Below are 72089 nucleotides of genomic sequence, written 5' to 3' on the forward strand. Positions count from 1 at the left end.
TGGAGATGTGCACCTTCTGCACGCTCAGATGTCCCACCTAAAATATGCAGAATACATGGAAATACTGCTGAAATGCAGCTGTTCATTTGCATCGCATTTCATGGAATGTTTCCACTAGTTGTAAAAATGTTGTAGATGTAGTAGAGCCAATTGCGCACTGATTTCTGAATCCTAATGTCTGAAGGCACTGCTGTGTAGTGTAGATTGAATGTGTTAGAGGAGCTGTATAGCATCAATCCAGCAATACAATGGGTGACAACTGCTAATCTGCATAGCCCTGTCTATTCCACACTTGTCACTGAACCTCCTCCAGTTGCTTCCTGGTTCATGTAGATGATATGAAGCTATTGTCAATCGGTGATATCTGCCCCTTAGAGCAGCAGGCTGAAGTTTGCACAGTGCCTGTGAGATGCTGCACGCTGCTGCACATGGCACATCCTCCAGCCTCTCCTGTGCCTTTCCTATGTGGTTCTCCAGCATCTTGCTCTCAATTTGGAGTGACCAATATACCTATTCTTTCTGATAGATGTGATCTGACCAGACCTGTCTTTGTGATACCTGGGCAAGGCATCGTGGAACATGTATTTACCAGTGCTACTGCTGCAGACATTTCTATCGTGAAAATGGCCGAAAGAAGCCAAAATCAAGAGTCACATGGCAAGGGTTAATGATTTCTTCTTCTCATTAATCATTTCAATAATTCGGAATAACTTATGCAATGGTCTCCGACCTGTGGCTTTTCAGATATTGTAAAAGTACAACTTCTGGGCTGCTGGGAGTTGAAGTTTCACCATAGCTGAAGAGCCACGTTTTGGAGACCAAAATGGCTGCTGTACGTGTCAGGACACGGAGCAAGGAACTCTGGGAATGAGGGATTACCGACAATACCATGCATGCAGCCAATCAGCAGCCAGTCAGCCCTGTGATGTCACAGCCCTATAAATAGCCTCAGCCATCTTGGATTCAGCCATTTTCCAGTGTACTTAGTGCAGGGAGAGACGTCAGCAGGCGCTGGGGACAGTGCTAGGAAAGACTTTAAAACTTTTATTTTGCTGTATAGAAGTTCAGGGAAAGGATAGGGAGGAATCATTCCACAGCATTTATGTAGAACAGGGTTCAGTCGGGGAGGTTACAGCCTGGGGAATAGGAACAATCCTATTACACCTTGCTGCACTGACTGGGGATCCATATTGCCATTATACAGCTCTGTAATTCCAGCAAACCGTTCTTGTTATTGGGATGCAAGTGCTGTGTGATACCGCAATTAACAGGGGTTATTATAAGGAAATGTTTCTACGTCTTATTTGCCCTTGTGCGGTGCAGTTATATGTTCTAAAGCCCTTTTTTGTGTGTATTAGTGGGAAAAAAAGGCCTTATTAGCCATTGTGGGGTGAAGTGAGAAAATTACAGACTTTTTTGGGGTGTTTTAATTTCCTTTTTATTTATTTATTAGATCTAACAGGATGTCAGACAGAGAAGTGCCCGGCCCTGCACAGAGGAGTGGCAGAGACCTAAATGTTTCTGGCGCAGACAGATGTCGCAGCAGAGTAAGGGGCCGTGGCAGCAGGAGTCGCAGCGAGAGGCCTGAGCTCCCGGTGTCATCTAGCGGTCTTGTCTTGATCAGCAACCCATCGGTTCTTGAATGGTTGACTTGGTCATCCACTTCGTCCCAAGTGACATCAGACACCCCCAGCCAAGAGTCGTGGGTTCGTCAGACACAGCCGTTAGTTGGCATGGCCCGGGAGCAGGCCCTGTGCCCTCACCTGTCCTCAACCTGCCTCTGTCCTTTTCTGTTCCCTCAGCCAGAGAAGTATTATATGCTGTAGGCTCCACTATACAGCGAGGACGAGCTACAGCAGGACAGTCAGCAGCTACTGCCCAGCCAAGATGTGGAGTAGACATCTGCCGCTTCCTCCACTAGGCTGGCAAGTAGTGATGAGGAGAGTGGCGTGGGAGCTGGTGTTGCGAGCGGTCAGACTCCTGACCCAGAGATCGTCGAGGAGGACATCAGTGACGTGCAGACAGTACTCGATGATGATGATGTAGCTGATTGCACTTTGTGGCAGGATGAATTAGGGGCTTCATCATCATCGGGAGAAGAGGGAGGCAGCTTGCCCATGAGCCAGCAGGTTGCTAGCGTGGCCAGGAGTCAGCAGGGTGCAGTGGTGTAGCTTGGGGGGGGGCTTTGACCCAGGCACAAAATTTTAAGGGGCACCAGCAGGGTCACACCGCCAATTAGGCAAAGAGAGGCGATCGCCCCATGGGGCGCAGCCCTGTTCATTTTTCCTCTTCTTGGTAAATTTTGCAGATGGCTGACCCAGATTCCCAGTAGTAAAGTGTTGAATTTTATTAACTTTTGCTAGTGAGGGAGAAAGGAGGAGGTCAAGTTTAGGAGAAAAGTTACTCTATAATGTTTTTAATAACATGTATGTATGCATTTAAAAATTTTAAGGAGATGTAAAGGCTTAGAGAAACATGGCTGCTGTCTACCAGAAACAGTGCCGCATCTGTCCATGGTTTACTTGGTATATTTCACATTGGCCCTATTGAAGTGAAGATGACTCAACTGCAATACCACACGCAACCTGGTGTGGCACTGTTTTTGGAAGAATACAAACATGTTTTTGTCATCTTGGACAACCCCTTTAATTTATTTTTAAAGGTAGTCTAAATATTATAGCTACAGATGATCAAATCGAAGTTGAAGAAGTGGAATTTGATCCGAATCTCTGGAAAAATTTGATTCTCACCGAATCCAAATTTACTCACGTTTCCAACGGCGCAAAAGCTGAATGTGCTCCTGGCCGAGGTGGAGAGTCCCAAGCCGTCATTTCTTTGCCAAAAAGACAGTACCAGCCCTGCACACACATGTACGTAAAACAGAAGGTGGACCAGTCCTTGAGCATGTCGGTGTCTGCCAAAGTGCATGGCAGCGCTGATGTGTGGAGCTGTAACTACGGTCAGGGACAGTACATGTCCTTTATGGCCCTCTGGGTGAATGTGGTTCCTGCACAGCCACACCAGCATCTTGGCCAGGTGACGCCGCTTCCGCCTCCACGTTCTCACGACGTAGGTCCTGTGACAATGACCGCCTCTGCCTCCTCATCCTCCACTGTGTCCTCAGCCTACACTGCAGGGACAATTTACAGTGCCCCTCCAGCATACCACATGTGCAGCCCTCCATGCATCTGCTCACGCAACTAGCCTGATGAAGGGCATATTTTTTGCCGAAACGTTGCCTCAGTCCCAAAAAGGACCTCTATGTCCGGCAAATAAAAAAGCATTAATCTAAATACTGGAGTGCTATCTAAAATTACTCTAATACCACATGTGCAGGGCATGGCCGTGTCACGCTGTTCTGCACCTCGTTTGCCTGGGCAAACAGAGTAACACAGGGGAGGAACTGGTCCTTCATCTAGAAATCAAATCGTGGCTTTCTCCGCGACAACTCAAAATTGGAACCATGGTGTCTGACAACGGGAAGAACATGGTGTTGGCGCTGCGTCAAGGAGGGCTCAGCGATGCGCCCTGCATGGCACACGTGTTCAATCTGGTTGTCAAGCGGTTCCTGAAGTCTTCCACCCATCTGCTAGACATCCTAAAAATGGCCAGGAAACTTTGCATGCACTTACGCCACTCATACACCACAAAGCACCCCCTCCTTGAGCTGCAGTGGCAGAACTGCATCCCCCAACATAAGCTGATATGCAACGTTTCCACCCATTGGAATGCCACCCTCCATATCTTGGACCAACTATACGAACAGAGAAAGGCCATAAACGATTTCTTGATGATCCAAGCAGACAGGAGTACTCCCCTGTGTAACTTGGATGTCAGCCAGTGGCAGCTCATGCGTGACACCTGCCGTTTGCTCAGGCCCTTTGAGGAGGCCATGTTATTTGTCAGTCGCCAGGACTACGGGATAAATAACATCATTCCACTGCTTCATGTCCTGGAACAGATGCTGGTAAATCTGGCTGGTCAGTGGACTGGAGACTTGGCGCCTAGATCTCACGGCCACATGAGCCCTGTGGGGGCTGAACTGGAGGAGAAGGACATTGGAGCACAAGCAATGTGTAGCGAAATGGGTGGTTTTTATACACAGGTGACAGGAGAGGAGGAGCAGCCAGAGAAGCAAAAGTCGATGAGGAAGACGAGGCAGAGGACCCAGACACAACGTGGCAGTATGCAGTGGAGATGGAGGCAAGGAGTCCCTCCGAGTCACTTGCACAAACGTCCCGATGCACACTTACTTGCTTGCGTAGTGACAGCCGAATTGTCATCATTCGGCAGAGGGATGACTTTTGGCTCTCTACCTTGTTGGACCCTCGCTACCGGTCCAAAATTTGGGCCTTTTTTACACCCGCTGAGAGGGAGGACAAACTGAACTTCTACAGAGACATCCTATGTAGTTAGTTGGCCACTGCCTATCTGCACCATCGTCCATCCTCTCGCAGGTCTGACCGGGGGGGGGGGCCCTCTGCGCTCATGTTCCTCTGCCATGAATGCTGTGGGAGGGTGGGGGAGGGGTAGGAGCAGTTCCAGCTCCATCAGCAGCAACTTGAGTCTAGTCGCTGATGAGCAGCTTTCTTTACCTGCCTTGTTAATAAACTGCTCACCATCAGCAGCAGCTGCTAGACCTGGAGCAGGACCTGAACCAGCAGGTGGTGGCATACTTGTACAGCACCCTGCCGACCCACATTGAAGATCTGCTGGACTACTGGGCAGCCAAACTAGATTTGCGGCCGCAACTGGCAGAGTTTGCCCTGGAAAAGCTGTCCTGCTTGGGAGGTAGTGTGGTATCAGAGCAGGTGTTTAGTGCGGCGGGGGCCATAGTTAACCCAAGAAAAATTTGTCTGTCCACCCAAAATGTAGAGAGACTGACCTTTGTCAAGATAAATTTGGCATGGATCAGCCAGGATTTCCACCCACCAATGCCTGATGCATCAGACTATATCATCCATGGTGCCACACCAACACTTTGACAAAAAAGACCGGTTTCTTCTGGCTACCTGCCTCAGCTACTATTCTGATGCTGCCACCCATCTGATGCCACACATCTGACGCAAAGTGTTCCTTCTTTCACCAACTATCTTCAGCTGATACTTGTATTGCCACCCACCTCCCCACTCTGTCACCGGGTCACTCTGTGGTCTCCTGATGCTGCTGCCACCTCCACACTATGTCACTTTGCCACTCTGTGGTCTCCTGATGCTGCTGCTGCCACCTGCACACTGTCATTGTGCCACTCTGTGTCCTCCTGATGCTGCTGCTACCTCCACACTGTCATTGTGCCACCCTGTGGCCTCCTCCTGATGCTGCTGCTGCCGCCACCTCCACATTCTGTCATTGTGCCACTCTGTGGCCTCCTGATGCTGCTGCTACCTCCACGCTGTCATTGTGCCACTCTGTTGCCTCCTCCTGATGCTGCTGCCACCTCCAGACTCTGTCATTGGGCCACTCTGTGGTCTCCTCATGCTGCTTCCACATCACCACTATGTCATAGTGCCACTCTGTGGACTTCTCATGCTGTTTCCAACCTCCCCACTTCATGACTGGGCCACTATTTTGACTTTAGGTCTGGCTGACATCATCATTTATTTGACCCTTCTTTTGATCTGTCAGAAGGAGGAAAAAATGAGACGCACAGCGGATCCTGTCTGTGTAACAGCTCTAAGGCCGGCATGATATGGTCCCTATTTTGCATCAGAATTGGCTTATGGTTTGGTAGCCAAAAGCAGGAGTGGGTATAAAACACAGAAGACATGCAAATATTCAATTTACGTGTCATCTCTATTTTAGATTCAGTCCTGTTTTTTTTGGCTTTAGCAATACTGATGGATTACTGACTAAATGCTGACCGAGTGAAGGTGGATGCTCCGGAGACAGGATCCGTTTTTTGTGGGTTATTGTTTTGACGGATCAGAGGAAGGGCAAAATAATCAGTGACATCAACACAAACTTACTGCTGACACCCTCTCCACTTTGTCGGGGGGGGGGGCTCTACTTGTATAAGCGTTTAATAGAACAGGTTCTGTTGACATCTATGTGGAATCAGCTGACGACGGTGCGCTTCTTCTTGACGCTAACATCTACCAGTAAGGCTCAGTTCACACTTGAGTTAATTGGTCAGTTTTGTCCCCATAACTGCCCAAATAAGTGAAGTGTGCAGCAGTGGCATACACACAATCCATGGGGCCCCGGTGCGAAACTGATCCATGGGGCCCCCTCCCCGTCGCCCCCCCCAACCTGCATCCACCCCCCCACTACCTCCCCTACCAGTGGCGTAACTATAGTGTTATGAGCCACAGTGCAAACTTTCGATTGGGCCCCCCTTATTTTTATAAAGAAACTGCAGATTTTCTTACTAAGGGCTCTTTCCGTGCGGCTAATCCGCTGCGTGAATGAGTGAACTTTATCTCACTGTGATTTTGTAGTAAGAAAATCACAGAGAGGCACGGAGCATTATCAGTCATGTTAATGCTCCGTGTCTCTGCTGTCCGGAACGGGGCTTGGCTCTCTTTCACGCATCGGATTACCAGCACGGGATCCGCTCGTGTTAAAGAGCTCTAAGCCCAATGCATGGCTACACTCACCCAGTCCTAATAAAATCTAGTCCAACCTCATCCAGGGTGTCACTGGCGTCGGTGTGATGTCTGATGGGTCCAGAACAACGTCCCTGTGGTGAGAAAAAAAGAATAATCAGGAAGGGATGGTGAGTGCCCCTGTGAAATCACCAGCAGGGGGGCTGTGCTGGCCTGTAAGACTGAGCCATGCCAATGTATAGCAGGGTAATCTAGAACATTTCCCCTAAGTGCAACCACACAGTACTAATGCCCACCTTGTGGCCCCTCACAGTAGTTATGCCCACCTTTGTTCCTGTCACAGTAGTTATGTCCAGATATGTGCCCCCTTACAGTAGTTATGCCCAGATATGTGCCTCCCTCACAGTAGTAATGCCAGATTATTTGTCCCCTCACAGTAGTAATGCCCAGATTATGTGTCCCCTCACAGTAGTAATGCCAGATTATGTGTCCCCTCACAGTGGTTAGCCAGATTATGTGCCCCCTCAAAGTAGTTATGCCTTCATATGTGCCCTCTCATAATTATGTCTTCATATGTGCCCCCCTCACAGTAGTTATGGCAGATTTAGTGCCCCTTCAAAGTAGTTATGGCAGATTAGGTGCCCCTCAGTAGAGATGCCCACTTTTGTGCCCCCTCACTCTAGTTGTGCCCATCAACCCCCCCCCCCCCCCCCATTGTCCCCAGTGTGCAGCTTTAGAAAAAAACAAAAAACACATACTTACTTTCTTCCCTGATGACAGGCTCTCAAACTCATCAGCTCTCCTCCCACAGCCAGCAGCGCGATGTGGGGCCAGCAGGGGGAGCTCCTGAGCTCTGAAGATCAGTCAAGCAGGGAGCAGAGAGGTTTCCCTGCTTCACTATGGAAACGAACTGCCTGGCCGGGTGTGTGTGAGTGAATGCGCGCTCCCCCCTCTTCCCCCCCCCCCCCCATATTATACATGTAATGGAAGCATGGAGCTCTCTGATGGGGCCTGAAATTGCCACTGTACTTTATGCCGGGCCCTATCAGACCGCTCCATTACATGTGAGTACAGTGGGGCCCCTGCCAGCGCCTGGGGGGGTCCACGCGGCCGAGCCCCCTGAAATGTCGAGCCTGGTCGCAACTGCGACCCCTGCGACCCCTGTATGTACGCCAGTGGTGTGCAGTGATTCTAAGAGCGACGCCTGTCATCTTCATGTCATACTGACTCACAGTATTATTTCACTACCACAGCAGACTCCCTATGCGTGTTACTGCAGGGCACAGTGTTCTACACCACTATAAAGGCTCTCAGCAGACAGGAAATAGCCGTTTTTAACACGATTCACCTCAAATAAATTTGGATCGAGCCAAATTTTTTAAAAAAATTTGGCGTACTGGCCGAATCAAATTTTTTTTAAATTCGCTCATCTCTAGCTATAGTCTTACCATATTGAGTATGGCAGTTTTCTATACTTAGAAATCGAATACATATTACTGGTGTCTTTATAACCATATACTGTGTCTGTGACTAAACCAGCAATATGTATACAAACCGGATTCCAAAAAAGTTGGGACACTATACAAATCGTGAATAAAAACTGAATGCAATGATGTGGAGGTGCCAACTTCTAATATTTTATTCAGAATAGAACATAAATCACGGAACAAAAGTTTAAACTGAGAAAATTTACCATTTTAAGGGAAAAATATGTTGAATCAGAATTTCATGGTGTCAACAAATCCCCAAAAAGTTGGGACAAGGCCATTTTCACCACTGTGTGGCATCTCCCCTTCTTCTTACAACACTCAACAGACGTCTGGGGACCGAGGAGACCAGTTTCTCAAGTTTAGAAATAGGAATGCTCTCCCATTCTTGTCTAATACAGGCCTCTAACTGTTCAATCGTCTTGGGCCTTCTTTGTTGCACCTTCCTCTTTATGATGCGCCAAATGTTCTCTATAGGTGAAAGGTCTGGACTGCAGACTGGCCATTTCAGTACCCGGATCCTTCTCCTACGCAGCCATGATGTTGTGATTGATGCAGAATGTGGTCTGGCATTATCTTGTTGAAAAATGCAGGGTCTTCCCTGAAAGAGATGACGTCTGGATGGGAGCAGATGTTGTTCTAGAACCTGAATATATTTTTCTGCATTGATGGTGCCTTTCCAGACATGCAAGCTGCCCATGCCACACGCACTCATGCAACCCCATACCATCAGAGATGCAGGCTTCTGAACTGAGCGTTGATAACAACTTGGGTTGTCCTTGTCCTCTTTGGTCCGGATGACATGGCGTCCCAGATTTCCAAAAAGAACTTCAAATCGTGACTCGTCTGACCACAGAACAGTCTTCCATTTTGCCACGCTCCATTTTAAATGATCCCTGGCCCAGTGAAAACGCCTGAGCTTGTGGATCTTGCTTAGAAATGGCTTCTTCTTTGCACTGTAGAGTTTCAGCTGGCAATGGCGGATGGCCCGGTGGATTGTGTTCACTGACAATGGTTTCTGGAAGTATTCCTGAGCCCATTCTGTGATTTCCTTTACAGTAGCATTCCTGTTTGTGGTGCAGTGTCGTTTAAGGGCCCGGAGATCACGGGCATCCAGTATGGTTTTACGGCCTTGACCCTTACGCACAGAGATTGTTCCAGATTCTCTGAATCTTCGGATGATGTTATGCACAGTTGATGATGATAGATGCAAAGTCTTTGCAATTTTTCGCTGGGTAACACCTTTCTGATATTGCTCCACTATCTTTCTGCGCAACATTGTGGGAATTGGTGATCCTCTACCCATCTTGGCTTCTGAGAGACACTGCCCCTCTGAGAAGCTCTTTTTATACCCAATCATGTTGTCAATTGACCTAATTAGTGTTAATTGGTCTTCCAGCTCTTCGTTATGCTCAAATTTACTTTTTCCAGCCTCTTATTGCTACTTGTCCCAACTTTTTGGGGATTTGTTGACACCGTGAAAATTGGAATCAACGTATTTTTCCTTTAAAATGATACATTTACTCGGATTAAACGTTTGATCTGTCATCTACGTTCTATTACAAATAAAATATTGACATTTGCCATCTCCACATCATTGCATTCAGTTTTTATTCACAATTAGTTTAGTGTCCCAACTTTTTTGGAATCCGGTTTGTATCTATATCTAGATTATAGTGCTATATCTTCGTAATCGCGAATATTCTAGATTTTTTTTCATCAGTACCCATGATCCCTCACTGCTTCTTGCTTGTGGTCCAATGAGAAGGCTGCAATATCTTTGGCTTTAGGAGTAGTGTTGATCGCGAATTTTCGTATCACGAATTTTTATCGTGAATCTTCCTATTGTCTCTTTTCGCAATCAAGAAAATAATGACTGGAGATCACGAATTCTCGAATTCGCATATATATGATGAATATTCGCACAAATATTTGTGAAATATCGCAAAATTTTAATATTGCCCCTGCCGCTCATCACTGTTCATGTCTTAGTCTGTCCGGGAGTTTCTACTATGCTACTTTGTCTCAGTATTTTGTATGTCCGTCTGTAATAACCAAGCACCCAGTTCCACATGGGATCCAGGTATGTTACCATGTCTCGTCTGTGATCGCCATGCACCCAGTTCCGCATGGGGTCTAGACATGTTACTATGTCTTCATGTTTTGTATGTTCTTATGTGACCGCCGTACACCTAGTTCCGCATTGGGTCCAGGTATGTTTCTATGTTTTCTGCACCTACTGGTCTGTCTGTGTTCGTATCCGCATTGGGTTCTGCCTATGTCTGTATTTCTCTGAGTTTGTCCTGTCTGTCAGTGAGCACTATGCCCCTTGTATCCAGTTCCGCAAGGGTTCCTGACGATGTGGATTGGCTGTGTTCCTGTTATTTGACCTGCATCTGAACAGTGTCCTAAGTTGCATGTTTGTTTGGATTCTGGTTCTGCTTGTTTGCCTGTGTTCCTGGTTTTATGTCTTGTTTAGACCACATGTGTTATGCACTAGCATCTGTTCTTTGCAGGTTTTTTGCCAAGTCTAATGGGGCCATCCAAGGAGGTAGCTGTCTGGTTGCTCCCCTGTGGCAAAGACCAGATCCCTGTATAGGGGTTAAAGGATGAAAACTAGGGGAGCACCGGAATAACGTCCCTCAGTCAAACGGGGCACCTGGCCCAGTGGTCCTACAACTGCCACTGTTTCCTACCTGTTTGTGCAGGATTATTCCAGCTGTCTTGGGTCTGGTCATTTGTTTAATAACACATTTATTTTGGCCAGCTGTGATCTGTTTGTCTGTTTTCCGTACGCTTGCGATATGTTCAGGGGTTTTAGTGACCCCTGGAACATGACATCATATTTACCTTCTTGCTTCCTCTGCTACTTTATCCTCTTCATACTGCATCTTGTTCTTGCTCCTTTTGCAGTTATATTTTTCCCTTTTCCTTCTTCTTCTTCTTCTTTCCATGGGCTTTATGCCCACAGCAGAGCCATATGCACCAAGGCCGTAAGGAGGCATGCAGGGTCCCTTTCATGATCACTCTGTGTGATACCATCTGAAGCCTCGACAATGGACTAGCTCCATACTACATTATCCATATATGGCTCCTCTTTATGTCTTAGTAACTCATACAGAGGTACAGTAGGGGCCCATGAATGTCTATGGATGCAGTATTATCTCAGTGGTAATACAGAGCTGTGCATAATGTGCTTAAAGTGGATAAACTAATGTTTCCATTTTTGCTATAGAATAAATTGTTGCATTTTAATTATCATTTTCCTCATAGTTTACACATATAAGATATAAATAATTGATTTTATGTTGCTCTTAAGAGATGGTTCTTGCTCAGTTGGAGCTAATACTGCATGTGTTTGATGAGACCCATTAGAGTCAGCAAAATCAATACTGTTCTCTTTACTTACATAATAATGCTGGGTGATTCATGAACTTCAGGTTAGCCTTAGGACGACTGAAAATGCAGTCATTTAACTCAATGGGAGGTCCGAGCAGCAGTTAAGCTGTCCGCTATTACTGTCCTGCAAGCCCCACGCTCTGCCCGTCTGTCCATTTATTCTTACTTTACACCTAAAATTCTTTGAAGGTTCCATAGATTATTTTTCTCATGAAATAAAGCGATATCTCCCCAGTCTCTGAAGATTGAGCCTGAAAATGACTTTCAGTTTTCAAGCTAAATAAGCAATTAAACCCTAATGAGTCCCTTTGTGTGGTTTTTACACAGGAATTTTAATTTCTAAAATTAATGACTTTTATTATTCAAACTTTCAAGGGACTAATTTCTGATGCAAATCTAATCGTGCGGGTTTATATGTATCTACTTTTCTACACACATCAATACTCCAAGCACTTTCCTGTGAAGCCTGTTTAAATTAGCATAAAATAGAAGTTGCATAACGTAACAAGTACAGAAAGTAGAACTTTTAATTATTGATATATTAAAATGAAAATGTAATATTCATTTTAATGAAGAAAACACAAGAACAATAATGATGGCAATAATAACAAAAGTATATATTTTGCTTAAAGTGTGTACAAGTTAAAAACTAGCATTTAAATGTATTCTTTTTATAATAAATATGTATTATAATATTACTGGTATTCATATTTACATTTTTAATTATATAACCTGGAGTAAATTAACTATTATTACCTATTATATTATGTATTTTATTATGTAACATATGAACTTATATGGAATAATTTTCCATCTATTTAAATTATCTTAATCAATTGCATTAAACTACCTGCCAATGGAAGATTGATAATAGGTGATGGTGGAACACCTGACTAGTAATAGATTTATCTAATTATATTATATTATATTATACTGTTGTTATTATTATATGTTATACCATATATTAATAGTACTCTGCTTGATTTTTAAATACTCAATTTAATTGCACTGAATAAATGATTTATGTGTGGAACAAATTAACTATTTTATTATTTTATATATATAATGCTGTCTTTCATGTTACTGCTACATAGTCACAATTGAATTATTTAATTGTTAGAACAGCTGAGTTTGGTTATTCTGTGCATCATTTAATGGATCTATTACCTATAAAGTATTTAATTAGACCCGGATTCATAATATGCCATGGTGAAAGAGATGGCTAATTTATTTACCATATTGTTTGAACTATAGGATGCAACCAAGAGGACAAAAAAAATAAATATATATATATATATATATACACACACTCACCTAAAGAATTATTAGGAACACCATACTAATACGGTGTTGGACCCCCTTTTGCCTTCAGAACTGCCTTAATTCTACGTGGCATTGATTCCACAAGGTGCTGATAGCATTCTTTAGAAATGTTGGCCCATATTGATAGGATAGCATCTTGCAGTTGATGGAGATTTGAGGGATGCACATCCAGGGCACGAAGCTCCCGTTCCACCACATCCCAAAGATGCTCTATTGGGTTGAGATCTGGTGACTGTGGGGCCATTTTAGTACAGTGAACTCATTGTCATGTTCAAGAAACCAATGTGAGATGATTGGAGCTTTGTGACATGGTGCATTATCCTGCTGGAAGTAGCCATCAGAGGATGGATACATGTTCTCATTCTGTTTACCCCAAATTCGGACTCTACCATTTGAATGTCTCAACAGAAATCGAGACTCATCAGACCAGGCAACATTTTTCCAGTCTTCAACAGTCCAATTTTGGTGAGCTCGTGCAAATTGTAGCCTCTTTTTCCTATTTGTAGTGGAGATGAGTGGTACCCGGTGGGGTCTTCTGCTGTTGTAGCCCATCCGCCTCAAGGTTGTGCGTGTTGTGGCTTCACAAATGCTTTACTGCAGACCTCGGTTGTAACGAGTGGTTATTTCAGTCAACGTTGCTCTTCTATCAGCTTGAATCAGTCGGCCCATTCTCCTCGGACCTCCAGCATCCACAAGGCATTTTCGCCCACAGGACGGCCCCATACTGGATGTTTTTCCCTTTTCACACCATTCTTTGTAAACCCTAGAAATGGTTGTGCGTGAAAATCCCAGTAACTGAGCAGATTGTGAAATACTCAGACCGGCCCGTCTGGCACCAACAACCATGCCACGCTCAAAATGGCTTAAATCACCTTTCTTTCCCATTATGACATTCAGTTTGGAGTTCAGGAGATTGTCTTGACCAGGACCACCCCCCTAAATGCATCGAAGCAACTGCCATGTGATTGGTTGACTAGATAATTGCATTAATGAGAAATAGAACAGGTGTTCCTAATAATTCTTTAGGTGAGTGTATATATATTTATCCAAAGGATGGCAGGGCAGCACTTGGCTTTTAGAGGCCCCACTGATGTCCTATAGAAGCACACGAAACATCAAAGATAGAGTGGTGAGGACGAGTGTTCCAGAACAAGTAAGCTTACGACAGACTTTTTTCAAAACTAAAAACAATGGCAGTCATCCCTGCCTGAACTGTGTAAACTGTAAATTGATGCAAAAAGGGAAGGAGTTTATACATCCAGCAACAGGAGCAAAGTGCATAATTAGACATTATCTTACCTGTGATTCTTCGTGGGTGGTGTACTTCTTGTGGTGCCCCTGCAAGCTGCTGTATGTGGGGGAGACAACCACAGACATGAAGACACGGTTGAACAATTACAGGTTTAGTATTAGAAATGAGAGGAAAGACCTCCCGGTATCTAAACACTTCAGTGAGTACAAACATAAAGAACAGGAACTTAGGTTTATGATACTTGATCATGTGGCCATGCCAAAGAGGGGGGGAAACAGGGTGTCCCTCCTAAAAAAAAATGCTAATTGAGGTGGATCCATCGCTTGGATACACTCAAACCTAAAGGGTTAAATATAGAATTTAGAGTGACCTCAGGAATGATCAACTGAGGGATGTAGTGGATGGCACACAAATTGCTGCTACCCTTGTGTCTGGCGACACTCGAGTCATTGTAGATGATACTTTATGATATAAGGATTGTGCAACTTATTTATGATCTTTTTTTATATTCCGCAGTTACTTATTGAGAGTTGTGGACACCTGTGGGAGAGATCGCTTACCCAGGTTTTATCCATTTCAGTTACCTTATAATATTAATCTTTACCATTATTACAGAGGGACTTTAATATGTGACGTATGCAAATGTTCATGTGTTGAATATACCGGGTAGTATTCCTGGGAGGTCACATAGATTGTGGTCAATACCATATCTAATATAGTCCTCAGTAAATACAGGTAACGGTTATAATGATTATGGGGTCAATACAAGGTTTTATTGCTGCTTCTAGTCAATACAGCGCTTTGATGTATAGAGAATCTTGGGCGACATGAAGATGTTGCGCGATGTAATACTGATGGTTGACCAGGTTTCCAGACTTGGTAACTTTGGTGCTCCTTCGGTGTTCGCCCTGTTGCAGGCGTGGGGTGCAGGGCATGCGCGTGTTGCAGTGTTGGTCCGCCCTGGCTGCCGGGTTTGTGATGCGATGCGATGGTGGCGCAGGCGTAGTGAACAGGGAGACACGCCGAAGTAGCGCTGTGAGAGCATGCTGCGAGATCGGCCTGCCTCTAACACCGGGTGATGACGCACGGCGGTATGAGGGCAGTGCAGGCGCAGTGTACAGAGGGACATGCCGAGATGGGGGAATGCTCCATCTGTGATATAGTGCCGTGAGAGCATAAGGTAATTTTATGGATTCCTGTGTTGCGGTTTTCTTACAGGTGTGAATTATGTTGGAGCAAGCCATGGATGTTTTAATCACTATCACTATTTGGGAAAACATGAGTATACAGTACATGAAGCACTATGAAATAGAAGACAATCACGGAAATGTGATACACTATACCTGAGGGGATCCGATGGTTGCTGCACCATGAATTGTCACAAGAGAATGAATTGTTTTGTATGGAGTTTTTATATGCACCAGTTTAAGGAGTCAAGGTCACTAATATAGTCTAGTTTAGAGGGGGTTAATAGCTTTTAGTGTTTAGTGAATCGAATTTCTTATCATAGATCACTTTGTTTTAATTCTGTCTCCAGGGGCGTAGCTAAAATCTCATGGGCCCTGGTGCAAGAGTTCAGCTTGGGGCCCCCTTCCCTCAGTGCTTTGTGGCCAGGGGCCAACACATCTCCCCTTCATGCCAAATTCTTGACCTAACCCCTTCCCTCCAGCCAGAGCTGTAACTTTACCAGCTTGCACTTTCTATAATACCAGTGTCACAAGGGTTTTTGGGCCCCCTCAGGCTCCTGGGCCTGGAACTAACTGCTACCTCTGCACCCCCTATAGCTACGCCCCTGGCTCTGTCCGTACAGCATTAACCCCTTAGGGACGCATGACGTATCGGTACAGCATGGTTCCCGAGTCCTTAAGGACCCATGACGTACCGGTAAGTCATGTGTTGTTCCGATCACCGCCGCCCGGCGGGCGGTGATCGGAACAAGGTGCCTGCTCAAATCATTGAGCAGGCACCTCGGCTAAATGCGCGGGGGGGTCCCGTGACTCCCCCGTGTCGGCGATCGCCGCAAACCGCAGGTCAATTCAGACGGTTTGCGGCTTTACCTGGTGCGGCGGCGGTGCCATCGGGTCCCCATGGGGCTGTGGGGGGGACCCAATGGCATGGAAGGCAGCGCGATGCCTTCCTGAGGCATCTGCGCTGACTTCCGGTAGAGAGCCTGTGAAATCCAGCCCCCTGTATCTCACAGGCCAGGAGCTGTATGAGTAATACACACTGTATTACTCATACAGCCAATGCATTCCAATACAGAAGTATTGTAATGCATTGTAAAGGATTAGACCCCCAAAAGTTCAAGTCCCAAAGTTTCAAGTAAAAATAAACAAAAACGTCATTTTCCTCATATAAAGTAAAAAAAAAATTGGTAAAAAATAGGGGGGGGGGGGAAAGTATACATATTAGGTATCGCCGCGTCCGTATCGACTGGCTCTATAAAAATATCACATCACCTAACCCCTCAGATGAACACAGTAAAATTTTTTTAATAAAAACTGTGCTAAATAAACCATTTTTTGTCACCTTACATCACAAAAAGTGTAATAGCAAGCGATCAAAAAGTCACACGCACCCCAAAATAGTGCCAATAAAACCGTCATCTCATCCCACAAAAATCATACCCTACCCAAGGTTATCGCCCAAAAACTGAAAAAATTATGGCTCTCAGACTATGGAAATACTAAAACATGATTTATTTATTTTTTTAAATGAAATCATTGGGTAAAACTTACATTAATAAAAAGTATACATATTAGGTATCGCCACATCCATATCGACTGGCTCTATAAAAATATCACATGACCTAACCCCTCAGGTGAACACCGTAAAAAAAAAAAAAAAAAAAACTGTGCTAAATAAAAAAAAATTGTCACCTTACATCACAAAAAGTGTAATAGCAAGCGATCAGAAAGTCACACCCACCTCAAAATAGTGCCAATAAAACCGTTATCTCATCGCGCAAAAATCATACCCTACCCAAGGTAATCGCCCAAAAACTGAAAAAATTATGGCTCTCAGACTATGGAAACACTAAAACATGATTTTTTTTGTTTAAAAAAAGAAATCATTGTGTAAAACTTACATAAATAAATAAAAAGTATACATATTAGGTATTACCGCGTCCGTATTGACCAGCTCTATAAAAATATCACATAACCTAACCCTTCAGGTGAACACCGTAAAAATTAAAAATAAAAACTGTGCTAAATAAACAATTTTTTGTCACCTTACATCACAAAAAGTGTAATAGCAAGTGATCAAAAAGTCACACGCACCCCAAAATAGTACCAATAAAACCGTCATCTCATCCCGCAAAAATCATACCCTACCCAAGGTAATCGTTAAAAAACTGAAAAAATTATGGCTCTCAGACTATGGAAACACTAAAACATGTTTTTTTTTTTTTTTTTTAAAGAAATCATTGTGTAAAACTTACATAAATAAAAAAAAAAAGGATACATATTAGGTATCGCCGCATCCGTGACAACCTGGTCTATAAAAATATCACATGATCTAACCGGTCAGATGAATGTTGTAAATAACAAAAAATAAAAACGGTGCCAAAACAGCTATTTCTTTTTACCTTGCCTCACAAAAAGTGCAATATAGAGCAACCAAAAATCCTATGTACCCTAAACTAGTAATAACAAAACTGCCACCCTATCCCGTAGTTTCTAAAATGGGGTCACTTTTTTGGAGTTTCTACTCTAGGGGTGCATCAGGGGAGCTTCAAATGGGACATGGTGTCAAAAAAACCAGTCCAGCAAAATCTGCCTTCCAAAAACCGTATGGCATCCTTTCCTTCTGCGCCCTGCCGTGTGCCCGTACAGCTGTTTACGACCACATATGGGGTGTTTCTGTAAACTACAGAATCAGGACCATAAATAATGAGTTTTGTTTGGCTGTTAACCCTTGCTTTGTTACTGGGAAAAATGGATTAAAATGGAAAATGTGCCAAAAAATTGAAATTCAGAAATTTCATCTCCATTTGCAAATAACTCTTGTGGAACACCTAAAGGGTTAACAAAGTTTGTAAAATCAGTTTTGAATACCTTGAGGGGTGTAGTTTCTTAGATGGAGTCACTTTTATGGAGTTTCTACTCTAGGGGTGCATCAGGGGGGCTTCAAATGGGACATAGTGTCAAAAAAACCAGTCCAGCAAAATCTGCCTTCCAAAAACCGTATGGCATTCCTTTCCTTCTGTGCCCTGCCGTGTACCCGTACAGTAGTTTACGGCCACGTATGGGGTGTTTCTGTAAACTACAGAATCAGGGCCATAAATATTGAGTTTGGTTTGGCTGTTAACCCTTGCTTTGTAACTGGAAAAAAATTATTAAAATGGAAAATCTGCCAAAAAAGTGAAATTTTGAAATTGTATCTCTATTTTCCATTAATTCTTGTGGAACACCTAAAGGGTTAACAAAGTTTGTAAAATCAGTTTTGAATACCTTGAGGGGTGTAGATTATAGAATGGGGTCATTTTTCTATTATTTAAGCCTTGCAAAGTGACTTCAGACCTGAACTGGTCCCTAAAAATTGGGTTTTTGAAAATTTGCTTCTAAACTTCTAAGCCTTGTAACATCCCTAAAAAATAAAATATTGTTCCCAAAATGATCCAAACATGAAGTAGACATATGGGGGATGTAAAGTAATAACTATTTTAGGTATTACTATGTATTATAGAAGTAGAGAAATTGAAACTTGGAAATTTGCAATTTTTTTACAAATTTTGGGTAAATTTGGTATTTTTTTTTATAAATAAAAAAGATTTTTTTTACTTCATTTTACCAGTGTCATGAAGTACAATATGTGACGAAAAAACAATCTCAGAATGGCCTGGATAAGTCAAAGTGTTTTAAAGTTATCAGCACTTAAAGTGACAGTGGTCAGATTTGCAAAAAATGGCCATGTCCTTAAGGTGAAATAGGGCTTAAGGGGTTAAAATGTATTGCCTCAGTGGAGACAACCTTTGCTTCACAAGACTTCGGTGAATTAATTCAGTATTCAGTTCTACATCTTTTAAACATTCAAACATTTCAAAATAGCAATCTGAAGTTGGGTTTGGTACCGAGGTACCAGCCAGTACTAAACCCGTCTTCGGATTCCAAATTTGAAATGTTTGTTTTTGGTCCACTCTTGTAAACCTTAGTGTCATCTGCTGATCATTGCAAGAAACAGCAATGTCGCATGTGGTCATCTCATTAACTGGACCTATCCAAGTACAAGTGTCTTGTTCTGCTAGATTATTATATTACACACTATACACACACAGAGCTCTGCCGCATGCACACCTGACCTATATAAGTACACACCACTGCTGCATACAGTCCTGACAAACACAGCTGTGCTACATAGCTGATATGTATATTTACACTGTGTGCACAATTATTAGGCAAGTTCTTTTTTTGAGGATCAATTTTATTATTGAATAACTACAGCAATGGCAGTTAATCCAAAATATGAATAAACCTCAAACCTAAACATTTAAAAAAAGTAAAAGTGAGGTTTTGGCTTTCTGAGGAGAATATCTACAGTATTTCTTTTGGTTAGTTGAAGGAAACCCATGCAAACATGTGATGTCTGAGCTGTTTTATATTATATTGCAAATTTATATTTCTTCGCTCATTTTTCTTTATTTTTTTGGCTATGAATTCATTTTCTAGACATCGTTGTATCCATTCTTATGATAGCTATCTGGCTTTGTAAATGTGACAGTCTGCTTTGTACTTCTTGTCAAGAACGTTCGCGCTCCTTTTGTCTTCGAGCTTTTGCAGAGGTTACAATCCCGATTCTAAGTTTGGGACCTCATTATGTCACATTTGTTGGAAGAAAATAAAATGTTTGATGAGTCAACAGATTGAAGAAGATGAGCTTGATGACACATATTTAGTGTTTTAGAATCTGTATTGATTTCAAAGAGGAAGAAAAAAAAGATCGGGTCAATATTAACATCCTGGTAACACCGAAATCATTACTGGGCAGGCGAGCAGATGAGTAAATCAAACTGATTAATCTCCCAGTCATCGCCACGTTACATTGTAACAAACACTTTGTTTTTCTGATGTCAGCTGTTTTATATGAAAGAAGAGTGGATCTCTACTTCAACGAGACCCAGTGGAGTGATACATTTTGTTTATGTAAGGAAGCAACATTATAAATACCAAATGATACAAGAATTATAAGAAATGTCATACTTTCATGAGGGCAAAAGAAATTTAAATGACTAATAGAACATTATGTACGCGGCTATTACCGGTATATTTTATTTTGCGGCCATAAAAGTGAAAACCTCTTCTTAAATGAAGGTGTGTGCAAAGAGGTAGCTCCCAGGGAAAAAGAACCATCTCGCTAGCGCCACCTTCTAGGAGTGGCATTGAGTCAAAGTCCAACTTATTAACAAGCTTTGTGTCATGACAAGGTCTGTTAAATTGTTTTTGTAGTAAAACTGGTGGTACAGGGGTTGGCCTATCTCACACATTGAAGGCATATCGCTAGGATATGCTACCAATATCAGATAAGTGCAGGTCCCACCTCTAGGACCTACACCTAACTGTAAAACAGGGCCCCCAAAGTGAAGAATGGTGCACCGCGCAAGCGCAATGACCCCTTCACTTCTATGTATGTGATGAAAATAACCAAGTACTGGCTCTGCTATTCCAGAGCTCCTATAGAGGTAAAGGTGCAGGTGGCAGCACTTGCACAATAAACTCTCCATCCACTTCTAAGGGAGTTTCGGAAATAGATGAATGCGTTCACTTTTTTTGGTACAACCATAGAAGTGAATAAAGAACATGCATGGTATGCTCCCCTTCACTTTGGAGGGCCTGTTCTGGAGATGGGAGCTGGTCTCAGAGGTACAGTAGGACCCACACCTATCTGACATTGGTGACATATCAATGTCATTAATGTGTGAGAGGGGCCCACCCATTTAAAGGGAACCTGTCATCAACTTTATGCTGACCTCACTGAGCGCAGCATAAAATAGTGACAGAAATGCTGATTTCAGCCGTGTGTCACACATGAGCTAAACGTAAGTGGTTGCTGAGAACAGAAAGTATACCAGGGATAAAAACGTCAGAAGTAGGTAACAGTGACCATAATGCTGTACTAAGTCACTGACCACTGGCCATACTACCCCTGAAAAGAATGTACAGTCAGGTCCATAAATATTGGGACATCGACCCAATTCTAACATTTTTGGCTCTATACACCACCACAATGGATTTGAACTGAAACAAACAAGATGTGCTTTACCTGCAGACTGTCAGCTGTAATTTGAGGGTATTTACATCCAAATCAGGTGAACGGTGCAGGAATTACAGCAGTTTCCATATGTGCCTCCCACTTGTTAAGGGACCAAAAGTAATGGGACAGAATAATAATCATAAATCAAACTTTCACTTTTTAATACTTGGTTGCAAATCCTTTGCAGTCAATTACAGCCTGAAGTCTGGAACGCATAGACATCACCAGACGTTGGGTTTCATCCCTGGTGATGCTCTGCCAGGCCTCTACTGCAACTGTCTTCAGTTCCTGCTTGTTCTTGGGGCATTTTCCCTTCAGTTTTGTCTTCAGCAAGTGAAATGCATGCTCAATCTGATTCAGGTCAGGTGATTGACTCGGCCATTGCATAACATTCCACTTCTTTCCCTTAAAAAACTCTTTGGTTGCTTTTGCAGTATGCTTTGGGTCATTGTCCATCTGCACTGTGAAGCGCCATCCAATGAGTTCTGAAGCATTTGGCTGAATATGAGCAGATAATATTGCCCAAAACACTTCAGAATTGATCCTGATGCTTTTGTCAGCAGTCACATCATCAATAAATGCAAGAGAACCTGTTCCATTGGCAGCCATACATGCCCACGCCATGACACTACCACCACCATGCTTCACTGATGAGGTGGTGTGCTTAGGATCATGAGCAGTTCCTTTCCTTCTCCATACTCTTCTCTTCCCATCACTCTGGTACAAGTTGATCTTGGTCTCATCTGTCCATAGGATGTTGTTCCAGAACTGTGAAGGCTTTTTTAGATGTCGTTTGGCAAACTCTAATCTGGCCTTCCTGTTTTTGAGGCTCACCAATGGTTTACATCTTGTGGTGAACCCTCTGTATTTTCTCTGGTGAAGTCTTCTCTTGATTGTTGACTTTGACACACATACACCTACCTCCTGGAGAGTGTTCTTAATCTGGCCATCTGTTGTGAAGGGTGTTTTCTTCCCAAGGGAAATAATTATTCGGTCATCCACCACAGTTGTTTTCCGTGGTCTTCAGGGTCTTTTGGTGTTGCTGAGCTCACCGGTGCGTTCCTTCTTTTTAGAATGTTCCAAACAGTTGTTTTGGCCAGGCCTAATGGTTTTTGCTATCTCTCTGATGGGTTTGTTGTGTTTTTTTCAGCCTAATGATGGCTTGCTTCACTGATAGTGACAGCTCTTTGGATCTCATCTTGAGAGTTGACAGCAACAGATTCCAAACTGCACTGGCCACCAATGAATTTAAAACTGGGGAGGGAGGGGGGTCTGCCCCCTCCTGCCTGGCAGCACCTGATCTCTTACAGGGGGCTATGATACGCACAATTAACCCCTCAGAAGCGGCACCTGAGGGGTTAATTGTTAATTGTGAAAACTCAGATCTGAAAAAGCTTTTATGTAGACGGGTCTGCGGGTCCGTCTGTGTGAAAGTAGCCTACGGACACGGATCACGGACGCGGATGACAATCTTGTGTGCATCCGTGTTTTTTCACGGACCCATTGACTTGAATGGGTCCGTGAACCGTTGTCCGTCAAAAAAATAGGACAGGTCATATTTTTTGGACGGACAGGAAACACGGATCACGGACGCGGATGAACAACGGTGCACTTTCCGCAAAGTCAATGGGTCCGCAGAAAATCATGGAAAACAGAACAACGGACACGGATGCACACAACGGTCGTGTGCATGAGGCCTAAGGCTAAAAAATAATCAAAACAGAACCCACCTGTATCGGGGGGGGGGAAGGGAGACCCAAAAGTTGCCAGAAAACCCCTCTACACCGGTTTCGCTCCCTCAGCTTCATCAGGATTTCTTTGGACATGTTATACTTTCTTTTCAGGAGTAATACTGCCAGTGACTCAGTACAGCATCATGGTCAATGTTACTACTGTACTTCTGACGTTGTTATCCCTTGTATACTTTTTAATCTTGTATTTTTGAGTCTGCTTAATAAATTTGTATTATTTTAATTTATGGTGCTGGGCATGGTGTTTTTGTTCCCTTAGGTTATAGTCTTTACAGTGGTTAGGTACATGGTGCAGGTCACATCCACATGATGTCAAGGTTTTCAACAGAACGTTGCCTAGAAAATCACATTGTCCCTGATGGCTTGTCTTCTTCCCATAAAATGCATCTGGTACCATCTCTTCCCCAGGTAACTGACGCATATGCACCCAGCCATCCATATACTGTAACGTGATTCATCAGACCAGGCCGCCTTCATCCCATAGTCCATCTGATGCTATCTCTTCCCCAGGTAGTTGATGCACACGCACCCGGCGTCCATATGATATAACGTAGGTTGTCTTCTTATATTGCTCCACGGTCCAGTTCTGATGTTCTCAAATCCATTGTAGGGACATTTGGCTGTGGATTGGGTTCAGCATGAGTGCTACACAGCCCCAAACTTTGATGTCCTGTGTGTCCTGACACCTTTATATCATATTCAGCATTAACATTTTCTGCAATATGCTCTACGGTAGCTATTCTAAGGGATTGGACCAGACAGACTAGCCTTCACCTCCACACATACATGAATCATACATGAGACTTGGGCGCCCATGACCCAGTCACCAGTTTACCGGTAATGGTTTCTTCTACCAATTTAGGCAGGCACCAGCAACTGCACATCAGGACAATTTGGAAAGGCTCTGACCCAGTCCTTTCCCCTTCACAATCGGTCCCTTGTCAAAGATACTCAGATCCTTGCACTTGCCCATTTTCCTTCCTTAGAACTCATCATCTTCAAGGAATATCATGTCTTCATTAGAAGCTTCTATAGCTGTCATTCTGCTGAATATCACAAGCTTATGTAAGTGACCAAACCCTCCATCATCTAATCTTGGAACACGATGATAATTCCACTTAGTCTGAAACCACCATCTCCAGATTCGATCCTCTGCTGCCCACTTTGATGATTTTCTGTGGGCATCACAAGTACAATAAACCTTGGCTGGTTTCTGGCAGGACCCGGGGATGTGAAAGTGTTTGATGTGGATTCCAGTAACCCTCTTCAATAATTTACAAATCAATTAAAATGTCATTATCATTGTCCTTTGCCACTTAGCCTGTTTGATATTTAAAGGTCACCCAGCAGCCATTTCAGAGGATAGCTATTATATATAGATGAGAGTCGCACATTCATCCTCTGCTATTGCAGAGTGTCAGGGCAATTTATAAGTTGGCTCAATTACACTCATCAATAACAACACTTTGGCGATAGATTTTAATGGTTTGGTGTCAGTTATAATGTAACAAATTAATACAATATTGCACAGGAAGCAGAGATAAAATATCCCATTAGAGGTGAAGGTTATGACCTCACAGCGTCTACTTTTATTCTAAGGTTGGAAGGAATGAAGTGGCTGGTTGAGTCTTGGGCATGATGGTGTCACACTCAGAGATGGTAACACTGGGTAAACCACATGGGGGGATTCATGTTTTTGGAACAAAGATGAGAATATTACTGTATATGTATTTTATTGCTTAGGGTATACACATCAGTACATGACATCATGGACCTGTTCTATTATAGTGCAAAAAGAAAACCCCCATGGGGCGGTGGTACTGGTGTGGGCTCCACCTTGCTAATATCAAGGATAGATATTTGCAGATCCTAGGATAAAGTGAACATCATCTGCAGGTCATGAGACCATGATATTTTGCCAAATTTATATTATAAGTTGATAAAATGCTTTGATGAATAGCTTTCCATTATTTGATCCAGGATGTGAAGGATCCAAGCGATTTAACCCATTAGCCCCGGGCACACCGGACTATTAGACAATAGACTCCTCAGTAAGCGGTTCCTGGGGTGATCAGATGATCCCAGTCACTCCTGGCACCCTTGGGAAAAAAAGGGAGGCTACAGCCAGCAATGTATTGACCCTGCACAAAAAATGTAGAATTACATGGTGGCCATCCAGCTGAACACCGATCCTTGGAATACATTGGAACTCAAGTTTGCCATAATGGGAGATGCTGTTTCGGAGCAGACCTCCATTTTGGCTAGTAGAGGGGTACCGCGAGTGGAGGTACCCTCCCTGTATAATCTACAGGAATATTCGAATTGCGAATTTTTATTGCGAATATCGGCACTTCGAGAATTCGAATATTTGAATATTTAGAATATAGTGATATATATTTGTAATCAGTACACATGATCCCTCACTGCTTCTAGCTTGTGGGCCAATCAGAAGGCTGCAATATCTTTGACTTTAGGAGTAGTGTTGATTGCGAATTTTCGTAATGCAAATTTTCGTATTGAGAATTTTTGTAATAAGAATCAAAGAGATCGTGAAAACTCAGATCTGATGGTATATTCTAACCCCCAGGCGTTCCCATGGTGACGGGGACGCTTGTCGGGGAGGAGTATGCCAAAGTGGAACAACTGTACAGATAAATAAAAAAAAGACGACTATTCTAAAAAACTAATATATTTGTTTTTTAGAGTATTCCTAATATTCTAAAACAAGAATATATAGCAATATAGCGAATATTCAAAAAAAAACTAATGTACAACAATTTAGCTAATAAAGTGCTATAATCTTTTTTTTTAATAGTTGTAATTTTTTTACAATCTGAACTTTTAGACAAAGAAGATTATCACACTATATTAGCGAAATTGCTCTATATTCGCTTTTTTTCTTCGAATATTCGCTATATTGCTATATATTCCTTGACTTTAGGAGTAGTGTTGATTGCGAATTTTCGTAATGCGAATTTTCATAATGAGAATTTTCGTAATGCTAATTTTTGTAATATTATAATTTGCTATATATTCTTGTTTTAGAATATTACGAATATTCTAAAAAACAAATATATTAGTTTTTTAGAATATTCATCTTTTTTTTTTTATCTGTACAGTTGTTCCACTTTGGCATACTCCTCCCCGACAAGTGTCCCCATCACCATGGGAACGTCTGGGGGTTAGAATATACCATCGGATCTGAGTTTTCACGATCTCATTGATTGTCATTACAAAAATTCACATTACAAAAATTCTCATTACAAAAATTTGCATTACGAAAATCGCAATCAACACTACTCCTAATGAATACTCGAATTTGAGAATATTCGACAAATATTCTATGAAATATTAGCGAAATATCGTGAATTCGAATATGACCCCTGCCGCTCATCACTACTAATAATAAGGCATATGCACAGGGATTGTCTTTATGAGAGAACCCTCTTACAATCACTTTATAGGTATCAGTATTGTAGACACATCAAAGGCAAATAATAATAATTATATATATTGTACATAGTAATCATCATAGTCTTTATGAAACAGGTGATACTAGATAGGTGATACATGAAGGATCCATTCACACAGCAAATGTTAGCAAGGCCGAGTGGAGGTATTCATAGCTCCCATGGATAACTTTTACATGATCCATTGTTTAGGTATACAGTGACATGTGCCAACCATGGGCTTCTATCATAAAAAGTATACCATGTGATATACGGTATGCTTTGATACTGGATGCCACTGTATAGAAAAATGCAGTCAGCACAAAAAAGGTATACAGCATATACTGGCCTAACAGAAGCTAAATGGACACTCTTTTGCCCTCCATTGGATAAATATGGATCAGTGAATATGCTTGATGCATGCAATGTGCGACTGGATGTCTATCGAGTTGAGACTCTTAGCTAAAATTCTTATGAATACTAATGTAAGTAACACTATAAATACTACTACTAAAGCTACTGCTATTACTACTACTACACCTACAACAACAACTATACCTACAACTACTACGACTATTATACATAATGCTACTACTATACCTACTTCTACTACTACTACAACTACACCTACAACTACTACACTTAACTACTACACTTACAACTACTATGACTACTACACATAATGCTACTACTACTACTATACCTACTTCTACTACTACAACTACTACACCTATAACTACTACGACTACTACACATAATGCTACTACATTTACTTCTACTACTACTACTTCTACACCTACTTATGCTGCTACTACTACTACACCTACTCCTACTACTGTTGCTGCTATTACTACTACACCTACTACTACACCTACTTCTACTACTACTACTACTACTACTACTACTACTACTACTACTACTACTACTACTACTAACAGTGTCGGACTGGAGTGCCTAGGGCCCACCAGTGAAATTTATTTTGGGGGCCTACCTGATGGATATATTCAAATTTGACCTGCTCACATAGCAGCAGGATGCTACCAGATGATTAAATATGGGGGTCCCTGCAGAAATTTTGAGAAGGTAGGTCCTGGGAAGAAGAGGACACTGCCAGCTTCCCTCTACACTTAGAAGTCATCTCAGCTCTGACCGTGTCTTTAATAATAAACTGGGGAGTTTCTTTAATAATCTATAAAGTTTTTATATGAACATCGGCTGCTGAGGTGCTGTACACTGAGTATATGTATGTAGTGCAGTAAGTCTACTGTGCTATGTGCCACTTGTGCAGGGGTGGGAGACTAGAGGCCCACCTTGCTCAGGGGCCCACCGTAGGATTTACCTGTACCCCTGTGGGCCAGTCCGAGCCTGACTACTCCACCTATTGCTTCTACTACTGCAACAAATATATATATATATATATATATTAATAATAATAATAATAATAATAATAATAATCCGAAACAGTAAACATTTTTGGAATCATGGCAACATTAGAGTAAAATATTAAAATTTTTTGAACTTTTGAATAAATGGCTAAAATTGCAACAATAATAATAAATAATGATGATGATGATGATAATAATAATACATTTGTAACGTTGAGAACTGTAGAGAAATCCTTGCAAAACTGGATACTTTATGTTGGAATAATATTAGGGCTCTTTCACACTTGCGTTGTTCTTGTCTTCCGGCATAGAGTTTCGTTGCCGGGGCTCTATGCCGGAAAAATCCTGATCAGGATTATCCCCATGCATTCTGAATGGAGAGAAATCCGTTCAGGATGCATCAGGATGTCTTCAGTTCAGGACCGGAACGCTTTTTGGCCGGAGAAAATACCGCAGCATGCTGCGCTTTTTGCTCCGGCCATAAATCTTGAACACTTGCGGCAAGGCTGGATCCGGAATTAATGCCCATTGAAAGGTATTAATCCGGATCCGGCCTTAAGCTAAACGTCGTTTCGGCGCATTACCGGATCCGACGTTTAGCTTTTTCTGAATGGTTACCATGGCTGCCAGGACGCTAAAGTCCTGTTTGCCATGGTAAAGTGTAGTGGGGAGCGGGGGAGCAGTATACTTACCGTCCGTGCGGCTCCCCGGGCGCTCCAGAGTGACGTCAGGGCGCCCCACACACATGGATGACGTGATCGCATGGATAACGTCATCCATGCGCATGGGGCGCTCTGACGTCATTCTGGAGCGCCCCGGGAGCCGCACGGACGGTAAGTATACTGCTCCCCCGCTCCCCACTACTACTATGGCAACCAGGACTTTAATAGCGTCCTGGGTGCCATAGTAACACTGAACGCTTTTTGAAGACGGATCCGTCTTCAAATGCTTTCAGTTCACTTGCGGTGTTACGGATCCGGCGGGCACTTCCAGCAAATGGAGTACACGACGGATCCGGACAACGCAAGTGTGAAAGAGCCCTAAGTTATGTATTATTTTTGTAATATTTATATTATACTGTATTTATAATAAATAATTTTTTTTTCCAGAAAAATAACCTCCCCCAGGTCACACTTATTATATCTTACCATTAATTCATTATAGCTGATCTTTGACTGAAGCTTGTTTTGTCTGTGCCTGGATCTTACCACTGATTTAATTAAACTGATTATCTTGTGATCGACTTTAAATTTTCCTTTAGATTTTATTAACACCCGAAAATGTTATAAAAATATGAGACGTAATAATGACCGAAATCGCATTAAACTCGAATTGCTACAAGACTCGCTACTAGATTTCCATAGAAACATTTGCTGACAATTTACTTTTTGCTCCTATAATAAAATAACTTATTCTGCTTAAAACAGCTAAAAAACAACTCAAAGCATCTAAAGCAAATTAATCCAAACCGAGTCCATTTCAGTGTTGTATTAAATGACCGGCTGTTCACAACTTCATTGTTCCCGAATGCAGCGCTTGAATTCCAAGAGGTGTCAGTAAAAACTGTAAATGTGGAAAGTGAGAACGACAAGAAAGCAGTAATTAAAAATAATTGAAAACATCAGAGTTTTATAATGTAAAAGCCATTTCACTAAAGAGAAAAAAATGCAGAAAATGAAGCAAATGTCTTAGTAATAAAATAGGATTTAAAAGCTCAAAAAGTCAGATTTCATCGAATCTAATTTCCCTAATAGAAAACTGTGTGGGTGTCAGCTAAACAAAGTTGGTTGTTTCACATTGTATTTATTTATATAATTTTAATTTCTATTTTTATTCATTTATTTTATTTTTCCCTTTTACATGAATTATGTATTTTTCTAAATCCTATAAACAAACAAATACCTTGCCATTTCTATGTGAATTTTAGACAAAAAGGAATGGATTGTTAAGAAGGGATCGATCATTGAAATCAAGTTTTTATATTAAAATATTTTCTTTTTGGCACTTTTTTTCTGTATCATTTTGTTAAAATAAATCCTAAAATCCTTGCAATTTTAAAATTAGACACTGTGTGCATCCTGTGGGCTGACGTTTACTTTCATTTTCCAGCTTGTGTTATGTATCCTGGAAGTGAGGTCAGCCAGGATGGTAAGTAGCTATAGGTGCTACAGTGTTTCAATTGGTGCTTGGGCAGCCACAGTATTATAAATTCCATATGGTAGGAGGGGGACACTGTTACAGAACTTTATGTTATGTATCTTAGGGCCATCAGTCATCTCATTATCATCAGAGGTACAGAGGTAGCAGAACAAAAAGGAATTAATATGTTAAGTAGGTAAACAAGGGAGAAAAACATCTTAAAGGAAATGTATCAGAAAAAGGCTCCACTTCTTGGTCTGTACAGATCACTTTACTGCAGTTACCTGCATATTTATACACAGAGGTGATATTATTACAGGCAGGATTACAATGACAGATAAGACAGGTGATTGTCAAAGCTTATCTGCTCCCTCCTGACCTCTGCACAGTTCGCAGAGCATGCCTACAAAACTCTCTCTCACAGAGGTCAATGAGGTCCCTTCCTGACCATTGTGTCTATGGCCCATGTGGCTGTCGTAAAGCAATTTTCTTAATGCTTTTGAAAGTCATTTAAGGACAGCTCAGGCAAGATGGCCGCCCCCAAGAAATAAAAATAAAAAAATGGCACCAGAAAAATAAATTACAAAAAAGCATGTGTTGCTAACTGGTTTTAACTGGCAGAAAAAATTGTGGTGACACATTTCCTTTAATTGACTTGTTCAATATCACTGTGACATGTGTTATTACAGTTCTTTTTAGTTCTGATGCATCCTTAACGTTAAGGCTACTTTCACACTGGCGTTTCTGGGTCCGCTTGTAAGATCCGTTTCAGGGCTCTCACAAGCGGCCCAAAACAGATCCGTTCAGCCCCAATGCATTCTGAATGGAAACTGATGCGTTCAGAATGCATCAATTTGGCTGCATTTGGTCTCCGTTGAGTTTTTTAGACGGTCACTAAAACGCAGCTTGCAGGGTTTTAGTGACCGTCTGACTATGCGGAGCCTAACGGATCCGTCTAGACTTACAATGTAAGTGAATGGGGACGGATACGTTTTTACTGACACAATATGGTGCAAATGAAAACGGATCCGTCCCCCATTGACTTTCAATGTAAGTCAGGACGGATCCGTTTTGACTTAGACTTTTTTTTTAATGAATAATGCAAACAGATCCGTTATTAACGGATACAAGCGTTTGCATTATTTGTGCGGATAAGACGGATCTGCACAAAACGCGAGTGGGAAAGTAGCCTCAGCTGGCCACACATTCAAGCAACAACACTATTGTATCTGGAGGCAGATAACACAGGATCCACCATTGACAATAGGTAAGTGAGGACAGATCATTCTCCCTCCTCCCCCTCCCCGCACAATGACCACTCTACATGACACAGAGCATGCTCACTACAGTACGTCTTCCCCTAAAAGTCATTGAGTCAGGCTCAGATATCCAGGGGCTTGCTATTAAGGCAATCCCTGCAAAAGATGGTAGCATCAGGAAAGCTGGCTGCCTCCACAAACACCCCAAAATAGAATGAAAACAATTAGAAAATAAAAATCAGAAAAATATTTCAAAATAGATTCATAAGAAGTAATTGAAAAATAAGTGCATTCCGTTACCCCCCAAAAAATATGTATTTACATCATCTGTGAAAGCAGTGCTTTTTCTGTAGTTGATATGTTGTGATACATTTTGAATAATATAAGATATAATTGACAGGCATTCTACCATCTGGAATTATATGCAAAAAACATGTACAATATATCAACACTTTAATGGTACCAAAAATAGATATTTTTTAAACATGAAAAAAAAAACGGATATTTCCAAAAAATAGATTTTTTTTTGAAATATCAGTTTTTTTCCCCATATGTTTTTAATATATTTTAATTAAAAGTATTGTGTATTATTAATTGGTACCATTAAAGTGTTGATATATTGTACATGTTTTTTGCATAACATTCCGGATGGTATAGGGCCTGTCAATTATCTAATATATAAAGCTGAGTGTATGTATGTATGTCTGCTAAAGGAATCCGCACCGTTGCATTTACAATCACGAAATTTGACACACAGGTACATCAGGTGTAGGTGAAGGTTATAGACCAGGTCTCAGCTCTCTAGGACGTACCGTTTCTGAGATATTCCCAAAAAAATGCATTAGCCAATAGAAGCTTGGTCACATGATCCTTATCAGCCAATAGAAGCTTGCAGGTCTTCCAGCCTCTACATACAGTTTTACTCCAGGTTTCCATAACAACCCAGCCATTAATCTTCACTGCTGTAGGAGAGCTTTAAAGGAAATCTGTCACCAGGATAATTGCTATCGAAGTAAAGCCATGGCCTAATAGCACTTAGGGTACTTTCACACTTGCGGCAGAGCAGTGGCGTTGCTAGGGCTGGTGTCATCTGGTGCGGTAGAAAATGGTGGTGCTACTGCCATAGAGGGCATCCGTTAGCTCAGCAGACCCCCCCTAGCAGTCAGAGCCTGGTCTCGGGAGGGGTACTTCCAGATTATTTTCTGTCCGCCGCCACAAAACAATGGTGCTTATAGAACAGACTCCACAGTGTAGCGGTATACTGTATATTGTGTGGCACAGTGTAGCGGTATACTGTATATTGTGGGGCACAGTGTAGAGGTATACTGTACATTGTGTGGCACAGTGTGGCGGTATACTGTATATTGTGGGGCACAGTGTAGCGGTATATTGTGGGGCACAGTGTAGCGGTATACTGTATATTGTGTGGCACAGTGTAGAGGTATACTGTATATTGTGTGGCACAGTGTAGCGGTATACTGTACATTGTGTGGCACAGTGGATGCTATATGTGTAGAACATAAACATATTTCACATGAAAACTTACAATTACTTGGCTTGGCCCTTGGGGATCTCGGACACCACTTCCACACTTTGTCCGGGGGCTCGGCGGAGCTGATGTTGTGTTTCATCCTAATGAGAAAGATTTCATAATAAGGATTTGGAGAAGGGCAGAGGGTTAGCAGAGCAGAGAGAGGCTGGTACTGCTACTAGGGGGTCATACCATGGGGGAGTAGTAAAGCCCACCATAATGCCCCCCCAGTAGAAATAATTCTTCTTATAATGTGACAGTGCAAAAAATACCCCCTTGTAATGCCCCAAGTTGATCTAATGTCCCCCATAATGTGCCAGTATAAAATACCCCTATATAGTGCCCCCAGTAAATGCCCCCATAGTGCTCCTCTCCCCCCTCCTCCTAATGCCCCCCATAATGTACCAGTATAAAATGCCCCATATATCGTGCCCCAGTAGATGCCCTCAGTGTCCCCCATAATTTGCAAGTATAAAATACCCCTTCTTAGTGCCCCCCGTAGATGACTCCATAGTACTCCTCTCCCCCCTTCCCCATAGTACCCACCATGTGTCCCAGTATAAAATGCTACTGTACAGAGCCCCCCATATAAAATACCCCTTCTTTGTGGCCTCAGTAGATGCCCCTATAGTGCCCACCAATAGCGTGCCAGTATCAAGTGCCCCCAATAACGTGCCAGTATCAAGTGCCCCCCATCACATGCCAGTATCAAGTGCCCCCCATCACGTGCCAGTATCAAGTGCCCCCCATCACGTGCCAGTATCAAGTGCCCCCATCACGTGCCAGTATCAAGTGCCCCCCATCACGTGCCAGTATCAAGTGCCCCCATCACGTGCCAGTATCAAGTGCCCCCATCACGTGCCAGTAACAAGTGCCCCCCATCACATGCCAGTAACAAGTGCCCCCATCACGTGCCAGTAACAAGTGCCCCCCATCACATGCCAGTAACAAGTGCCCCCCATCACGTGCCAGTAGCAAGAGCCCCCATCACGTGCCAGTAACAAGAGCCCCCCAATGTGCCAGTAATAAGCCCCCCATCACGTGCCAGTAATAAGCCCCCACCAATGTGCCAGTAATAAGCGCCCCCCCCAATGTGCTAGTAATAAGCCCCCCCCCAATGTGTCAGTAATAAGCCCCCCCCTGGCGACGCCACTGCCCATGTCCCAGTATCATAGTGCCATCTCCCCCCCCCCAAAAAAAAGTGCCAGTATCAAGAACCTCTCTCCTCCCCCCCATGTCCCAGTATCATAGTGCCATCTTCCCCCCGCAAAAGTGCCAGTATCAAGAGCCTCTCTCCACCCCCCCATGTGCCAGTATCATAGTGCCAACCCCCCCATGTGCCAGTATCAGGTGCCAACCCCCCTCCCCCCACATGTGCCAGTATCAGGTGCCTCCCCATGTGCCAGTATCATAGTGCCAACCCCCCTCCCCCCCATGTGCCAGTATCAGGTGCCAACCCCCCACCCCCCATGTGCCAGTATCAAGTGCCTCCCGCTTCCCCTATGGGATGGCAGTAACAGTCGGGTATTAATAAAAATAAAAAAACACTTATAATTACCTCCATATCAGCGATGCGATGCAGCCTCTTCCTGTGTCCCGCCCTGTATGTCCATATATGGAGTCAGTGCTTGTGTATTCTAATTTAGCCTGTATTTCAGAAAAGTTTCTGCTAGGATTCGAACTCACGACCTTCTGTATTAGAGGCAAAGCACTTACCCACACAGCCATAAGAGCTGCATTGGCACTGACAGAAAAAATATGAGACTTCTACTGTTATAGCTGGCTAAGTGTACATCTATACAGATGACAGCTGCCCTAACACACCCAGCACTACTATATCTCTATATGACAGCTGTCCCAGCACACTCAGCTCTGCTATATCTCTATATTTGATAGCTGCCTAAACACACCCAGCTCTGCTACATCTATACACATGACAGCTGCCCAAACACACCCAGCTCTGCTACATCTATACACATGACAGCTGCCCCAGCAAACCCAGCTCTGCTACATCTATACACATGACAGCTGCCCAAACACACCTAGCTCTTCTACCTCTATACACATGACAGCTGCCCAAACACACTCAGCTCTGCTACATCTATACACATGACAGCTGCCCAAACACACCCAGCTCTGCTACATCTAATACACATGACAGCTGCACCAGCACACTCAGCTATACTATATCTCTATATAGGACAGCTTCCCCAGCAAACCTAGCCTGCTACATCTATACACATGACAGCTGCCCAAACACACCCAGCTCTACTACATCTATACACATGACAGCTGCCCCAGCAAACCCAGCTCTGCTACATCTATACACATGACAGCTGCCCAAACACACCCAGCTCTTCTACCTCTATACACATGACAGCTGCCCAAACACACCCAGCTCTGCTACATCTATACACATGACAGCTGCCCAAACACACCCAGCTCTGCTACATCTAATACACATGACAGCTGCACCAGCACACTCAGCTATACTATATCTCTATATAGGACAGCTTCCCCAGCAAACCTAGCCTGCTACATCTATACACATGACAGCTGCCCAAACACACCCAGCTCTGCTACATCTATACACATGACAGCTGCCCAAAAGCACCCAGCACTGCTACATCTATACACATGACAGCTGCCCCAGCAAACCCTGCTCTGCTACATCTATATACATGACAGCTGCCCAAACACACCCAGCTCTGCTACATCTATACACATGATAGCTGCCCCAGCACACTCAGATCTGCTATATCTCTATATATCTATCTACTGTATAGCAATACTTAGAGATATATAGATGTAACAGAGCTGGGTGTGCTGGGGCAGCTGTCATATATAGAGATATAGCAGAGCTGAGTGTGCTGGGACAGCTGTCATATAGATATATAGCAGTGATGGGTGTGTTAGGGCAGCTGTCATGTGTATAGATGTACACTTAGCCAGCTATAACAGTAGAAGTCTCATATTTTTTCTGTCAGTGGAAATGCAGCTCTTATGGCTTTGTGGGTAAGTTCTTTGCCTGTGATACAGAAGGTAGTGGGTTCGAATCCCAGACACATCTCTCCTTCTCCTGAGGACGGCAATACAAATGACTATGCCTGGGATTCGTAAATGCCGGCCCTGATTCTGTCACCCCCATCACTGGTGTCACCCGGTGCTGCCCGCACCTCCCTTGCAACGCCCCTGCGGCAGAGGATTCCGGCAGGCAATTCCATCAATCCGTACGCAAACTGATGGCATTTGTCATGAGGATCCGTCTGACAAATGCATTGAAATACTGGATCCGTCTCTCCGGTGTCATCTGGAAAAACGGATCCGGTATAAATTTTTTTGCATTTTTTAAGGTCTGCGCATGTGCAGACCGGAAAGCCAGATCCGTTTTGCTGGAACACTTAATGTAAATGTAAATTAATGCTGGATCCGGCATTCCGGCAAGTGATCAGTATTTTTGGCCGGAGAGAAAACTGTAGCATGCTGCGTTATTTTCTCCATCCAAAAAACGTAAGAGGGACTGAACTGATGCATCCTGAACGGATTGCTCTCCATTCAGAATGCATTAGGATAAAACTGATCAGTTCCGGTGACGGAACTCAATACAGGAAAACAAAAAAAGCTAGTGTGAAAGTACCCTTAGTACCTTATTTCCAGAGGGGCTTTGTTCCACCAATAGATGTTTTTATCCTCTGAAAATCCAGTTTATTTGGTATGCAAGTGAGCCAATAAGGTGCCCAGAGGGGCGTCACTCTTGCAGGAAGGAACCCAGACACGCCCCCTGCCACAATGTGGTCCACCCTCAAAAGACGTAAAACCCTGCCCCAGGTCACACTAAGCCATGCCCCTGATCTGGTTAGGGCACTCCCCCTCCACTCAGGTAAAAATCAACTTCTGTCAGCTGCAGGGGTGGCAGGGACAGTGACTTTCTCCCTGCAGCTTACACTCAGACAGCACAGTGCTGCTGTCTTAGAGTGAGCTGTTCAAAAGGACACGCCCCCGATTCAGTAAAGGCCACTGTTAAGGGGGCGGGCCCCTGTGGAGGTCATTGTCAAGGGGGTGGTGTGCTGTGAAAGTCACTGTTAAAGGGGAAGACTGCTGTAAAGGTCAAAGTTAACGGGGTGGGCTGCTGTGGAGGTAAATTTTAAGGGACGGGGCACTGTGGCGAGGGTCAGTGTTAAAGGGTGGGGAGCTGTGGAGGTCACTGTTTTGGGGGCGGGATGCTGTAGAGGTCACTGTTATAGTGGATAGTGTTGATATCTTTTAACGACACACACAAACATTAAAAGAAATAGATGAAATATACCCGAGCGAAGTCGAGTCCTTCAGATAGTATCTTATATTATTCAAATTGTTAGATTGTAGGTGAGCCACAGACAGCCCACCTGAATCCAGAGATCAAGAAGGGTCAGCCACTATATTACTAAAACTGATACATTGTGTAATATTTAGTGTCGAACCTGAGATGGAGGCGCTTGACAGGCAGAATCAAAGGAAACCAAGTAGAGAAGTCCCGGCTCTTGTGGACTGTAAGACGTAATCTAATATCACATTTGCTCAGAGTACTCCATTAATCACTTCATTTATTTGAGTTTATTCAGTCAATGAGAAATGACTTGGCAATATCATCAGTTCAATGAAAGATTTGTACGCTGTCACCAGGATCTGGGATCAGGTCCATGCCCCAAAAGGATGCTTGAAGTTATGTTACAAGTTATAACTATGGAAATTAGATACTAGAATTGCAATCATTATAGAAACAAACTTTCCAAAAACTCCTTCGGCTGATGGATGGAGATTGTTTTTATGACACAGATTTTGTGTCAGATGCAATTGTGTTTCCTAAAACACTGTCCTACAATTGTAATAATCATCCACATGGAGGGAGCCGGAGTGGAAACCCAGTGACATAATGACTTGACCTGCAGGGCATGACTTCTACCACGTCCTGTTGGGGAGTTGGGCTGTGACAGATGATTCCTGATATACCTTTAGGCCTCCTGCACACGAACGCGTTGGCCCCGTGCACGAACACCGACCGTGGCGAAACCGCAGCGGATCGCGGACCCATTCACTTTAATGGTTCCGCGATCCGCCCGTTCCGCAAAAAGATAGGACATGTTCTATCTTTTTGCGGAACGGAAGTACAGGACGAAACCCCACGGAAGCACTCCGTAGTGCTTCCGTGGGTTTCCGTTCCGTGCTCCCGTTCCGCACCATTCCGCATCTGCGGATTTGTGGACCCATTGAAGCGAATGGGTCCGCATCCGTGATGTGGAATGCACACGGAACGGCGCCCGTGTATTGCGGAATCCGCAAATGCGGTCCGCAATACGGTAACAGGCAGCACACGTTCGTTTGCAGGAGGCCTTACAAAGAGATTACTGCCATTGAGCCATGCAATTTCTCTATTTTCTGGAAGCCTGGAGATTTCACAGAGCAAAAAGAAGCAATTATGGTAATGAATATCCATCTTAAAATACACTTCCTTTCCTTCAAAGACATATATTTCAAGCAAAAAAGCGATATTCTGCGATGCCAATGATTTCAGCTGGTTTGTCGGTTACAATAAAGCTGCTGAAATCACATTAAGTCTCTTGTAGGCGTCTAAAATGGGTTGATATAAATATAATCCTGGACATTATGATGTCCTTGGTGTAACCCTACCTTAAATAAAAGATGCAGCCTTCCCATCCAGATAGAGTAGTCCAATATATAGTAGATGCAGCAGAGCTGGTCTTGTAACCATTTATTTTATCCAACTGTGACAACTCATATAGCAACTGAGTGAATGCTTGTGATATTATCATCGCTTGTATCAAATGAGAAACGTGGATCCACTGCATTTACCAACTCATTTATTCTACATCATGAATATTGGAAAGGATGGGGCCCATGTGGAGATCCACACCCTCCACGTGGGCCCCATCCTTTCCAATATTATAACTTACCTCCTAGGGGCTGGCAACCCATTATGGCGAGGATTAGACGACACTGGCAGCACCGACCTTCAACTACCACCTGTGTACACTAGGGTTGTGCCTACGTTTGCACAATCATATAAGGTGAGCTTAATCATCCTAAACAACCTTCTTCTTTTTAACATACCTATCACCCTATGAGCGCCTCTCCTCTCCTTGTTGCCCATTTTTGACATCATGAATATAGAAGATTTTTAAAGGAGCAGGATAAATCTCACTGTACTTTCCTCCATTTATTGGCTGGCATATAACTGAGGTGGCTGCACTAAGGTGACATGCACGTGTTCGTATGTACTTTGCAGCCTGCAAACCACAAAATGCTGGTACCGTCGGTGAGCGTCCCGCACAGAGCTGGACGCTCTGCGCTCGAACAGAGAAACAAGTCCAGGACAAAGATAAAATGGAGCTGAAGTTGGACAACCCCTTTAAGGAGCCAACATTTTTGAACCTCCACAGTATGAGACCTTCCTCCCTATCAGCCCATCTTCTCTTCTTAGAACCCTCTAGAGTTTTCCAATGTCTTCATACAGTTTCTTTGATGTCTGTTTTTCATACAAATTTGCAATATATTTTATGATTTTTTTTATAAAATTACAAATATACTTAGAGAATGATTCATCCATTTTCTCTGTGGTTTTCATATTGTCCTCTAAATATCCATTTGGTCTTCATGAAGGATATGACAGCTCGGCCGGATATCAGACTCTCATTTTTTTTTTATATTTTGGAAGTAAGTACATATGTGCAGTGATCTTGATGGGAGATGTCACATGAGACTGCGAGGGAAGGATGGATCCTCGGGAGTTCAGCTCCATGGTTGTCACTTTACAAGCCATAAGATGTAATTTTATATGACACAGGCTCAGCTCCGGCTGGGAACAAAATGAATGTGCAATTTTTTTTGGACATTTTATTTTGGGCAAGGCTTTCGCTGCACATCTTTAACTCTGTTATTCTGAAGCAGATTTGCAGAGCTGGACAGAGGAACACTTACTCTGCAATCTATGTCTGAAGGTGAAGGAGCTCAGACTGAAGAGCCCATATTCATTCTGTGCAAATTTTCCGGAGTAATGCAATGAGAAAAAGTCTCTGAACCTCTGTTCTTTATGTATGTTCGATAAATATGATACCTTCAGTGGTGAACACAGACAGCAGAGGGCCCCTGTGCAACGAGTGTCCCTAGGCCCCCTCCTTCTCTCAGTGATCTGTGGCAAGAGGCAGGGGTGCACCTAGCCTTTCTGCTGCCAGAGGCAAAAATTGAAATGGCTCCCCTCCTCATGCCAAATTCTCAACCTAACCCCTTCCCTCCAGCCCTACTGTTAAAGACATACTTAAAAACAACTACATACAGCACTACAAACATACAGGAGAATACAGCGCCACACACCTCTTACATCCAGTGACGTCTCCTCTGAAGTAGATCTTCTCTTTCCTCATCTTCTCCTGTCAGACCAGACCGCCATGATGATTTCTTTCAGCCGCGTCTCGTCTCTGCAGAGTTTAACAAAAATATGTTAAATAAATAAAATAACAAACTAACAAAATAACAATAACTGCACCAAGGAATTAGTATTTCTGACTAATAGTGTATCCATAATATCCTCCAAAAATAATTGTGCTAAGCTGATACTGTGCCAGGGTGCCCCCACAGTAATAGTGCTCCCCAAAGTCCCACCAATAGAAATAGTCATCTGCCAGAGTGCATAGTGTTAACAGTGCCCCCAATAGTAATAATGCCCCTATTATGCCCTAAGAGTAATAATGCCCCCATAGTATCCATACTAGTAATCATGTTCCCTGTAGTCCCCCAGTAGTAATTAGATCAGACCCCCATATCAGACCTCAAATCAGATCCGATGCTCAGGCCCCCATATCAGATGTTATCTATCTCCTTATCTATCTATCTTGGTGAACTCAACATGGAGGCAGACCACAAGAGATATGTATTTATATATATATATATATATATATATATATATATATATATATATAAAGAAAGAAGGAAAAAGAAAGAAAGAAAGACCTAACCCTGCTACATATTTAGGCAGACACAACTGTGGTTTCCTCTAGAGGACCAACGTTTGACATAGATCATATTCATACTGCACAGCTTTAGCCCTTTAGTTAATGGATGCTGACTTTAACTTGAGCCAATTAGCCTTGTCATAATGAAGTAGTTATTTTACAGTAACTTTTGTAGAAATTCTGCCCAAAGGGAAATTATCATTACATTAATAAATCCATGTGTGGCTTGGACTATCAGACAGTAGGTTGTGCGGACCCCTCCCGGGAGAGAAGAAGAAGTCATTGAAATGTCCCCTCTGAATGTTTAATAGAAATTAGCAATTAAAGAATTACCTGAGAGTCTGAAGCTGCACATTGTAAATGGAGTCAGGAATAAGAAGTGACGGCTGGAAATGTCTTCTGCATCCTACAGTACGTGGTATAATAGGAATGGTACAACTTCAGGCAAAATCATGTAGCCAATGTATGCCTGCCCATTTTTTTTTACCGGCTTCGCCTCACGGTTTCTTCAAGGGCTGTGGGTTCACAATCACAAACACAATTCCTACTTTTAAAACAACCGCCCATCCCCCTTTAGGAATAGCTCTGACTCCACCTCAGATAAAACAATTGACAACCAGCTCCACATTGAGTCCAATGGGGGTCAGAGCGTTCATTAGCAAAATAAACTCTGTCTCTTTCTGGGATAAATTTTTAATAATACCCCCCCTCCCCAATGCTTTTCACATTGCAACATTCCTACCACTTTCAACCCATTTGGTCTTTTATCATGCTTGTCAGCAAAATGTGCCGATACACTATGGGATTTTACTCCTTTTTAAATATTTTTTATACAGTATGTTCTCCTTGTCTAACTTTTTATTTTCTGCCTGTTCTCCCGCATATTGTTCCCCACATGGACACTAAGAGATATACAACATTCATAGACTCACAGGTGATTATTTGTTCTATTTTCCATTCTTTTTGACTCTATTGACTTCACACTGAATTGTTTCTTTGTATTAAGGGTTTTACAAACCTTTTATTCTCATACTTTTTGATATTTTCTTTCTCTCTTCTAAGGCACTGTGACTACATGATCCTTTATGGCCTTAGCACGTCTGAATACCTCTACATTCAGGTAAAACCTGGGATTACGTTTCATCTGATTTTAAAATGTGCCAATTCTTTTCTAGTGTTTTTTTTTATCCACCAGTGATCTCTAGAATATTTGGTGGTGAATAGGAGGGTCCTCTGCCCTTCTTCCTTAACCCTTTCATTTTCTTCCAATAATTGTGTTCTGTCTTCCTGTTTTACTTTTTCTATAATTTTTTAAAATTTTTCTTCATCATAGTTTTTTTTCTTCAAATCTTTCCTTGACGACCTTAACCTGTTCCACATAGTCTTCTTCCTGGGTGCAATTTCTTCTGATCTTCACACACTGGTTCAATGGTACATTAGATAACCAAGAATCAAAATGGCAGCTTTCATGGTCGATAAAACTATTAACGTCAGTTTTTTTTTTTGTACACAATCTATCCTGATTTTTAAAAAACAGTGTTGTCTAGATAATCAATTGATATATCACTAATCTGCCACATTAGAGTTATTAAGTGTTCTCAAATATTCTTCCAGACGATCCCTGTCTCCCCTCCATAAAATAAAACAGTGATCAATGTACTGCCACCATCTGTATAATTCAGATGAAGGCAATACTTGAATAAAAACCTCTTCCCACATGGCCATATATAAATTTGCGTAGCTGGGTGAGAATTTCGCCTTTTATCTGTAGGAAGAAATTCTCTTCCCACCAGAAATAATTGTAGGTCAACATATAACCAATAGATTCTTCTGTAAAGGTTTTTTGTGGGTCTTTTAACTTTTCATCCCAGTCTAGAAAGATTTTGATTGCCTGGGGCAGGCGTATGGCTACATGATTTTATCTTTAATGCTTTTTTTAATCCTATAATTTGTAAGTAGTGAAATAAAAGAAGCTTGTCTTTTTAACCAACATTTCTACCTATGTGTCCGTACTTTTTTTTCTCCTAAGTTTCCACCCAGAAAAATCCTTCCAGAGAGAAGAGAGGGAGAAGCGCTGGAAAGTCTCTCTATTACGACGGGAAGCCAACATCAGCAAAGATTGTGTTCCTGAGCCACTGACAGAGACGTGGAAAGGAAGGAAAGCTGGGTGTGGTTCGGTCCTGACTTTATTTGGAGACCAGGCTCATCAGGAGGAAACGTAATACGGACATTGGGAGTGGTGAGAAAAAGAAGTATACTAAACGTATAAAAGATGCAAAAACTGTTTACGCCATTCCAAGTCTTATATAAATGTGTTTTATGTTTTATCCTTTATCACTGAAAGGTTTTTAGAAGATATGTATTTAGAGTGTAAATATCTGTTCTGTGTGATATATACTCTTTACGCTTCAGGCAAAGCTGATACATTGTGTCATTCCTAGCCAAGGCCCCGAGGGGGTGGAGCATGACACAGGAGTTCTCTGATTGGTGTTTTTAATCTCTAAGCCGCCAAGCTCTGTAAAGTACCACTCTGGGAAAAACTGAAAGATTGTGTCATTCATTGCCTAGAACCTGAATGGGTGAAGTATGACACAGGGATTCTCAAATTGATGGTTTTTTTAAAAAATCTCTGTGCCACTCTCTGCCCCATCACTCTCTGCACTAGACAATGGGATTAGATATATTATTACTGTCTTAAATGTATTTATTCATTTTATGCAGCGCTTTACAGACATTATCATCCAGCTGTCCTCAACAGGGCTCACATTCTAAGGTCCCTATCAGTATGTCTTTGGAGTGTGGGAGGAAACCGCAGGAAACCCGTGTGACACGGTGAGAACATACAAACTCCATACAGATGTTATCCTTGGTCGGATTCGAACCTAGGACCCCAGCGCTGCTAGGCACCAGTGCTAACCACAAGTTTAGATCGCTTATTCATGGACCAAGCAGAAGATGAGCCAAATGTATCAAAGTGGTGCATTCGTTGTGATAGATTTGGCAGATCTTGCAACAAGTTAGACACTTTACTCATGCCACCTCTTGGTTGACTTACTTTAGAGCAGAATTTTGTGTCACAATTGTGATGCCATTAAAATGTGTTCCTTTGACACTGGCCGACCTGTTCCATGTGCACTTGGCAGCTGAAGGCATCTGTGTTGGTCCCATGTTCATATGTGCCCGCATTGCTGAGAAACATGAAGTTTTATTATGTGCAAATGAGCCTCTAGGAGCAACGGGGTCGTTGCCGTTACACCGAGAGGCTGTGCCAGGTAGTGAAAACATCATCATGCCTAGTCCTGTCAATCAAAGTGCGCAGAAGTTGCAGAGAGAGCACAGCCTCTAGGTATAATGCCCCGTTGCTCCTCAAGGTGCAGTTTGATGGTCGAGGAGGGGAATGTGGTAGATGGAAAGGTGCAGGACCTCACCCCTTCTTCAGGTATTGTCATGGCCTCAAGTATGAGAAAGAAAAGTCAAAGTAAAGCAGCTAAAAAGTTGCTTTTAAAAAATAAACATTTTGGAGCTTTTCTTAGTTTCTGAACTAAACTTTCTGCCCAACGCCCACGCCACTTTTGGGCATTTAGCTTTTTGTTGTAAATTTCATAATGTGCAATTAGTTATCCATCCAACAAGTAGGAGTCCACACTGAGCAGCTAAATGGTTCATTTGGCAACGAGTTTCTAGTCTCTTCAGGAACTGGCTCACAACAATGTTTTTCTTTATAGTTAACACTACAGATTTAAAATTCACCTCTGAGAGGAATAAAGCAATATTTAGATAGGAATCACAGGGGCATTTCAGTTCTATAGATAATCTAAGCCACGGTTGGGAAGGTACTTGTCATTGAAGGCCATTTGACGATATTGCAGAGGGGGGGTCCAACTCACAGCTTCCTACTCTGAGAAGGCATGTAAATATCATTATAAAAGCTTCTACTTTTGCTGAAACTAATAATCACAACATAAAATGTCCCATTTATTACAGGAAAGTAACGTTTCAATAAAAAATTGTGAGTTTAGATTAAAAATTCATCCGTGTGGGACGCTAAACACAGTTGAGTAAGGTTTTAGTCTTGATGGGAGACTACTTCGTCCATTCAGCAGGTGCTTTCCTTGAAGAAGTAAAATCGGCCAAACAGTTATCTGCTCATCCTTCTTCTGTACTAGTGTATACCTCTTCTGCAACAGAAGAAGAAATTATGTTTGCACTGTAGGAATGGTTGAAGCTTGGAACAAACTCCCAGCAGATGTGGTTGGGTAATCGACAGTAAGTGATAAAGACAAGTATCCTAAGATAAGTAATAATATAAATGGACCTTGTGATATTTTTCTGTTGTCAATCCTCTATGTTTCTATTAAAAACATGGCGGTGATGAGCAGATCACCATAGCACTTGGCATAGAAAGCCACAATCATCTAGATATTTCCAGGGGACATGTTCAATGATGGCCATTCTGATCAATGGGCGTACAGCAGCCTGTACAAATTAATTCTATGTTGCTGGACATTGAAGAATGGAAACCTGTGCTGTAGCATGACAGCATACGGCATAGCAGATAATACTGCTTCTGAGGATGAATAGTGAGCATCCAAGTACTATTTCTTCTTACTGCTCCAGACTGCATGCTATACTTATTGTCTTACTGACTGTCCGGGTACTTATTGCAGACTATATTTATCATTGACTGAGGGGGTAGGAGACTGACTGGAAATTTACAGGGGTTTATGTTTACAACTGCTAGAGGGAGAAGGAGACTGACTAAGAATTTACTGGTTATTATATTTACAGCTGCCAGAGCGGGAAGGAGACTGACTAAGAATTTACTGGGGATTATATTTACAGCTTCTATAGGAGTAAAAAGGTTGAATGGGAATATACTAGAGATTTTGTTTAAAGCTGCCAGAGGGGGAGGAGACTGACAGGAAACTTAATGAGGATTTAATTTAGAGCTGCCAGTGGAAGAAGGAGATTGACTGAGAATTTACTGGGGGATTATATTTACAGCTGTTAGATTAGTGGTGCTGACAGAAACACAGGGGGACATTTATCAAGACCAGCATTTTCTTCTTCGGTGTTGATTTCCCCTGCGCAGCCGGAGGATGCACCAATTTATGCAGAAGGACAGGTCTTGTCATACCGTACATGTGGTGCATTTTCCAGCAGGCTAGGAACCAGGCTTAAATCTATGGCAGCTTCCTAGATGTCATAAATTTCTGTCTTCATTACGCCAGAAAACTGGCCTGAATTAAGATAAATGTGCCAGCCTGATAACCTCACTCTCTCCCGTCCTCTCGACACCCCTTTTTGAAAAGTGGCGAGGGAGGCGAAAAAAATTGGCATGAATGAAGATAGCTGTGCCATCTGCTGGTCCTGATCTCTCACCACTGTCCCTATGAGCCTTTTTGGAAAGTGGTAAAGGTGGCGATAAAACCTGGCCTGAGTTAAGATAAATGTGCCAGCCTTCTTGCCTTGTACTCTCCCCGCCCCTCCCTATGCCCATTTTTTGAAAAGTGGCGAGGGAGGGGAAGAAAATTGGCATGAATGAAGATAACTGTGCCATCTGCTGGTCCTGATCTCTCACCACTGTCCCTATGCGCCTTTTTGGAAAGTGGCAAAGGTGGTGTAAAAAACTGGTGTGAATGAAGATAAATGTGCCAGGCATGCTGGCCCCTATACCTCTCTGCTTTCGCTATGTCTCTTTTTGGAAAGTGGCGAGGGGGCGTAGAAATGGCACTTGCAACAAAATATTGTTGAGGGGGGGGGTGTAAAAAAAGCCTCAAACAAATACATTTCCACCATAGAATAGGAAAAAAAGACAAAAATGATTTATTTTGTATAGAAACAGTCTAAAGTAGCTTACAATAGAGTCTAATTGCCCTTTGGGACTTGAATCAGGGGAGTCATCCTTAGAACTTGAAGTTAATAGAAGACAATGATTGAAGAATTTCTACATTCTGTGGAATTTTCTATTTTAAAGTAACCATCCTTTAATACAAAAAATGCCAACAAATCCATAGAATGAGGTCTGTGATGTAAATGACCAGCCATTGGCTACTTTTATGGGGGCTTTAATGGAAGTGATGAGGAGACTGCGGGCAATGTCCATTATACTGCAGCAGTCTATAAACCGATGTGGAAATATGGATGGTGTTAGCACAGTTAGACAGTCTCCGTGTCTGCAGCTGACACATTTACAAGGATGCAGTGTGCTGGAATTCATTGCTGGCATCAGCCTGGCACGACTCAGGCACTAACTCATCCATGAATTAATTGAATACCCTCTTGGCTATATCAAGTTAACTTTTCAGATTATAAATGATGTTGAAATATTGTAATGAGACGCGATGTGCTACATTGCAGCTGTTATTGTGACAATAACGTATGTGAAAAATATCCGGGCAAGTCGTGCAGTAGACGGTGGAGTCTGGAGTTGTCTTCCCCCAGTAGTCATGGCAGGAAACTTCCTTCCAGCTTCCAGGACTAATATTGATGTAACAGATGTAGGACTTATGAGCGGAGATGATTTCTTCTCCATGGATTCTCCACAATATGAATCCCTCTGATTCTCTATGACAATGAGCTATTGGAGAGCAAAGGGCCTATATCCTGGTCATGTACACGGGCCCCCTGCTGCTCTCTGATTCAAAGGGTGAATGTTTTGCTTATATATATATATATAGACACAAACATATGCATATAAAACATATACACAAATGTACGCACACGCCTATAGAAACAGGCAGACGCACAACTATGCAAACAAGACACATATATAGAGTATATACATAATAACACAAACCTGTATATACCTACTCACACATACATATATGAATGCACAAATATACTTACATGTACATGCACTTACATATATATACAGTACAGACCAAAAGTTTGGACACACAATTCTCATTCTAAGAGTTTTCTTTATTTTCATGACTATGAAGGCATCAAAACTGTGAATTAACACATGTGGAATTATATACATAACAAACAGGTGTGAAACAACTGAAAATATGTCATATTCTAGGTTCTTCAAAGTAGCCACCTTTTGCTTTGATTACTGCTTTGCACACTCTTGGCATTCTCTTGATGAGCTTCAAATGAAATGGTCTCCCAACAGTCTTGAAGGAGTTACCAGAGATGCTTAGCACTTGTTGGCCCTTTTGCCTTCACTCTGCGGTCCAGCTCACCCCAAACCATCTCGATTGGGTTCAGGTCCGGTGACTGTGGAGGCCAGGTCATCTGCCGCAGCACCCCATCACTCTCCTTCATGGTCAAATAGCCCTTACTTTCAAAGTTTTCCCAATTTTTCGGCTGACTGACTGACCTTCATTTCCTAAAGTAATGATGGCCACTCGTTTTTCTTTACTTAGCTGCTTTTTTCTTGCCATAATACAAATTCTAACAGTCTATTCAGTAGGACTATCAGCTGTGTATCCACTGGACTTCTCCTCAACGCAACTGATGGTCCCAACCCCATTTATAAGGCAAGAAATCCCACTTATTCAACCTGACAGGGCACACCTGTGAAGTGAAGACCATGTCAGGGGACTACCTCTTGAAGCTCATCAAGAGAATGCCAAGAGTGTGCAAAGCAGTAATCAAAGCAAAAGGTGGCTACTTTGAAGAACCTAGAATATGACATATTTTCAGTTGTTTCACACTTGTTTGTTATGTATATAATTCCACATGTGTTAATTCATAGTTTTGATGCCTTCAGTGTGAATCTACAATTTTCATAGTCATGAAAATAAAGAAAACTCTTTAAATGAGAAGGTGTGTCCAAACTTTTGGTCTGTACTGTATATATATATATATATATATATATATATATATACACTGCTCAAAAAAATTAAAGGAACACAAAAATAACACATCCTAGATCTGAGTTAATTAAATATTCTTCTGAAATACTTTGTTCTTTACATAGTTGAATGTGCTGACAACAAAATCACACAAAAATAAAAAAATGGAAATCAAATTTTTTAACCCATGGAGGTCTGGATTTGGAGTCACACTCAAAATTAAAGTGGAAAAACACACTACAGGCTGATCCAACTTTGATGTAATGTCCTTAAAACAAGTCAAAATGAGGCTCAGTAGTGTGTGTGGCCTCCATGTGCCTGTATGACCTCCCTACAACGCCTGTGGGATCTCCTCCCAGACCTGGACTAAAGCATCTTTCGTAGGATTAAAGCAGCATAATCGTCATCATAATCGCATGTTCCCTTTAGAATTCTATTTATTCAAAGCAGTTAAATATGGTATAGGTAGAAATGGGGAGGTGGGCAACTGCTTTGAATAAATAGAATTCTAAAGGGAACATGCGATTATGATGACGATTATGCTACTTTAATCCTACGAAATGGACCTTATTAATTTATATGACTTCCTTTTTATATACATGGAATTTTATATGGGGATTTTATACACATATTTTATATTTTTTATATTTTATATGCATTTTGCACATTTACTAATGCAAAGCAACCTGGTAGTAACTTTTCCTTTATTGCTAGCATAGTTCATAGTGATACGATGAAAATATAGGAAAAACGCATGTGTTGCGCAAAAATCGCATGAAAAACGCACCAAAACCGCAACATAGGATAATGGCATTCCAGTCCAGATTTTTAGGAGTACCTGGGACGATATAAAAGGAGGTGACGTATCAGCAGGGATATAGCCACTGAGGAAGGGGAGAGAGATCCCCGAAACGCGTTTGGCGTTATATCCCTGCTTTCAGCAAGAATCCGGATATGATTGAAATCATCTAAATCCTTTTTCAAATTTGGAGTGCTCCATTTTTCATTGAATGTGAGTATCATCTCACTGAAAATACCGGAACTAAGTTACCAAGTCCCGCGATATCTCTGGAGAGACCACGTGATAGATACCAGGGAGCGAGGACGCCGGAAGTAACTGCAGCCGAGTGGTGCGGTAAGCTGAACAACGGGACTGCCGGACATTTACCTACACCGGTAAGCGATATTTTCCCACAGCATTGAGCACCAGAAAGCTTTGAGGTTTTCCAACATCCCATAAGGTCCGGACTGCTATATTTTGCGGACATTGGGAAATAAAGCGGACTTTGTGACAATATTACCTTCATTGAAAGGGACATTGCCTTTAGCACCAATCACTTGGATGTTTATTACCCTTATCTGAAGGGACACTATTACTAACGTTGTCACAGAATCTGCTGATCATAGATCAGAAAAGTGGAATATTGGGAATATGCCCAGGTGATAGGACTTTTTACCCATCAGACCGTGCAATATATCAAGGATCCTTTTTTTATATATAGGATCCCACTACCAGTGGATTGTGCTTTGCATTTTTTATACATTTTTAGGGGTATTTTATTGTGATCACATTGTATATTATTCCGGAAATTGTGTCGTTTTAATTATATGTTGTACAATTTTTGCTGCTTATACTCCATTGTTGAGTTGGCGGCCATTAAAGGCTTTTTATCTATTTTCAATTTACTTTGACTGATTGGGTGATCAGTTTTCGACTAGAGCACCCTTGCCACACAGAGGAGGGTGGTGAGCTATCCACAAAATTGATTATAACGATTTTCAAATTACCTTTTCCTGATAAAAAAAAAGCAAAAAAAAAAGCTGCATATATTTGGCAGACCTGCAGTTTCTAGAGTGCAAAGTGGATATGGTTGCATGCATGCAGACTAGAAACAAGTGAATTTTCAAATAATTTCCTTCATACAGACATAGGCCAACATAGACAGATGAAAAATAGATAGAGAGAAAGCAAACATATGAAAAACACATGCAGTTCAGCTTTCCTTCTAAAAAGTTAAGAATTCTGGGTGTCTTTTAACAGTTACTCCAACATTAGTCATCCAAAACTCATGTTTGACCATCTAAACAGGCCTTCAAAGACTACAGCCTAACCATCAAAAATAGCTTTTTTCAGGAAAACTCCCATTAGCAGAGTTGAGCATACAGAGAGGCCTTTTTTTACCTGAGAGACCTTAGGGGGGCTCCTGGGTGGTTACCATTTCTATGATAGAGACTGTCTAGTGTTTACATGAGGTGTATTGTAGGCTAGGTGACACTTCTCTTGGTTTCTGGAAACAAAACATATGCAAATTAACATGTCTAACATCTGGTGGTGGGAGAAAAGGCATAGCTTTCTTTTCCTTTTTGTTAGGAAAGGTAATTTGAATATCTTTCCCTTAAACCTAAAGATATGCAAATTGACTTTCTAGCAGAATGTTTGCATGTGGTTGCATATATTTTTCCCAGAAAGCAAGAGCAGTGTTGCCTGGATTATACTATATATCACACATACTAGAGTCGCTCTCCATAATGAGAAAGAGTACCCACCAGACAACGTATATATATTTTTCCCTGAAACCCTAAGAAGCCTATCAGGTTCTCTCTCTCGGTCGCTCAATTTTTTGTAAAATTCTGGATGACTTCTGAATCAATAGAATCGATTCGTTCATTTCTAATATTTATGGTCGGATAGGCTATCAGAAAGGTGAACCTAACCTATCTAACCCCTTTCTACAACAAGCAGTAGAATTATGCCATGACTGCCGTTCTAGGGCAGCCTAAAGGGGGCCACCCTAATGTGAAGTGACTGTAAGAAGGTGTTGGTGGGTGGGTGAAATCAGCTGAATCATCGTCAGCCTGGGCCCACAGGTGCCTATAAATAGCCTAGTAATCAGCCAGCCTGGGCCCACAGGTGCGTATAATCAGCTTAGTGATCAGCCAGCCTGGGCCCACAGGTGCGTGTAATTAGCCTTGTAATCAGCCTCCCCTCCCACAAATGCAGCAATATATTTGCTTAATACTTGTGGTCGGATAGGCTATCAGAAAGGTGAACCTAACCTACCTAACCCCTATCTACAACAAGCAGTAGAATTATGCCATGACTGCCGTGGTAGGGCAGCCTAAAGGGGCCAAAAAGAGCAGACCTTGTTTAGAGTAAATATATACATACTGTTACGACACCCGATTTTGAACAGAAAAGACCTTTCACGATGGAGGTGCGGAATATACCGTATATATCACAGTGACTTCCATCTACCTTACCTCTGTCATGTGTACTGCCACATCGTTCTTGGAGATGGTTAATGCTGATGCAATTGAAAGAGTGGCCGGTAACCAGAAACGATTTACTCCTATGTTGACTAACATATGACCATATTACGAGAAGGTCTGAATCCTGAGAGCTGTAGACTGAAACAAACAATAGTGAATCGGTTTGAAGGGCCTAGATGAATTCCAACCATCCGCCAAGGGCCCTGATCGGGCACCAACTGTTCCTGGTGGCAAAATACTTTACCTCTACTTATTCCCCAGGCCACACTTCCTATTAAGGGCCCAAAAGTCAGAACATGGTGTCTGCCGTCTTACTGTAGTAGTAAATTAAGTGAAATGTGTAAACCCACCAGGCCTGGGGAACCATCCACAGGAATACATGGCTATTTCGATTAACGAGCTAATGTTGCCTGTAATAAGGACAGAACGTACACAATACCTGCAGTTGTGACAGAAAATGCTTAAGGTCGTGATAAACTGTGTATGCTGCGCCTGTAGTCGTGATAGGACTTGTCGTGTCAGAAGACATGACAGACTTCGTAAACTGCGCCTTATTACTGTACCTCCTACTGAAAGATGGACCGATACCCAGGACTTAGGCCGGACACCAACACCCTCAGCCCGAGTTCGTAGATGAAGTAAGCATGCCTGGGAGAAGATGATGTCCGCAAAGGCAGGCTTGGGATGACTGCTTATAAAGAAAACAATGAAAACCCAACAACCTAGAAAATAAAAGTCAGGGAAAACAATAACGTGAGTGAGACTCTAATGGCACAAGTCACACGTGCGAGCCACCACAAGAAAATTGTATTGCGAGCCACAGATAACCGAGCCATGCGAGCGGGTCTAAAGGCAGAAAAAGACATGGAACTTACTTGTTGTGGGACCACACAGCCGGCCTCGACTGGCGTTGTTGTGTGTAAAATTTAAACGGAGAAGCCATGCGTGAGAGACTCTAATGGCGGAGCCATGTGTGAGAGACTCTAATGGCAGAGACATGTGTAACACTGAAAGGGAGAAGCCATGCGTGAGAGACTAATGGCGGAGTCATATGTGTAAAACTAAAACGGAGAAGCCATGCGCGAGAGACTAATGGCGGAGTCATATGTGTAAAACTAAAACGGAGAAGCCATGCGCGAGAGACTAATGGCGGAGTCATATGTGTAAAACTAAAACGGAGAAGCCATGCGTGATAGACTAATGGCAGAGTCATACGTGTAACACTAAAATGGAGAAGCCATGCGTGAGAGACTCTAATGGCTAAGCCATGCGTGAGAGACTCTAATGGCGGAATCATATGTAACACTAAAAGGGAGAAGCCATATGTGAGAGACTCTAATGGCGGAGCCATGCGTGAGAGACTCTAATGGCGAAGTCATATGTGACACTAAAAGGGAGAAGCCATACGTGAGAGACTCTAATGGCGGAGCCATGCGTGAGAGACTCTAATGGCGGAGTCATATGTGACACTAAAAGGGAGAAGCCATGCGTGAGAGACTCTAATGGCGGAGCCATGCGTGAGAGACTCTAATGGCGGAGTCATATGTGACACTAAAAGGGTGAAGCCATGCGTGAGAGACTCTAATGGCGGAGCCATGCGTGAGAGACTCTAATGGCGGAGTCATATGTGACACTAAAAGGGAGAAGCCATACGTGAGAGACTTTAATGGCGGAGCCATGCGTGAGAGACTCTAATGGCGGAGTCATATGTGTAACACTAAAACGGAGAAGCCGTTCGTGAGAGACTAATGGCAGAGTCATATGTGTACAACTAAAACGGAGAAGCCATGTGTGAGAGACTAATGGCGGAGTCATATGTGTAAACCTAAAAACGGAGAAGCCATGCGTGAGAGGCTCTAATGGCGGAGTCATGTGTGTAAAACTAAAACGGAGAAGCCATACGTGAGAGACTAATGGCTAAGCCATGCGTGAGAGACTCTAATGGCCGAGTCATATGTGACACTAAAAGGGGGAAGCCATACGTGAGAGACTCTAATGGCGGAGCCATGTGTGAGAGACTAATGCCGGAGTCATATGTGTAAAACTAAAACGGACAAGCCATGCGAGAGAGACTAATGGCGGAGTCATATGTGTAAACCTAAAAACGAAGAAGCCATGCGTGAGAGACTAATGGCGAAGCCATGCGTGGGAGGCTCTAATGGCGGAGTCATGTGTGTGAAACTAAAACGGAGAAGCCATGCGTGAGAGACTCTAATGGTGGAGCCATATGTGTAACACTAAAACGGAGAAGTCATGCGTGAGAGACTAATGGCGGAGCCATGCGAGAGAGACTCTAATGGCAGAGCCATGTGTAACTAAAACGGAGAAGCCATGCGTGAGAGACTCTAATGGAGGATTTTTATTATTTTTATTTATATATATATATATATTTTTTTTTTTATAAACCACTTATGCAGCTCCAGTATGACTTGGGGACTTGCATAACCATTACCCTCTCCGACAATAAACCTAGGACGCTAACCAGCCTACACCATATTGTACCCCTAACGAACAAACATGAAGAACGGTCATCGGGCACCCGATGCCATGAGGCCCCGTGAAGCCAAGAGACTGACCTGGATGACCTTACAGTGATGATAAGTAATTAAAACGTGAGCCAGACCTAATGGAAAATGCATAGACACTAGTGATCCGAACCACTTGCATGAACGAAACATTAACCAACTGCAAAATTGAAACAGATGGGAGAAAAACAAGAGCCAGAGGCATTGCATTTCGCTAAGAAAAGACCCTTGTCGTGACAAACGAATGAACAACTGTGAAACATAGTAGGGCCTTACTCCTATTGGCCCACTGTCCGCTAGGGAGCTATTTGGTTAACTGGGGCGGGAGATCAATCTGAGTGAATGCGAACCAGAAGTAAAGGAGACCAGTCTGAGTGAATGCAAACCAGGATTAAAGAACACCACCCATTATTTATTTTTTTCCCCCTCTCTCTTCCCCCCAAGTAAACAGAAAAAGGTAGGCCTAAGGAATGTAACAAACCACCGAGGAAAGAAACGTAAGCCTGAAAAGAAAGCAGCTATGTTTATCGGAAGAGCAGTATCAGAGCAGTGCGCTGATAGCCCTAGTAAGAATACAGAGTAACCATTATGTAGCAATGAAAAGAAATGCAGCTTTAAGTGGAAGCAGAGTATAACACATGATGTAAGAACAAGTGGGTGAATGCAGCTCTGGATGTGAGTGGTGCCTAAAAACATGGTATTCGCACAGCTCTGAGTATGAGTATGAGGAGCATGGTATAAAGCAGCCGTATGAATGCAATCTGAAAGTGAGCAGAGTATTAATGTAATGCAACAGCGAACGCTGCTCTAGTAGTGAATGGCGTATAGGACAAAATGTAAATGCAGACACACGGATGTAGCTTTGAAGGTAACAATCCTAACCACGATCATTTGACCATTGGAGCCCAACCCCCTTCGCCCCAGAGCGCTACAAGTCACGGACTGTGTAACCAAGTCCGATCCTACCGTGAATGCCAGCACTTGCCTGGCACCTTCTGCCATTGCCCAGGCGCAACCGAACCTCCACATGATACTGCAGGATTTTATTTTTTTTTTAAATCGACCATTGATCCACATTTACCATCACTTAAACCCAGCACGCGTAGCTTGAGCCAACTGCAGACACGCGCCCTGCATGTAACCCAGGTATCAGAAAACATACAACCCTGCCCACTCTAAGCACATGCTACCCCAATAACTGTATGCACTGGCCCCACCAGGCCTCTGAATAGCCAGACAAACAATACAAACAACCATGGTTCGACCATTAGCGCCCAAACTCTGCTTTATCCCAGAGCGCTACATGTTGTGGACCGCAGTGTGGGTCCCGTACAAACAACTCCGATCCTACCATAAATACCAGCGCCCAGCCGTGAGGAGCCTCCACACCATGCTGCTGTATCCTAGGGCTGAGCCAGAGGTAGTGAAATCAGCTGAATCATCGTCAGCCTGGGCCCACAGGTGCCTATAAATAGCCTAGTAATCAGCCAGCCTGGGCCCACAGGTACGTGTAATTAGCCTTGTAATCAGCCTCCCCTCCCACAAATGCAGCAATATATTTGCTTAATACCTATATATGCATAAAATACATATAGGACCTGGAGACTTGAGGACCTGAGTCCAAGTTATATTGTACATTGGTCCGTAAGTCAGAAGTGATGTCTACTTTTTCAAAATGCTGTAATGACAGTAGTCTATGCCCAAGTTACCTAATAGGGTAACCCAGAATTTTGAGTGGAGAAATGCTAGCACAGGCTTCCAGTATCCGTAGTTTCAGGTGCTGCACATCTCGTATCATCTGAAGGCAATCGTCTATGCAGTGAAGATACGAGATGTGCACCACCTGAAACTACGGATACTGGAAGCCTGTGCTAGCATTTCTCCTGCGGTGTTGCTATCAGTGTGTGAAGAGTGGGAGAAGAGGGTTGCATTGACAATCCAACACAATGGGCAGCACATTGAACACATTTTATAAGTGGTCAGAAACTTGTAAATAACTCATGAAAGAATAAAGTTACGTTAAAACCAAGCACATCATTGTTTTTCTTGTGAAATTCCCAATAAGTTTGATGTGTCACATGACCCTCTTCCTATTGAAAAAACAAAAGTTGGATTCAAAATGTCCGACTTCAAAATGGCCGCCATGGTCAACACCCATCTTGAAAAGTTTCCCCCCTCACATCTACTAATGTGCCACAAACAGGAAGTTAATATCACCAACCATTCCCATTTTATTAAGGTGTATCCATATAAATGACCCACCCTGTATAAAGAAATGTTTCTCTCTCTCCAGGAACTCAGCTATGTCTCCCTCCTCACTGTCCTGTGCCTTGCAGTAAGACAACTGGCTGCAGCATAAGCCCCCCTCCCCCCATTATCCAAAAGGACAAAAAGATTGTTAAACCTCACCTGTTTTTTAAGCCTCACCCCTTCATCTGGTCACCATCCAAAGATGGAAGCCATTAACCCCCATGTTATCTGCAGGATTTCTGTTTGTGCGAGGATCTGTAGAAAATGCTACAGGCTGTCAAGCGGTGAGGGCGAAGATATTTCTTGTTTACCTTTACTCTAAATTTTTAGCTTTAGCGTTCCCTAAACGCTATGGCTTTAAGACAGCTTTACGAGCCATGAAATCCTGTGGCGTCAGAAGGTGTGAACGCATCAATTTACTGAATAACGGCGGCAATTATTCACTAACTGTATTTATTACAATAGTTTATTCTTGTTAATATTATAAAGCAAATTGACTTCAATGCTGCAGATCTAAACAATGCATATTAAGTACAAATGTTCATCAGTTATTACAAACCAAATGAAAATTGCCAATCTCCAGTGAATGCATTTATTACACATAAATAATGCATTTCCCCTGATCAAAAATTCACATTTTATGCAGATTTTGCAATAATCTACAGAGAGAAAAAAATATGAAACAGTTTCAACCTTCTGCTAATTATCATTTCTATAAATACAGTAACAATTGAAAACTGCCCGAGGCTGGAGATCGGATTCATTAAATGCTAATGAATGACTTTACGTTTAACCTGTTAAAGGCAGATATATCTAGGACCGTTAATTGTGATTAAACGCATTGGAGTGAATGTAATAGGAGCATGTAGCTATTATTTAGTTACCTCATTAAGTAAAATGTTCTATGAAACCAGAGCTAAGCAGAAAGTGACTGTAAATTCATGTGAACATTACTCCACTGTGATATTAACTTCTGTAGTACAAAGCTGCAGAAATGAAACTCTGTCTGCACGCCGACACCTTATAGCTACTTCCTGTCGTCCATATTGGATCTCATGGGTCTGAAATGTCTTGAACAAAAAAGATCCTCTGTACTGCCAGTGATCCGTGCCCACCTGGACCTCCTGACTCCCTGACGAAGGAGTGCTCACTGTTCTGCTGCTCCATGCTATACTCACCTCCTGCTTCCTGCACTCGCTCCCTTAGGGCATGCAGGCTCACTACCTGATTTTTAAAGGGCCAGTGAGCACTAGCTAGTTTTCCCCAGTCAGTGACTGTGTTCCCTGCGGTATGTCGAGTGCCTTCCTTCTCTATGGAAAGGTGCTTCGATCACCTGCCCTGACCAACCGAATGTTCACCATATTGCGCAAACTATGCTTGTCCTGACTTCAAGGCTATGAACACCTTTGGGGGCAATTTTTTTAAAATTATTTCATTGTACTAATGTTGAGCTAAAATAATTTTTCAGTTGGTCTTATTTTGAGCCCCTTTCCCTGTGCAGCCTTGAGATTCTCTAGTAGCAGGCTCTGAATTTTTACTATGTTCCATCAAGCAGCTTAGCTGACGGATCCTTTTCTCCAACCCTTGATCTCCTAGACACTCATTATGGCTCAATTTGCATCTTACTGATAATAATGTGGCTTAAATAAGTGTTTATGACCTCTCAGTATATTAGAGCTAAGTTTTATTAGATGACTGGCACAAAGTTAAAGTGTGATTCACGCATCTAGATGAACAGTTAACTCTTTGTGACAGAAACTTCAATATTTTTAATAAGACAAATTGTAGAAATTATTTTTAGCCCAAAATGAGTAAAACGCAATCATAAAAAAAAAATTGCTCCCGAAGGTGTACATAGCCTTTCAGCTTGCCCTCTGACCATCCTTCTGCCTGTCCCTTTAGTGCCATACATTGGTGTCTCTTATTTTGACCGTGTCAGCAGTCACTGAATGTAGACTACTCTTAGAGGCAGTGATCAGAGGGCTCCTGCAGAGAAGCCTAGAACACTGTAAGGGGTGAAAGGGTGATTACCAGGGGAGCCACTTTGACAATGCTCTCAGGAGAAGCCCAAGACAAATCTAATCAGTGGCATAGTGTGTCCATACCATCTGCTTCACATCCTCCAATGGTAGCCAACTATCTGAAATCCCACAAAAAGTGGTGTATTCTCTGTAATATATAGCACCATGTAAAAAAATGTAATATAAAATATATGGTCTGTATTGGAGATAGATAGGTACTGGGTAGAAGTTCTTTCTGTTCCTTCCCATTTCTTGTGGGACAGTTTACAAATAACCTATTATATCTTATTGATGATAAGTCCTTGTACAGTGATGTTACTCGATTGGTTCCCCTTTAAAGGAACATAATTGTGGACCAGATAATGATGGTCAAAAAGTTCAGATTTTAGTTCAGTTCAGAGTTACATTTAATGGTTTCAACATGCACATGAGGCTCAGAATAATAGCTTCAATTATACACAAGGTGACCTTGCTTAAATGTTACTCAATAGAATGAACAATTGAATTAAACATCACAATAATCACACCCAACAACCCCATAAGTTTCACTGCCGATTTACCTTCCACCAAATATCAGGTGGATATTTCTCACGGAGTCCTACTACTGCCATTCCAGCCCTCAGTCTTTAGAGTGTTACACTTTAGACCCTGCTCTCAAGGACTCTTATACTTTCCTGATTACAGGGACAAACACACTTAGTCAGGGACATCTCACAACTTACCTCATTAGACCTCACCTCAGGCCTCCAGGTAACCAGGCCTCCACTATAGCTCTTCTCTAGTCTCCACAAAATGGTCTTGCATCACTACTCTGACTGGACCCAGCTATAACCCACTTAGGTTTGAGCTCAGCAACGCTAACCGCTCCCGGACTCCCATGAGACGGACATTATCTTTATGACCACGGCAGATTGGTAACCCCACCCAGACAACTGATAGAAGAGGACACAAATGCTGTAAATATGAAACAAAATGGTGATTATACATATTCCCCTCCAATAACTTGTGTGTACAATATTAACAATGAAAATCCCAATACAACGACTGCTAATGGGTGGTCCTTAGGTCTCCAATGAGACATCAATTTGACAACTGGACCAAGTATTTAGATAACCTCATCCCAGCTCTTGCCCTATAGCTCCTATACCAACATGTAAATATCAGGGAGTTTAGGGATTGAAAACATTCCTTGTGGACCAATGACATGCAGCATTGCCTTTAAATGACCCTGTCCTGATACTAAGATTAATTAGCCTTGCGGTTCCAGAGTTGTCAGCCTGCCCTTGCTATTACTACTCAGCTATAGTTAACCTTGAAACACAGCACCCTAAAATTGCTCTTCTTACAGTTTATGCAGAGAATAGTTGTGAAAACAAAAATGTAAATGTTTGGGAAATAAAATCAACCTTTAAAATAAAAATATGAAAAGATAAAAATGTAAAAAAAGAAAAAATAAATAAATAAAATGAAAACATGAGGCACCCGATTTCCATGTCACGTCTTTGTGAAGTTTCTCTGTTATCAGATGACTTGTGCTCTTCACCATTTCTTTGCATGTGGTCTCCACGTGGTGTATGGATGCTTTTTGTTGCCAATGGAAACAGGATTTTGCAAGAGGTTCCAAACAAAGAAGACAATTTTACCTTTGTGGATGCTAAACTAATACAATCTGCATTGAGATGCAGAGTTCATGTGAAATGTCAGCAGCCGCAATGCTTCTCAGGCAGAGAACACTGGATACAGACATCTGTACAGGATTTCTATGGAGAATCACGGCTTTACTCATCATCTCATTCTCGTAGAAATTCGGATAGTTCTCTGGATATATTTGTCAAATATGAAACAATGTGACTGTGAAAAGATGGTTGTTTTTTTTTTACTTTTGTAGAAGGAAATATTTTATTTATTTCAGGAAATATCCTTGGAGGTTTCAGAGAGTTGTTGCATGAACAAATCTGATTCCTGGTATAGTCTTCTTTCCATTTCATCTCTGTTTTAGGTTTGTCCTCTCTTCAATCCTGTACTGAAGAACATATTAATCAGTTTCCTTTAAGGGAGGGCCAAAAGCCCTATGCATCATCGTGCATCTTCATTCACAAAAGTGTCTAAGGAGAAAGTGAGCAAGATGTGGCAAGGAGAGTCTGAGTCTTATTTGATGACACTGTAGGTTATGTGTCACAGCCAGACAGCTGAGAAGCTCTGACAGGAGCCTTTCAGATCCTCCTCCTTGAATTTCTTTGTTTTGGTTGAGTTCCTCATCTCGTTAGTCTATCTCAGCTGTCATGCAGTTGGACTGATTGCTGCCTTTTAAGTTCCTCCCCAGAATGCAGTAGTGTGTGGCTTATACAACTTCCTGGAGTGTGTGTGCATGCTGTTCCTAGTTCTCAGTCCACAGTCCCCAGTCGTCTGCAAGATAAGTGCTGTTTATGTATTTATGATTTTCTGTTTTCTGGATCCAGGTGACCCTGACTCTCTCCGTGTCTGTGTAGGGAGCCGGTGGTCGTATCCCCTCACTATTGTAGGGTCTTCAGGTGTAAGATAGTCGAGGTACGTGGATATGCGCCTATCCACCTTTGGGGTGGTCGCATAGGCTGAGCAATAAGGGAGAGCGGCAGGTCTCATGCAGGGGTCTCCCTTTTGTTCCTTAGTTGTGGATCCAGTGAGTCATTGTTTATATTGTATTGTCTTGTTTCCTGTACACCATCCGTGACATTATAAGCCGCCAAAACCGTCTCAAGCATGGATCCGGTTTCACTTTTGGCTGAACGCCTCCAGGGTCTTTCATTGGAGGTAGCTGATCTCAGTAGGATTTTTTTCTCAGTTTCAAGTGACTGGTTCAGCTTGCGTTCATGGAGTTTGTGCTGAGCCTAAGATCTCGCTCCCGGATACGTTCTCTGGGGGTAGTGAGAATTTTGTGCGTTTTAAAGAGGCTTGCAAACTCCATTTTCGCCTTCTTTCCCATTCCTCTGGTGATGAAGAACGGAGGGTGGGGATCATTGTATCGCTGCTCAGGGGTAACGCTCAGTCTTGGGCCTTTTCGCTACGGGAGGGGGCACGGCCCCTCCGCTCAGTGGATGAATTCTTTTTAGCCCTGGGTCAGATATATGATGATCCGGATCGTATTGCTCTGGCTGAGTCTAAACTACGTCTGTTATGCCAGGGTAAACAATCCGCAGAGAGATACTGCTCAGAATTTCGGAGATGGGCAGCTGATACTGGTTGGAATGATGCTGCACTCCGAAGTCAATTTTGCCAGGGTCTTTCAGAGGGATTGAAAGATGCATTTGCCTTTCATGAGAGGCTAATCTCCCTGGACTCTGCTATGTCTCAGGCCGTTCGTATTGACAGGCGTCTTAGTGAGAGAGGAGAGATCTCAGATCTCAGCGGTCTCATTCTGTGCGCAGGGGTCTCAGTCACTGTCAGCCCCTTCTGAGCAGGAACCCATGCAGCTGGGGTTGATTGCCTCAGAGGTAGGGGTGGGTGCGGTCTTGTCTCAGGGTTCCTCTCCTGCCAAATGGCAACCATGTGCCTTTTTCTCAAAGAAACTCTCCTCCGCAGAGAGAAATTATGATGTGGGAGATAGGGAATTGTTGGCCATCAAGTTGGCTTTTGAGGAATGGCGCCATTGGCTAGAGGGAGCCAGACACCCTATTACCGTGTTTACTGACCATAAAAATCTGGCCTACTTGGAGTCAGCCAAGCGTCTGAACCCGAGACAGGCCAGATGGTCTTTGTTCTTTTCAAGGTTTAATTTTGTTGTCACGTTCCGCCCTGGGGTTAAGAATGTGTGTCACGTTGTTTTCCGGGAGGTGGGAATTTTGAAGACCCGGGTCCCATTTTGGCTGAAGGTGTGGTGGTCTCTGCTCTTTTTCCTGAATTGGAGGCAGAGGTGCAGGCAGCCCAGTCAGAAGCTCCTGATCTTTGTCCTCCTGGGAGGTTGTTTGTGCCTCTCGCTTTGAGACACAAGATTTTTAAAGAACACCACGATACGGTCCTTGCTGGGCACCCGGGGGCAAGAGCCACACTGGATCTCATCGCTCTGAGATTCTGGTGGCCTGCGCTTCGTAAGTCGGTTGAGGGTTTTGTGGCAGCTTGCGAGACTTGCGCTCGTGCCAAAGTCCCTCATTCACGGCCATCAGGTCCTCTCCTCCCTTTGCCCATTCCTTCCCGTCCTTGGACACATCTGTCCATGGACTTCATAACGGACTTGCCTCGTTCCTCGGGGAAGACTGTGATTCTGGTGGTGGTGGACCGTTTTAGCAAAATGGTGCATTTTATCCCTTTTCCTGGTTTGCCCAATGCTAAGACGCTGGCGCAGGCATTTATTGACCACATTGTCAAATTGCATGGTATTCCTTCAGACATAGTCTCTGATAGGGGCACGCAGTTTGTTTTCAGATTCTGGAAGGCTTTCTGTTCTCGCTTGGGGGTTCGGTTGTCATTCTCTTCTGCTTTCCACCCGCAGTCGAATGGCCAGACGGAGCGCGTCAATCAGAATCTGGAGACATATCTGCGCTGTTTTGTGGCGGAGAATCAGGAGGATTGGTGTTCTTTTTTGTCCCTTGCTGAGTTTGCTTTAAATAACCGTCGTCAGGAGTCCTCTGATAAGTCACCATTTTTTGGTGCATATGGGTTTCATCCGCAGTTTGGGACTTTCTCGGGAGAGGGGTCTTCTGGTTTACCTGATGAGGACAGATTCTCCTCGTCTTTGTCATCTATTTGGCAAAAGATTCAGGATAATCTAAAGAGCATGAGTGAGAGATATAAGCGTGTGGCAGATAAGAGACGTGTGCCTGGTCCGGACCTGAATGTTGGTGATCTGGTGTGGTTGTCTACCAAGAATATCAAATTGAAGGTTCCCTCCTGGAAGTTGGGTCCTAGGTTTATTGGGCCTTACAAGATCCTGTCTGTCATCAATCCTGTTGCCTACCGTCTTGATCTTCCTCAGACTTGGAAGATCCATAATGTTTTTCATAAGTCCTTATTGAAACCTTATGTTCAACCTATTGTACCCTCGCCTTTGCCTCCTCCTCCGATTATGGTTGATGGAAATCTTGAATTTCAGGTCTCTAGGATTGTGGATTCTCATCTTGTCCGCGGTTCCCTCCAGTACCTCATTCATTGGGAGGGTTATGGTCCTGAGGAGAGGATGTGGGTCCCAGTGACGGACATTAAGGCCTCTCGTCTCATCAGGGCTTTCCATAGGTCCCATCCTGAGAAGGTGGGCTCTGAGTGTCCGGAGTCCACTCGTAGAGGGAGGGGTACTGTCACAGCCAGACAGCTGAGAAGCTCTGACAGGAGCCTTTCAGATCCTCCTCCTTGAATTTCTTTGTTTTGGTTGAGTTCCTCATCTCGTTAGTCTATCTCAGCTGTCATGCAGTTGGACTGATTGCTGCCCTTTAAGTTCCTCCCCAGAATGCAGTAGTGTGCGGCTTATACAACTTCCTGGAGTGTGTGTGCATGCTGTTCCTAGTTCTCAGTCCACAGTCCCCAGTCGTCTGCAAGATAAGTGCTGTTTATGTATTTATGATTTTCTGGATCCAGGTGACCCTGACTCCCTCCGTGTCTGTGTAGGGAGCCGGTGGTCGTATCCCCTCACTATTGTAGGGTCTTCAGGTGTAAGATAGTCGAGGTACATGGAAATGCGCCCATCCACCTTTGGGGTGGTCGCATAGGCTGAGCAATAAGGGAGAGCGGCAGGTCTCATGCAGGGGTCTCCCTTTTGTTCCTTAGTTGTGGATCCAGTGAGTCATTGTTTATATTGTATTGTCTTGCTTCCTGTACACCATCCGTGACATTATGCATCCCTAAACAGACATTTGAGCTGATTTTTTTCTAAAGCAAACAAAAAAACAAGCAAACAAACAGCTTGCACATCCATATCTGTGTAAGAGAGTGAGAAAGAAGCTGCACACTGCAGGATGCTCCCAAGGAGCTCTGAACTTGAAGCTCCACAAGCAAGGAACACTCATTGAGCTCTGAACCTGCAGCTCCACAAACAAGGAAAACCTATTGAGTTCTGAACCAAGCAGGGAATGCCAACTAAGCTCTCAACCTGCTTCTCTACAACAAGGAAACACCCACTGAGTTCTGAACCTGTAGATGCACAAGCATGGAACACCCACTAAGCTCTGAACCTGTAACTCCACAAGCAAAGAATACCAGTCGATTCCTAAACTTGAAACTCTAAAATCAGTAAACACCCAGTGAGCCCTGAATGTCCAACTCCGCAACAGGAAACATCTACAGGGCTCTAAACCTGGAGCTCTTCAAACTGGTAACACCCACTTAGCTCTGAATCTGCAACCCAAAAAGCAGGGAACATTTATTGAGCTCCGAACCTGCTGTTTCTTAAGCAGGGAACACCCTTGATCTCAAAATGTGTAGCTCCACAAGAAATAAACAGTCACTGAGCTCTGAACCTACATCCCCACAAGCAAGGAATACCTACTAATCTCTGAACTTGCATCTCCACGGGCAGGTAACACCCACTAATCTCTGAACCAGCAGCTTCTTAAGCAGGGACCTCCTCCCTGAGTTCTAAACTTGCAGCTCTGCAAGCAAAGAACACTCACTGAGCTGTTAACATGCATCTCCACAAGCAGGAAACACCCACTGCACTCTGAACTTGCACCTCTACAAGTGGGGAACACCTACAGAGTTCTGAATCTGCAGCTCTATAATAAAAAACAGCCACTGAGCTTTGAACCTGCAGCAACCCAAACAGACATGTTAGAGAAAGCAGGCCACGTCAAGAAAAGAAGCCATAAGGAAACTGAGCAATAGCATAGTGCAAACTAAACCTGTCCAGGTACACAGAAACATATGAATATATGTGTATATACATCTTCGCTGGGATTTTGAAACAGCTCTGGAGTCTTCATTTTTATATTGTACCACATCTCATCCATGTAACCCCCAATGAATCTACTGTAAATAATCCGATTTTGCACATCAGATGTACAACAAATATAAACATTAAAGAGAGCACGGAAAACTGCATATTTACCCATTTTGCATTCTTAATTGTTATGTGCTATACAAGAGAAAGACACCAGAATAGAGCAGAGTGAACTTATTGAAATCTGCTTCACCAAATTTTTCAAAAGAATGCAATTCCATCCAAATCAATCATGCACCAATTACCCTGAAAATAACCAGAGGAAAATTAAAGCTCAAGTCCAAGTCCTGGAAAGCCAAAGACACAGAGAGACCCACATGTAATATTTCTTGGAGTGAGACATGCAAGGCCATTCTCCTTTCAAAGAAACAAGAGTACTAATTGTCTCAAGAGAAAATTGTCCTGGTTATCTGCATAGCCTTGGGGGATGTTCTTGGGGGTGCTCTTTCTCATTAGGAAGACCATATAGTATGCATGAGGAGTATTATAGTCCAATGATTGCAGCTCTGCATATCTGGGAAGTATATCTGCAAATTAGCATATCTTACATCTGCTGGCATCAGATAAGCTTAGTGTACTTTTCTTTTTGGAAAGAAAGCTAGTTTGCATACCTTAGGGTTTATGGGAAAGATATTCAAATTATATCTTTCCTTCCAAAAAGAAAATAACTCTAAGAGTAGGTTCACACTTTCATTAAACAGATCTAGCAGGCTGTTCTGTCAGAGAACAGCCTGCTGGAGTTCACCACATCCAGCCTAGCCGGATACTGCCATTCACCACCAGAAACCATTGACTATAATGGGATTCAGCTGCTTTCTGGCATTAGTGACAGTTTTCCAAAAAACTGCCAGATGCCAGCTGGATTCCATTATAGTCAATGGGGTCCAGTGGTGAACGGCAGTATCTGGCTAAACTAATTCCAGTGGAATCCAGTAGAGTGCTCTCTGCAAGAACAGCCTGATGGATCCATTTAACCAAGTGTGAACCCTAAGCCTATCTGATGCCTAGTGGTGGTGGTGTCCCTAATGTGAAAGAGCACCCCCAAGGCTACTCAGCAAACCAGGGCAATTATATTTTGAGATACTCAGTACTCTTGTCCTTTTGGAAGTAAAACTGGGTTGCATGTCTTACTCAGAGAAATATTACGGTTTGGCCTTTTTTTCTTTTATCTGGCCAAAATGAATCAGAAGAAATTCAGAATTGGTAGATATTTTAGGCCCTTCCATACATATCCCTTCTACCTCTTAAATTTCCACATTTATTGAGCTCTGTGGGTTTTCACATCATCAAGGACACAGGGATAATGAGTCCTTGCACAGGAAGCAGATTAGACTTGTGGCAGCAGCAGGTAGTGAGAACTTTTAAAGGATTCGGCTATTATTTTCAAAATCATCCGCTCACCTGGAATCATAAAAAGCGGCAGCAGAAAAGAAGCTCCACTCATTACTGAAGATCCCAGAGGCACAGAATACAAGTTATTCCTCACCCCAAAGATCTACAAATTTGTAGGAAGAAGTTTAAGGAGATTAAAGGTATTGCAGCAGAAGTTGAGATCTTGATGGGAGGTTTATTTCATGTGCACATCACACTTCTTGGCCAGCAGGGATGGAGCGCCATATGGGTGGCATTAAAGCCTTAAAGTCCTCTATTACCTAAAAGGTTTTTATTGCAAATACAACCATTGTCCTCAATAAGACATTATAGATAGGACTGGACTGTAGGATGTCATGGCAGCAGAAGCTGGCTGTAGACTACCGCACACCCAGGAGGCCATCAGTATCTGCAGGACTTCTGTTAAATTGTATAAACCCAAGCCACTTTCTACAATTGGTTTTGAAACTATGTTGCAAGTTTGCAACAAAAAGGCAACAAAATAGTGGCTATTGCTGTTGTATACAAATTGGCAAGATAAGGATAACGATTGTTGAAGGTCCCACTAACACAGAGTAGTGCTGCAGTGTAAAAAGCTGTCAATATGGACAATGTTCCTGAACCAAGAGGATCTGGATGAATAATGTTATAAGTCCCATCCAGATAGAGTAGGACTGTAGTATACAGAATGATGGAGGCACAGGTAGAAAAAGAGAATTTCAACCGTGGGGCCTTTATAGCTCACTGGCCACAGATCCTACAGGGAAATTTCCTAGTGGGTCGACGCCCGAGCCCACCTCTTGGCCAGCAGCCAAGTACATAAAGATCTGATGCTCTGAGCATTAATTAATGTAAGAGCTTCGGGCACCTATACACCTGGCAGTGGCTGCAGGTGTCTTCCTGAACTGTATCGCCGCCCTGAGCACGATGATACAGTTACATACTGTGGTATTTCGCTCTGCTGGGGCAGTATTTTCTGCTATACTACAGTATTACTGACCCTGCCTACTTCTGTTGTCCTGCTTTCTGTCAGTTTGGACCCACTTACAACATGAGGCTACTTTCAGAATTTTTTCCATGGCCACTAATCCCAGTTTACCCTTGCACTCAGGGCCAAGCAACTGTGCATGCTGAGAGTTGTAGTTACAAAACAGTTGGCGTACAAGAAGTTGCCTTCCCCAGCAATAAAAATATAACCAAAATAACTTCAAATAATACAAATTCATTTGCATGTACCTTATCGTCCACAGGGTCCTGCCGTGTATCAGAGTTTACCTTAAAGGGGTATTCATGTTGTTAAAAATTATACCCTATTTACAGAATACAGGGCAATTAGACTGATGGGGGTCTTAACGCTGGGACCCCCAAAGATCTGGGGCCCTCCAAATGAGCAAAGAGTCAGGTTGGGCGCGCTAACTGCTGCTCCATTCATCTCTATGGGAGTCCCAGGAATAGGAGTGCCGCACGTGGCTATCTCCAGCCCCCCGTAGAGATGACTGGAGCGGCATGTTCATTATGGGGGGCTCTGAGGGGAACAGGGGATCAGTTCTTGTGATCAGTGGGGTGTCCTACGCTTGGGACGGGGGATAGCTTTTAACAACTGGAATACCCATTTAACATTGCAGTCAAAAATGGCTGGCACCTGCTGAGTAACTTTGTCTGCTGGACTAGATGGGGTAATGGATGCTTAAGGGGGGAATCAGGATTAGGAAAACATGACTTCTTTTTTCGTGTTGCGAATGACTTCTTTTTTCGCGTTGCGAATGGCGCCGCAGCTTATTGTAGGTACACTGAAGTGATTTGGTTTTATTGTTAGAAATAACAAAGCAGCACAATGATGGAGAGCGGCATCGTTCATGAACCAAGAAGATCAGGATGAACGGTGCTACAGTTTCCTCTCCCCTCATCCCCCATATACACAACCCTTCAGAAGAATCTAAATCTCTGGGTCTCTATGGAACAAAGTTTCTCCTGTTACATAAAAGTTACATTTTTTGTTATTTTTGTTATTTTCTATTCTTTTTCTCCTCTCTGGCTGATATATTAACACAATAAATATTCTGTTCCCAGTAACACAGCCGAGAAGCCGAGCGCCATTTTCTTGTTTATTTTTGTTAAGTCCCACAGATCCATCTTTTGTTCACCTCTCGATGTTTCCGGTGGCTCTTCTGACACGGCGGTGTCGTCGTTTTTCAAAGAACTCATTGTTACCACCATTTCTTCATGTTGTGAGTGATGTTTGGTCCGCTTAGCGCCGCGGTGAAATATAAGTGCAGGTTATCCAAGCAATAACCCTCATCCGAGTACAAGCGATGTGTTTAAACGTCATATTATGCTACAGTCTGGTACTCTATTAAATATAGATTACCGACTGCTGAATAAATGAATATCAAGTACGCCGTCCCATCACTCCGCACGTAGAAATGCAAATAATGACTGGTGGCACGCAGGAAGAGCAGGTCGAGATGTAATTACATATTTGTCTTGTTTTATGCCTCTCCAGCTCCAATCTGAGGCATACATCACTGCTTTCCCAAACACAATTTCTACTTTCGGACTTGTTAGTGATAAACATTTTGATAACATTGCCTTGCGTTGCGTTCACGAGGGAAGAGCTACAATGTTTCGGGTTGATAAAAAAGTTGCTACAATGGAGCTAAAGTTTTGTTTTTTTCTCTATTTCTGTTCGGAAGTAAATTAACTAGAGGCAGTTTTTAACCCCTTAACGATGCAGCTATCTTGGCCTTCGGGAAACAGCAATCTTTTGGCAGCCAAAGCTTTACAACATTGTTTTATTAGGGCTCTTTGATGCAGGACTGTTTTTATTTTTTAATAATATTTTAAATCTTTATGAAACTCTTTTCTACTACCAAGAATGCAATAAAATGCCATGAATACTATATATATATATCTTTTTTACCCTCCCCCCATGGCCCATGCTGAATGGAGGACAAAAAAAGAGGCAGTCAGAGGATAGCCAATGCAATATGAACACTGATTGTTCCCATCTTTTCACACCTTATTTGAAAAGATTCAGGGACTGGTTGTATTTTTTTTGGAGGCACATCATATTTTTTTAGCTTTTTGGGGCGTGGGGCAATTTTGCTCTTTTTGTGGGGTTTTATCTTCTACATAATGCCAAGTGATATGATAATTTTACTTTACATGTTGATTTGATTACAGTGATATATAATCTATGTCACTTTTTTTAGGGTTTATTACTTTTGCACAATAAATACCCTTTTCCTTAAAGGGGTTATCCCACAAATTGGGAGGACTTGCCTACCTTTCTGTGGATGGGTAGCAGCTCACTAAGCACCTGCATATCCCAGGATGCATTGCTAGTAGCTCTTTTTAACCCCTTCCTCTCCTGCAGAGAAAACAGTCTTTCAGATATAGTTCAAGAGATACATATGGTAAGGCCTGAGCTAGCTGTCCCTCTTTCACTTCAGAAGGCTGGTACCCCGGTCCAAGGCTGGTGATCCAGGGTCTGTGGCAGCATATCCCTGTCTCAGCATCTTCTTCTGGTCACTCAGTAGTCTGGCAGACTCTCCTCCCTGGCAGAAGAAGGGTTTGATGCTGAGAAAAGGCCCGAGCTAGCTGTTCCTCTCTCTCTCTCAGAAGGGTGGAATCCTGGTCAAGGGCCCACGGTCTGTAGCTCAGTAGTCCGGGTGGCTCCTTGGTCACAGGGCTAGCGACCCATGCTCTGTGGCTCAGAGTCCCCATCCCAGCATCTTCTTCTGGTCACTCATGCAGACTGGCAGAGTCTCCCCATCAAGCACTGGTCCCTAATTGCAGCACATTAGGAGCTCTGACGGCTCTCCTCTCATACAGTTTTGCTAGAGTAGGGCTTCAACGATACTCAATGGCAATGACACAGCAGGTTTTCCAGACAAAAACACGTTTCCAGACATAACAACTGAGCTAAAACCAGACATTTAAAAGGTCAAGCTGTCTGGTTTTTGGTGGTAAACAAGTCTGGGGTTTTTCCCTCTAAAACATGGTAGTCTTTACCAGCTTCATAATCAAAGCCCTAACAGTCTCTCAGTATTCATTAACCCTTTCCATAGAGCCATGTAGATACAGTGATAATGAACAGGATATATATCACAACATATAAAATGCAGGTACACAGTATTAAACAGTATAAGTTAACCCTTTCAAGAGAAATAAAGTAAGACATTTTAACTTTGCATAGGGGATATAGGCAAATGTCCACAAATGTCCAAATGTCAAAGTACTCCCTGCACTAGGGCACTACACTCTCTCTAGAGTAAGCCGCCTTAATTACCCCCAGATGTCAAGCCATTGGCTGGTGAAGATTGAAGTAACAATGCACTGGCATTTAATAGCCAGGAAGGGCATGCATACCCTATGGGACAGAGGAAGAGGCCTAGCAGCTGGGGAGGAGGGGGACACAGAACTCTGGTGGCCGGCCACATTGCTGGAGGGCAGAGGAGGTCCAGTGGGGCCTGGCTGTTGGAAAGCAGCAAGGTGAGGGATGTGGCTCTTGTGCCCGCCTTGAATGGTCTGGACAGCAGTGGACATGGAGCACTGCAGTGAAAGGACTCAGTTCAACCTGTATTTGCTATTCAATGTCTTCTCTGAGTCTTCCTCACAGTAAACAGGCAGCAGACTTTAACACTTCCGCTTTTTTTTGCTCTTTCACATTTCCTTATTTTGCTTCCTATCCTGACATCTTCTCATGCGTCTGGACTGGTAGGACATAACACAAGTCTGTGTAGCATGGAGAGGAAGTCTCTTGGATAGAAGAAGTAGATGTCTAGTTAGGGTTAAAAATACCCCAATACAACTGGACAAGTTTAACATTTAGAATGCTGTGGAGTTTTGGGAGCTTTAATGGCTACCAGTGTCATCATGGATTACCTTGGTATCACCAGAAGATATGATTCTGGGGGTCTACCTTGAAGTGACTCTCCTGTTTGATTGGTGGGTGCCCAACCCTTGTGTCCCCTGCACAATAAAGGGCCCATGGTGCTCCTCTGAGGTTCCTAGGGCTTCAGCTTGCACCCGTAGAACTATTTCAATTACATGATGAACCTGACTGCTATGATTCACCATTTGTCATTTCATCAATAAGGACTAATTATTTGAAAAGCCCAAATGTAGTAATGAACTCCATAATCAGTAAGTATGTGTTATCTTACC

The sequence above is a fragment of the Bufo bufo genome, chromosome 7 (genome assembly GCF_905171765.1).
Source record: "Bufo bufo chromosome 7, aBufBuf1.1, whole genome shotgun sequence".
NCBI lineage: Eukaryota > Metazoa > Chordata > Amphibia > Anura > Bufonidae > Bufo > Bufo bufo.